Source organism: Lactuca sativa, chromosome 7 (genome assembly GCF_002870075.4).
Source record: "Lactuca sativa cultivar Salinas chromosome 7, Lsat_Salinas_v11, whole genome shotgun sequence".
In the NCBI taxonomy this organism is placed as follows: Eukaryota; Viridiplantae; Streptophyta; class Magnoliopsida; order Asterales; family Asteraceae; genus Lactuca; species Lactuca sativa.
The window spans coordinates 110074856-110146944 of record NC_056629.2 but is presented as its reverse complement, the minus strand read 5'-3'; the positions used below and the strand labels follow the sequence as shown (position 1 = coordinate 110146944).

General features: G+C 38.8%; 1 protein-coding gene across 5 annotated transcripts; it reads left to right on the top strand.

The window, feature by feature from the left end:
- Positions 1 to 43650: 43650 nt before the first annotated feature.
- On the top strand, positions 43651 to 46495 carry LOC111905810 (NAC domain-containing protein 35). 5 transcript variants are annotated; one of them, XM_042896507.2, is made up of 4 exons: positions 43792 to 43928; positions 44035 to 44349; positions 44771 to 45039; positions 45436 to 46495. In XM_042896507.2, the coding sequence occupies exons 2-4, from the start codon at positions 44322 to 44324 to the stop codon at positions 46159 to 46161; spliced, it is 1023 nt and encodes a 340-aa protein (XP_042752441.1). In that variant the 5' UTR covers positions 43792 to 43928; positions 44035 to 44321; the 3' UTR covers positions 46162 to 46495. The 5 variants fall into 5 exon arrangements, with proteins under 5 accessions (XP_042752439.1, XP_023757304.2, XP_042752441.1 ...); XM_042896508.2 differs by having other exon boundaries at positions 43802 to 43928; positions 44221 to 44349; XM_042896505.2 differs by lacking the exon at positions 44035 to 44349 and having other exon boundaries at positions 43651 to 43928; positions 44780 to 45039.
- The last annotated feature ends 25594 nt before the right edge of the window (positions 46496 to 72089 follow it).

Below are 72089 nucleotides of genomic sequence, written 5' to 3'. Positions count from 1 at the left end.
GAGAACTCAAAGAGTGGTAAATGGGTATCCCAAGCTTTACAAAAGTCTATCACGCAAGCTCTCAACATATCCGCCAATGTTTGAAAAGTTCTTTCACTTTGCCCGTCGGTCTGTGGGTGGTAGGCCATACTCATTTTGAGTTTAGTTCCCAGGGATTTTTGTAGTGACTTCCAGAACCATGATGTGAATCTACTATCCCTGTCGGAGATGATGGATATGAAGGGTTTTGATCATTCTAACACTCCTATGGTGTACATGCAACCCTAGAAACCTTGGATCTATGTTTTCTCTAAAATACATGCAAATAATAATTTTCCAAGATTTACTTCCTAACTAGCATGTTATGGGGTACTTGAATCATAAAACACTAATAGAATTAGATACCTTTTAGTAGTAGTAGATTTCTTAGAGTTTGAGAGTCTAGCACCAATAATGTGGATGCCTCAAATGGAAGTCACAAATCGCCAAAAACTTTGGAAACTTGAGAGAGTAGTACAATGCTCAAATGGAATTCAAAAATCACCTCAAATGGAAGCCACCCTTAGTTCTCACACACACTAGTGCCATTTCAAGTGCCAAGTACCTCTTTAGATAGTGTGGTGGATTCGGGTTACAGTCATGTAAACCCTAACACCCATGACCTTTCATTTCCATAAGATCCATGTGTTAAAGCTCCATGGACTTTCCATGCAAGCCTAGCCCATTCTAATTAAGCATTAGCCCACACTATATAATTACAATAGCCCATATTTAATTAGTCACCCTTTTGATCACCAAATTAGTTCTAAACTAGTTTTAGATCAATACTAATTAAATAATATGATTTCATATTGATATATTAGAACTTATAATATACTAATAAATCATAACTTATACTATTCTCAAAAGATTATATATATATATATATATATATATATATATATATATATATATATATATAAATTATTTGGGTGAAGTGCAACCCAAATGGACCATGTCGGGTCGGGTCAAATACATCTCAAATATAGTTATGGACTTAGACACCTTATTCAACAGTCTCCTACTTGGATAAGTCTAATAACTATAGTTGCACGCATGACTTCAGGAACCGACCGACAATCGTAGCTCTAAAAACTATGTCGAACTATGAAGCGCCATTTTAGATAAGGGATCATATAATCCTCTGTTCTAGATATCAGTCGGACAAATACATGGAACAATGTCGTACTTATTGTCCTGCGATTTGTTTCCCAATTTCCGATTTGTCTAACATAGAACGTAATCGAACACATAAATTTCGTTCTGACTGAGCCCGGTACATTGGTCAAAACAAAATCATCGAGGGGCCTAGATATTGCTTCTAATCCTAGAAGGAATAGATAAACTTCGACTCATATGCTTGTTCTACTATTTGTTGAGTTATACACAAAGGTACGTTTTATGACATCAAGTTACTGATGCGTTTTCGTACAATCAATGCATAACCAACTCATAGGAAACAAATCATATCTGTAGGTTTGAAGATTTATATGATATTACCGTCTCGCAATCACTCGAGATAAATTCCATGAAGTGATACAAGTGAACGTGGGTTTAATCCAATACTCAGAATGTATGAGCACTCACGAAAGTTGTAGCATCTCTTGTTATGTCCAACACCTTAGACATCTACAAGCCAACTTCATGATAGTCTTGATTCATACCTACTTCCAACATATGACCGACTGTGGAGAATTTGAATAAAGAAATTATTTTGGAAGTCAAAGCATGAAAAATTGAAACAATAGTAAATAATTCACATACGATAACAACACTTTACTTATAAATAAACTACAACTTTTACTCAATCATCAAATGTCAATTACATTTTACAAGTTTCAGGGCTATCTAATTTGTAAAACCAATATTGTCCTTCAGCCCGATACGCCTCGCATGCTGCAAATGCGTAACCCTAGTCAGTCCCTTCGTGAGGGGATCTGTTGGGTTCTCTTCTGATGATATCCTCTTTGCTACGAGGAGTCCTTCTTCTATCTTATGTCTTACGAAGTGATATTTTCTATCAATGTGTCTGGATCTGCCATGATGTCTTAGTTCCTTGGCTATGGCAACCACACTATTGCTGTCACATAAAATCTCCATAGGCTCCTTTATAGTTGGTACAACTCCAAGGTCTCCGATGAAGTTCCTCAGCCATATCGCCTCCTTTGCCGCTTCACTCGCTGCTATATACTCTGATTCACATGTCAAATCAACGACTGTCTCCTACTTGGAACTTTTCCAAGTAACGGCTCCTCCATTCATGGTAAAGACCCAGCTCGACTGAGAGCGGAAATTATCCATATCAGTCTGAAAGCTAGTGTCACTATACCCCACAAATCACAAGTCATCACTCCCACCATTGGTAAGGATCAAATCCTTAGCCCTTCGCAGGTACTTGGGAATGTTATTTAATGCAGTCCAGTAAGCCTTGCTAGGATTTGTAACAACCCGTCATTTCAGGTCCTTGAAATTCGAGTCTTGTAACCTCTTTGAAAAAGTAATTAGAATATCATCGAAAAATGAAGTATTCAAAGGCTCTGTTTGGAGTACGCTATGTAATAGATATCTTCTTAAGGTTTCCAAGCATATAAAGAACACTAAAATCCGAGTTATAACGAAGAAGTTATGACCATTCTAAGTTTTCCGACAAAAACCGGCAATACGAAGTTACGTAAAAACTCGAATCGGAGATCGAGCGACTTTTGGCCGGAATGACCTAAACGAGAATCGAAGGTCTCGACAATGGTATTTCAGCGGTAAAAAGTCTGGCAAAAACCGACGTCAGATAAAATAAATAATAAAAATAATTTCGGAATTTGCCAACGGAGTCTAAACGAAATTTGTAGAGCGTAGTCTCACCTATGCGTGGATATAAAGACCATCGAAAACGGAGTTCGTATGAAGAAGATATGAATTTTTGAAGTTTATTAAATAAATTATATATTTATTTAAATCAAAATTCGGACCTTATCCGAAGAGGAGTTAGCGTCCTCATCCGAGGTACGCGCTGCGTACCCCTGTACGCCCTGCGTACCCGAGAGACTTGGCCTCGGAACGTCCACGTCGCCCTATCTGAGGCTTCCGACTCGTCCGACCCGGCCGTCCGACCGACCCGTCCGACCCGCTGTCCCATCCGACCCGCCTCCCCACCGACCCGTCCCATCCGAAGCCGAGGCAGTCGAGGCTTAAATATATATAATTAATATATAAATAAAAACGTTGTCTTTTAACCGGCTGTTCTTCTTTGTCAACGCTACTAAGGACCTTTAGGTTCGCAATAATTTAAATTGGTTATTTTAAAAAGAAAAGGCGCTATTTAGCCCTACATTAGTAGAAGTAAGCGGCTGAGTTAGCCTAGCCTACCCTTCGCCCGCCCGCCACCAGTGGAAGCAAGCACCTTGAAGGGAATTTCCATCGCGAAGGATTCAATCCAGCCACAGGTTCCCCTACGGCTACCTTGTTACGACTTCACCCCAGTCGAAGACCCCACCGTGGTATGCGCCAATAAGACCACCAAAAGCCTTTGTGGCACTAGTGGTACACAGAAGTCATGGGTGATCATTGGTCCGATGCTTCGGGCGAAACCTATTCCCAGGGTGTGATGGGCGGTGTGTACATGGCCCGGGTACATATTCACCGCGGCATGTTGATCCGCGATTACTAGCGATTCCAACTTCGGTCATGCATGACGTATGCGTACGCGTTGCGTACGAGCGTACGCCCCGCGTACCGAGGCGGTTCAGCCTTCCTATAAATAGAATGCGAGGGCTTCCGAGAAAAATGCTCATTTCTCTCCTCTCTCTCACAATCTTGCCTCGTTTTCCGTGCCCGTTCAAACCCGAAGCTCTGGTCTTTTTGCTCAAGTCCCGAGGGTCGATTTTACTCCCGAGATTCCCGAGAATCCCGAGGAAAATCCGTTTCCCGAGACGAAACTCTGTCCGGTTTTCCATCTCGCTATCTTCAAACTATCAAGTGAGTTCATATCCCCTTCGAACACTCTTTAAATACATTTTAAATGCTTTTACACTCTTTTAGGGGAGGAATACAAGTAAACACACGACTAAAATCGTGTGAAACATTAATCTTTTGATATACTTTTCATACTGTTGTTTTAACTATCTTATGAAGTTATTATGATGCAAAACACCTCACAACACAGCTTTACCCTCTTGGGATACAATATGTTTATAAATAGAAATATGTTTTATTTATACGTTTACATACAAATACATCATATCAAGGGTAACATTCTTTACTAAATCATTTTATGCATTCAAAGAACTTATGATTTATGCTTTGTCAAACATTGTGAAAAAGGATAAACTTTGCATACAAACTACTACTTTAATACAGACTTAGTTGAGAATCCGTGAGACGTGTACATCTTCAAACACTGCCTTTTTTGAGAAAAGGTATCGCTACAAGTCCTGTCTATAACCAGAGTCTCCCGTTCGGAGAATGTGTCAAATGTGTATAGATCTATACGGGAAGTCATGATCCCGCGCCCTGACTGTTAGCTACAGTCCGTCTTTTGGGGTGACAGTTGTCATAACGCTACGATGCCTGAAGAACGTCGCTACAGGCATATTATGTTTAGTATGGTTATAAAACTCATCGGATATACAATTATTATGGTATTATGCTTTTATGAACGAGTAGCTATTAAAACTATTCTTCATCTAACAAGTGCGATCTTCGTATAGCTTTACTATGTAAAACTATGACACAACTTACAAGCACGTCGGTTGCTTGCGATTTTCGATCTTGGAGACTGCCAGTTATGTCATGAAAATAAGGGTTTTTCCTGTATACAAACCAAACAACTAACAGGAAAATAAGGGTTTTTCCTGTATACAAACCAAACAACTAATAGGAAAATAAGGGATTTTCTTGGTGCAACCATTTACAACTTATAACACGAACATTCATATGCATTTCATACTTTTATAAGAAAATAAGGGTTTTTCTTGGAAAATACAACAACTCATATCTCAACCATTAGGGAAAATATGGGATTTTTCTGGATCTAATACATTCATTTTCAAACACAACAAATCATAACTCTTTACATTTGAAACACTGCGTTTTTTTTGGAAAACATACACGAACTTTCGAATGGCGTACATTTTCTCAAAACACTACTCATGAACTCACCAACTTATATGTTGACACTTTTTCTTTGAAATAACTTGTATTCTCAGGGAACCACTAAGCAGATTTGGAAATCAACTTTTGGAGATTAACGTGCTGACGTTAATTACTTCTTTTGAAAGATGTTTATGTATTTAACTTTTGAACATGTAACGGATACAATTATGTAAACATTTTGGAAACTTTAATATATATGGTGGTGTGTACTTTCCTTTCTATGAACTATTATGATACTAAATATGACGTCCTCTACCCCCGAACGTTTCCGCCGTTCTGGTTTGGGGGTGTGACAGGATTCCCCTGATATCTGCTAACCATACTTAAAGCAAAGGCCATGTCAGGGCGATTACAAGTCATAGAATACATGATCGAGCCAACAAGGGAAGCATATGGAAATCGACTCATCTCAGCTATCTCTTCCTCCGTACACGGGCTCTGAGCCTTGCTCAGTTTGGCATTATGCTACATCGGCAAGTCACATTTCTTGGAATTCTGCATGTTGAACCTTTTCAACACTTTTTCCACATAGGTGCTTTGACTAAGTCCAATTAGTCTTTTACTCCTTTCTCTCAATATCCTTATCCCTAGGATATAGGCAACTTCTCCAAGGTCCATCATAGCGAAACACTTCCCAAGCCAGGACTTAACCTCTTGCAAGGTTGGGATGTCATTTCCCATGAGTAGTATGTCATCCATATATAGTACCAAAAAGCTAACTATACTCCCACAAGCTTTGACATACACACAGGACTCATCTTCGCTTCTTGAAAAGCCAAACTCTTTGACTTTCTCATCAAAACAAAGGTTCCAGCTGTGAGATGCTTGTTTCAACCCATAAATGGATTTCTTAAGCTTGCACACTCTATCAGGGTACTCTGCACTGACAAAACCCTCTGGCTGACTCATGTAAACATCCTCAGCCAACTTTCCATTAATGAAAGTGGTTTTGACATCCATTTTCCATATTTCATAATCATGAACTACAACAATGGACTTAATCTTTGCCATTGGTGAGAAGGTTTCATCATAATCAACTCCCTGAGTTTGAGTGAAGCCCTTCGCAACCAGTTGCACTTTTCCATCCATGTCGGTCTTCTTCTAGAAGATCCACTTGCACCCAACCGTCTTATGACCCGGTACATTGTCAACCAAGTTCCAGACTTGATTGTCATACATGGACTGAATCTCATGTCCATAGCCTCTTTCCATTTAGCAGACTTAGGGCCTGCCATGGCTTCCCTACAGCTGTTAGGTTAATCCAAATTTACCATTGTGCTATCACTGATAAATGTATCACCTTCCACAGTAATATGGAAACCATAGTAATGCTCAGGTGGATTCCTAACCCTAGTGGAACACCTTAAAGTACAAACTCCTCAGTTGGTTCAACAGCAGTTTCCTCCTCAGGTTGATTGCTTGGATTTGAGGTTCCTTCACCACTTGACTCTTGAATTTCTTCAAGGTCAATTTGCCTCCATTGTTTCCTTAGATTATGAATTCTCTCTCGCGAAAGACCCCTCTCCTTGCTACAAAGACCACATTATCATTGGGTCTATAGAAGAGGTAACCAAAGGATTTATGTGGGTAGCCGATGAAAATACACCGCTCACTTCAAGGTTCGAGCTTGTCGTGAGTCGTGCACCTTACGAAAGCCTCGCACACCCAAATCTTGATGTTGTCCAAAGTGGGAGCTTTCCTAGTCCACATCTCATGAGGTGTTTTGGCAACCTCCTTTGTAGGTACTAGATTAAGGATATGGGCGGTAGTCTCTAATGCATACCCCCAAAATGAGATTGGTAGCAAAGCTTGACTCATCATAAAATGAACCATGTCCAGCAAGGTTCGATTACGCCTCTCAGCCACACCATTAAGTTGTAGTGTTCTGGGAGGTGTCAATTGTGAGACAATCCCACATTCCTTTAGATAACCAAGGAACTTTGTACGTTAACTCCGTGAGTACCAAATGAATACGCCAGGGCTATATACAACGAAGATCTAATAAATAATGGGATGTGTGACTTCCGCCTCGTTTCCTATTACTTGTTTGGTTGTGGGCTTAAGGAAGATCCACACAACCGATTATTTGTTTACTCTGGGTTTCATTGGACTACTAGGTGTTCAACGAATACTATCTCACACAGAAATAGTAGAACCACCTCCCGAGGTAGTCCAGCACTTTAGAAAATCTCTAAGGATTGAGTTAGCCCTGAGCAGAACTTACTATTCGTGAAATAGCAAAACAAGTAAGAGCATGATTATTTCCCGTTAGGAATCATATGGTGAAAGCGTCGACTAGACGATGATGAAAAGTTTAAAAACTTTCTAAACAATCATCTTGTTGAAACCCTATCTCACCAACCCTGAGAGTTTCCATTAGAAACAACTCAAGAAACAGAAGTGCAGGTTCATTTTGCACAAGATTGAGATAGTCACCCTGCAGCAAACAGATACCCGTAGACATCCAATTCATCCGATGACCCAAAAAACCTCTAAAAGCCAATCGAAAGGAAACATGAATCTGAGGGTAACCTGAACCTTCCAACAACCAACCTGAAGGACTACACCCATAGGCCAGAGTTCACTTGGGAGTGCGAGGACCAACCGAATCGGAAGTGCCCTCATACCTCTACCTGATCTTTTATGCTACTTCCATGCCTAAACCCAAATTTCGGGACAAAATTCCCTCTAACGGGGGATGATATGACAACCCGAAATTTATTCCGTCATTTTAACCACATCTTTCGTTAAGAAAACCCGCTTTACTAAATTGTCCGTTAACCTTTTTGGGATTAGGTTAGTTGAATTGGGACTTTTTATTATGACTTCATAACGGTTGGAACACATTAGAAACACCCTCATTAATCCCTTGAAAATTTTTAGTTACAAACAAGTCGAAATATGACCATTTAATCGGGTGCGACCAAAAGCCTCGTTTAACGTCAATATCGGGTAGATTTCCACTGAGTCACAAGCTCAACTCCTATATAAGGCGGAGTGGACTCCATTCACACCCTTTTCACTCTCTCCCTACAACTTACCTTCGATCCAAAACCGCCCATTTCGAGCCCCAAACTAGTAACTAATCTACCCTAGCTTGTTGTTTAGCTCATTTAACATGCAAATTCATGTTTAAGACATCAAATAGGGGCCAATTTATGTGTTTACAGCCCAAGAACACTCTTGGACCGTGAACACCCATAAGTGGGGTTTTGAAGCCCCAAAACCCTTCAAAATCACTCCTAGGGCTTAGATATGACTTGTAGACTTGCATGTACGAGCTTAGAACACCAAAAGCTTATTATATGGAGAGTAAACACCTCTTCAAGGGCCGTGAACACCTTATAAGGTGTTAGAATTGCCCTCAAACACCTCCTATGACTTGGGAAAATGTCTAGAATCAACCACAAACGAAGTAGGGGCATTTAACTTCAATTAAACCAAGGACATAGGAATTTATGACCGTAAACCCCCTAGGATTGGTTCATGGGCCGTAAACTCCATAGAATGGCCAAATGATGCCCTAAACTCCCCTATATGGATTGGAAAAATGCATAAAACCTTATTCTCTATCATTTAAGACCTTTATACACAAAAGTAAAGGGCTAGTAGGAGTTTACTGCCATAAACTCGATGGTTACTGCCGTAAAATCCCAAGGATGGTCTATTTGAGGCCTTAAACCCTTCATAAGCCCTAGAATTGAGCCTAGCTTAATTCCATTAGTGAGATAAGACCGTTAAGCATCCTAGAACACCCCCACCAAGAGTTTACGGCCGTAAACTCATGGGGAGTTTGTCTTTTGGGCCGTAAACTCTATAAAGAGTTTACTCTTGAAGAGTAAACTCCCTAACTAGGCTATACACTCCCTTACATGTTACCCGGGACACTCCTAGCACTTGACCAAAGTGTTTTCCGCACATTAGGATGCGTATATTTGTTTAATTAGTATTATAATTACTAATTGTATGTAAACATATGTCATCATATGTTAATAGGTCACTAAGTGTGTTCAAGCCTTTACTTGACACAGAGCACCAAACCGGCAACTCCGCCCGATCCACTTACAGCAGGTGAGTTCATACCCCTGAATGAACCTTTTAATGATTTTAACTGCTTTTATAGGGGGGGGGGGGGCAATAAAAGTTGATCTATACAGTTATTATATAAATCACATGTGATTGATAACTATATAGCAAAATGGATTTTTGTATGTTATACTGTTTTATCCGGCTTAAGACTTTTCAATCTCACTTTCAACTCTTGTTAAAGGTTTTTCCAAAGGTTTTTCTTCACTTTATCTGTATTATACAAATCATTTTCAAAGTTGTTATGAAAGGTTTTTGTTCAAAGTATTCCAAAGATTTTCTAACTTGTTTTACAAACTGATATCAAGCCGTAAAATTTTTATGCGTTAAGGTTTTCCCAAAGTTTTCATCAGAGTTTCCCTCTATGCTTATATTTTGTTAGATGCATGCCCATACTTGTATAGTTATATAAATAATGTTTAAAGGAATTAGGAAAGCTAATTCGCCCTATTTCCTTTTCCTCGTTTGGATGTGGTCTGGTGGATATCGGATATCCGTCTGAAGGTTGTTTAATCATTAATTATATATCATGTATACATGTATAGACAAAAAGGTTTCCATCGGCCAGTTCATTTCCCTTAGGTAGCAAGGGCATCCGTCCATTCATCACTCATAGATTAGAGACACTAGTAACTATTATAGGAATAGTTAGGAGGTTTTATTCACTTTTTCTAGTACAAGAATTCCAATGGAGTCAGTTCATTCGCGAGTCTATATCACTTCTCCAACACCTATAATAGAACTCAGAATATGAGATGCATCCTCTGGACATGGATCTCCCCGTCGTCAAGTTGGTAACCAGAGTCTCCTGGAGGGAGAGCGGGCATTGTGTGTATAGATTTATACGGGACTGACACTCCCGCATCCTGACTGCTAGCTACAGTCCACGGCCTACCAAGCCAAGGGGTGACAAATGTCACATTTATTTCGACGTTTGCAGGGCGTCAAGTACTAGTGTCAATCAGTATGGTTACGAGTATCTCCATGTTTACCTTATAATTCCTAGCCTTAAGGTAATGAGAATTTAACACTGTATTCTTGAAACAACACTCGTAGGATTACCCTTTGTTTTAGACCTTGCTAGCTGTATCGTTCATTTGATACAGTCTGGGGTCTGTGTTTCTTTGTTTTAGACCTTGCTAGCTATATCGTTCATTTGATAATGTTCGGGGTCTGTGTTTCCCTGTTTTAGACCTTGCTAGCTGTATCGTTCATTTGATACTATCTGGGGTCTGTGTTTCTTTGTTTTAGACCTTGTTAGTCGTATTGTACATTTGATACCGTCTGGGGTCTGTGTTTCTTTTGTTAGACTGAGCCAGGCGTATCATTCATTTGATACTCTCCTGGAGTCTATGATTTATTTTGTCTTAGTCAGCAGTGTTTCTGCTGAGGCATATGTTATTTTCCGTTAGTATTTTACTAGTGATATTCTCCTACTCTCCTTAAGGTCAAATACCGTATTTTGGTAATGATAGTGTTTAAGGGAAAATTACTCTTTACAGCATAACTCTGTCGAGTCTTGGTAGAAGACTGCTTTTATTTAGAAAATATAGGATTTTCTTGAAAGGACGCTAATACACTGTGGATTCTAAACTACTACTTTTCATAAAGTTATTTTGAATAAAATGCTTACTTACATAAATGACACTAACTACTTATGAACTCACCAGCATTTCTAAAAATGCTGATAGTCTCTTTCAAAATAACTTGTATTCTCAGGTCTGCAATAGACAGGTACATCTCAGGAGCTTTTGGTGAAGACAGTTTAGTACCGAGCTGCATATATACTAGATTTTGTATTACCTTGATGTCTCTATAAAATGTAACTTATGTAAAACTATTACTATTAATGCAATGGTTGTTGTACTTTTATTACTATACTGCATATGATGTGATACTTGACATGACGTCATCCACCCCTGAACGTTTTTGTCGTTCCGGTTTTGGGGTGTGACAATTTTTACTTAACTTTCATCATATCAGAAGATATAGGATCTTCTTGAAGAACAGGAAAACTTTTCTAAAAGAACTTTCAACTTATTTTACATCACCAAAATACTTATGATCTCACCAGCTTAAATAATGATCTACTCTTTCAAAATAACTTGTATTCTCAGGAAACTAGCAGACGGGTACACGCACTGGGATTCGAAAGATGAAGTATAGTAGCTTCATGTCTTATTTTGTTATTTACTTTTGGATTCAATCTTTTGTGAATCACTACTTGTAAACACTTTAATATTAATACAATGGTTATTGTTACTATGATTGCTATGATACATGTGTTGTGATACTAAACATGACGTCCTCCACCCCCGAACGTTTCTGCCGTTCCAGTTTGGGGGTGTGACATAAATGATGAGGGTTTCGTTAGTTGGTAGGTTAAGGTGAACGACCTTTTCGTAACACTTGATATTGGCATGGCAAAGACTTAACCAATCCATACCAATAATAACATCAAAGCTTCTTATTATGATCGGCATTAGATCGATTTGGAAGGAGTGTTTGTTTAGAGTTAGAGTAAATCCTAAGTATATATCTTTAGCGCTTTCAGTTTTACTGTTTTCAATTTTTACTTTGAACATTTCGTTGTGTGATTGTGGTTTTTGATTAAGTATGTGTTTAAATTTGTGGCTTACGAAACTCCTCTCCAATCCACTATCGAAAAGTATGCATACATATGAGTTATTGAGGAGAAACGTACCGGTAACCACTGTGGGTTCTTCAACTGCTTCCTCATGTCTTATGGCCAAAACCCTTCCCACATTGCCAGTATTAGTGTTTCTTGCCTTTGGGCACTCACTTTTGAAATGCCCGGTCTCCTCATAGATGTATCAGGCTCGGCTTACCCCAACATTGGCGGCCTGGGTGATTTGTTGGTCTGGCGCCTTACAGAAATGAGTTGTATGCGCCTTTTTGTTTCAATTGTTGTAGTATATTTCCCGACAAGCGCATGTGTGGTGAAAGTTGCACTTCTTGCCTTTGGGTAGGTTCCCGGCATATTTTCTCAATGGCGTTGGAGCGGTAGGGGTAGCAGCAGCGTGAATAGCAACAATTCGTTGTTTCTTGGCAGGGTCCTATGTCGGTTGGTCCTTCTTTTTGTTCCAGAACTTTCTTTTATTGCCGTTCCCTTTCGTTTGCTTGGGGACAGGGTCCATGATGTCTTTGCGGACTCCATGATCGATGAGTCTCTGGGCCAAGCGTTTGGTACTGTCAAAAGTAATCGGGTTTGAAGCTAACACGTTTCCTTGAATCTGGGGGATAGTCTCCAAATGTATCTTTCCACCTTTTTACTTTCCGGGGTGACCATCCCGGGATACAATACTTCTAGATCACTATATCTGGTAGTATAAGTTGCGATGTCAGAGCATGTCATTTTGAGGTTCTACAACTCCTATTCCAACTTTTTCACTTCGCCCCTTGGGAAACATTCTTCCAGCGTTAAAATCTTCAAGTCTTCCAAGCTCATCAAATTAGCCAGTAGGAGGGTCAATGACTTGACATGGCCATTCCACCGGGTAAGGGCCCTGTCAAAGAAAGTGCAAGCTATGAATTTGACTTTGTTTGCTTCGTGGCACGCACAAATTTCAAAGACTGATTCAATTTTCTCGAACCATTTCATTGGAGTGATGACACCTCTGCTTCCATTAAAGGATTTGGGTTTGCCATTAGTGAAGTCTTTGTAGGAACATTCCTTTGAGCGTCCCTGACTGTCTCCCTGGTTAGAATTCTTAGTACCATTTCCTACCCCATTAGTACCATTGGTGCTGATTTGTGACATGGCGGCCGCCACAGTGGCTGTTACAGCAGCCTGAAAAACGATAAGGTCGAATTATGGAGGTGTTGGCGGTCGTGGTGATGTTGTTGTGGTGTTGTTGAAACGCCTGTTAGATTTGCGCGATGGCATTCTTCTACCATAAGGTTAAAGACGAAATGATGGTAAGTCTTCAGTAGTGATTATAAGTCGGATGCCATTGAACTAGATTTTATCAGTTCTATATGTATTGTGTCCTGACTTTAAAGTATTTGCAAGAATTTCATAATAGAATTCTATGTAAAATAAACTTATGAATTTTCATATTGACGCCTAAAATGAAAATATGTGACTTGATCCATACTTGGTCCTTCTAAAATCACTTGTGTATACAAGTTATATATAATTAAGATTGAATAGATCGTCCAATAAGTGCTTCTACCCTAATTCCACAACCAAACGAAGAACAGAACTTAAAGCAGACTCAGAAATCCTAAGTCTAATGGATCTTAGTTATATATGACTCTAACGTATACACTAAGCAATCATAGATTTACCATGAGTAAACAATTTGTCCAAACAAGGTTATGAATTTTTAGTGGTAACTCTCCCAATGAAATAAAATGCATGCCAATTTCATTGACATATTTTAGTACATAGTGTTTGTAAAATTTGACCTTGTTGCAGGCCTACAACACATCAATGTAAGGGACAATTTTGACAGCATCACGAACCCTCGAATAGTGTAGTCACTTAATCGCAGGGTCGAATCTATATGTAGAAAAGAATAGCACCAATGCCTACTCGTAAACCTAGTCTATATCAAAATGTGAGTAGTGTATGCACTACTCGCGGCGCTGTGAGCCATGAAATGAAGATATCAAAGTTTGCATCATCGTGGCCTCTTCTCTGGCTTCTGCCACTTGAGTCTCTGCTACTATCACATGTCCTTCTAACACAACTTGATGTTCCCAAAATCCCCTGATCTCTGCTCGGTTCGCAGTCACTTCCTCCTGAAGAGCCTCGGTGTGGTTCCTGGTCTTATCATGGTCTTCGTCCAGGCGACGAAGGCGAACTACACTAACCTCAGTGGTGGCACTAACTTCCATGATGTGGTTGACGAATGCCCTTGCTTGTTTACCAAGGCGAGCGATGTGGCGTACTATGACAGGTAGAGCTGATCCTGGCTCAATCTCTTCAAATCTACCGCCCATCAAGGTGTTGGGACCTAAAAGTTTCATCAGGGAGCGGGGACAGGAGGTGGATTGTAGACCTCTGGTTCCGAGTCAGTGTCTTCCTAATCCTCCTCCTCGTCCTTTTCCTCCTCTGAATCGTCTTCTGGGTCTTCTTCCATTATTTCCTTAGGATCCTCTTCGGGATCCTCTTTAATCCATCCACCATTTCCCTAGTTAGGGAATAGGGGTCTCAGGGTATATGAAATCCTTCCATTGCGTCTGTGCGAGAATAGGGATATGAGAAATATATGAAAAACTTAAGTGTATAATTTTGTAATATTTTTGAGGAAAAAATAAATTTTTAATAGAAATTTTTTTAATGAAGTTTTTTGTGATGTGACTCATACCGGGTCCTCCTATAATTATTTAGTGTATCCACGTTGTATATAATCAAGATCGAATAGACCGTCGGATAAGTAGCTCCACTCTAAGCCCACAACCAAACAAGGAACATGATTTAAAGTTGGTTGGTAAGTTTTAGACATGTTTCCCACCATGACTATTCCCAACCATATGCTAGTCACCTGTCAGAAAAATATAGTTCATCAGGCTATATTCATCCCAAACCTGATTACATATCCCAAGGCATACTTGTAGTGTTCGACTCATCCTTTTACTTTTGTATTGTCCTAGTCATGACAATATACCGGCATGTATGCATGTACTTATAGTTTTCATAAAATATCATTATATTTTTAAAGTATACTTGTACGAAAATGTTACGTCGGAGAGTTTTAGTCCCATTGTATTTATAGTTTGTATATCTTACATGGTTTGATATACTTAGTTCACTATAAACAATGCTCTGATACCAATCTGTCACACCCACAAACCAGAACGGCGGAAATGTTCGGAGGCAGATGACGTCATGTATAGTATCATAACAATTGAGTAATAGTAAAGAAAGAAAACACCACCGTCATATATATATTTTAAAGGGTTATATTGTTTCATGAGTTACATGTTTCCAAATAAATTACAATATGATGATAAAATGAGTTTTTAACTGACGCCTTAGCGTCCCTTCCCCAAAAGCTGGTGATTGCCTGTTTTAGTGATTTCCTGAAAATACAAGTAGTTTTGACAGAGTTTCAACAATTAAGTTGGTGATTTCATAAGAGTTTTGATTGATAAAATATGTCGTTTTTCCTTGTAAAATGATAGAGTGTATTTTTTCAGAAAATCCGATATTTTCCTTTAAAATGAATTGGAGTCTTAGAAACCTCAAGACAGATAGGTATAAGTTTTATATGCTTAAAATCTATAATACATAGTTTTAGTTTACATAAAACCATTTACGTATATGGTTCCTGAAAGGCCCGTTGTACTATGAAAATAGTGTAATGTAGTTTTATCTATATAAAACCAGTTAAATGTTTCTTAGCCTTGTAAACCAAATGTATTGTTAATACCCCATGTGAGTTATTATAACCATGCTAGCAACTAGTTGGCTTGTGACGATGTTCTTCAGGCGTCGGTATGTTATGCATTTGTCACCCCAGACCTGCCAGTCTAACTGTAGCTAACAACTTAGGTGCGAGATTGTCAGTCTCTTACAGATCTATACACAAGTATCTGGCTCTCCCTATAAGAAATTATGGTTTATAATACAGGACTTAAGTTATGTACTTAAAAGTACGGTGAAGCCAAATGTCTCAAAAAATTTGTATCAATAGGTTTACGTATGAAAATTCTATTTTTCTTGTAAATGTATGTATTACCCTTTCATAGTGTTTATATAACATAAAAATAATTATATTTTTATATAATTATTCCTTGTCCCAAAAGGGTAAAATAGGGTGAATATTCCACAAACTATACATATTATAGTTTGTAAATGCATGTTTCGTCGAAATGAAAACGTTTACGTTTTAACAAATTTGCATGTAAAAGTTTATAATTTTGGTAGCAATGTTATTTTACCTATTTTACATTTTCACGTAAAATGTATATAAAATATAAGAATACATAAGTATCAGTTTGTATTTTAACTTGATTTTTCTTGTATTTCACTTGTATCCCCCTAAAATATAGAAAAAGACGTGAAAAATGTAAGGGTATGAACTCACCTTATATGAATTTGCGGTTTGATAACGAGGTGACGGTGATGATCTTTAAGTTAGAACACTTGAAGGTAGTCTTATCCTAATCATTTCAAACACATAATGACATGTGTAAATTTGATGCAACTAGTAATTTAATTATTGTATAAACACTAAATAAATGAAGAACTTGCAAAAGTCCTACAAATTTATCTTGACATATGATTTTCTTGAAGGCTTGAATGTGTTTAACTTATGAATGTTGAAAGTGTTTCTTTGATAGATTTTGGGGTGAAAGATTGTTAACTGTGAATGAGTTTGGAAATGGTCCTTGTCACACCCCAAAACTGAGAACGGCGGAAACGTTCTGGGGCGGAGGACGTCATGTAATGTATGACAACAATGTAAAGTAGTAAACAAGCAACAACATCATCCACTGCATTAATAGTATAAATTTAATTACAAGTGTGTTCTTTCATAGTATAGAACAACATAATAACTAATCAAAATAAAAGAGGAGTCTTGATTTCTCCGTCTTCACAAAACCTGGTCGTTCTACCTGTCTATTTGTGACTTGAGAATACAAGTTATTTTGAAATCGAGTATCAACAATAAAGCTGGTGAATTCATAAGTATTAATGTGTCTTTGATTTGTAAATACTGTAAAGTAAAAACTTGTAAACATTTGGAGAAAAGTATGAAAATGTTTGTAAGTAATTGTAAACGTTTGAAAACCCTATGAAATCCTATATTTCCTACTAGTATAAAAGTAGTCTTCTACCAAGACTCGGTTGTTTTGAAAGTAGTCTTCTACCAAGACCCGACTGTTTTGTAAGTAATTGTAAACGTTTGAAAACCCTAGGAAATCCTATATTTCCTACTAGTATAAAAGTAGTCTTCTACCAAGACTCGGCTGTTTTGAAAGTAGTCTTTTACCAAGACCTGACTGTTTTGTAGGTAATTGTAAATGTTTGAAAACCATAGAAAATCCCATATTTCCTACTAGTATAAAAAGTAGTCTTCCACCAAGACTCGACTGTTTTGTAAGTAAGCATCACTGTAAATGTGACGATTTTTCCTTGTTTAACTATTATTATAAAATTATAGTCCACCTCGTCGTTTATGCGTATGAGTCACAATATAAAGGTAATGAGGAAAATAGTCTATCTATATCAAATATGTCCTACCTCGTCGTTCATGTGAATGTGTCACAAAATAAAGGCAGGAGAATAATATAATAACTAAAGATGTATCCTTTTGCATTAGGATATTCACGGCGTGGAAACCCGCCGAACAGTACAACCGTGGACACCCGTCGACCCTCCTTTTCCCTACTATAGCTAACAGCTTTGGGTGTGGAATGGTAAGTCCCGAAACATTTGTAACAAATCCTATGACATAGTATCTATTAAACGTATTAATGTAGACGTATTCATGTAAGCATATCTCTGTAAATGTATTCATGTAAGCGTATCTATGTACATGTAGTCATGTAAGCGTATCTATGTAAACGTATTCATGTAACATGTAATGTATTAGTATAGACTCATGAATGAACTGACTCTTGTGTGATTCCTTGTACTTGGAATTGTTAAGTAGTAATGTAGTATCTCCTAAGTATACCTATTATAGTTACTAGTAATGTACGAGTATAACCACAAGTATACCTTTGCTACCTAAAGGTACTGAACTGACTAATGGAACCTTTATACCTATATATGTATACATATATAAATAATATTTAGACGACATTCGAACGAGCAACCGATGCCCTAAGGCCACATCCCAACGAGGAAAAGGAAATAAAGCAAGCTAACCGTCCTAAGTCCTTTAAACATTACATATATAACTATACATATATGGGCATGCATTTGACAATATAAAAGTATAAAAGAAGTTTTGTAAAACCTTTGAAAAGTTTAATAGCGAGGAAATGATGACTTGATATCAGTTTATAAAATGATTTGAAAGTAGTTTGTTTGATAAGACATTTTAAGTATAAGGAAAACCTTTGTTTGAGAACACCTTTGTAACAGAGTTTTAAAGGAAACTTACAGTGTGTAAGACAGTTTGATAAAGTGTTTTAAACATGTAAAAACGTTTAAGAAGGTCATTTGAAGAAATCTGTTTGGTAAAACAGTTAACGTATAGTAAATCCATTTACATGCTAGTTATTAATCACATGCGATTGATATAATAACTAAGCCTGATTCAACTTGTATCCCCCCCCCCCATAAAGCATCTATAAACATTTAAAAGAATTTAAAAGGTTAATTAAGGGGTATGAACTCACTTGATTGATTGGGAGAAAGCGAGATGATAATTGAGCAGAACTTCGACTTGGAAAAGTTGATTTTCTCAGGAATCTCGGGAATCTCAGGAATCTCGAGAACCTCGGGAACACAAAACCTTCCTTCGGGACTTGAAGGTGAAAATCAGGGCTTTGAGAGGGCTTCGGGGGCTTAAACGCAGAGTTTCGGCACGAGAAAGAAGGTTACTGAGCAATGAAAACCGAAGCCCTTGAAATCTATTTATAGGGCCATATTTTGGGTGCCACGTCGTAATATAGTAGATCACATTGTCTTAAAATACCTCATGGTAGAATATATGTAATATAGTAGATCTTCACTTCATATATGTAATATAGTAGATCACATGGTCTTAAAATACCTCATGGTAGAATATACCTCATCATACTACCTTTGTGATGCGGTTTATACGAATGTTGAATGTTTTTAACACTTTATCATGGAAAAATGTTACCATTTAAATGATTGGTCTCGACCACCTACAAATGCTAAAGAGTTATATAACATGAGACACTCATCAACAAGGAATATAATAGAAAGATGTTTTGGATTAATTAAATGGGTTTAGGTCATTTTTGGTCACTTAACTTTTGGTTTTGTGTTCATTTGACCACTTAACTCTTTTTAAGTTTTTTTTGGTCATCAAACTTTTGATTTTGTGATCATTTAGTCACTTAACTTTTGGTTTGGTCACATTTAGTCACCTAACATTTAAAATTATGCTCATTTAGTCATTAAACTTTTAAATTTTTTCAAAAGTTTAGTGACTAAATGAGCACAATTTTAAAAGTTAGGTGACTAAATGAGCACAGATCTAAAAGTTAAGTGACTAAATGTGACCAAACCAAAAGTTAAGTGACTAAATGAGCACAAAGTCAAAAGTTTGATGACCCTTTAAAACTGAAAAAGAGTTAAGTGACCAAATGAGCACAAAAGCAAAAGTTAAGTGACCAAAATTGACCTAAACCCTAATTAAATCTAAATGGCCTATTTTATATGACAATCCAGACTATCCAATATAATCTATGCCACACATAATGATTGCATGATGTTTGATGCATAATTTATGTGTAGAACCACAAACGAACACCCTTTTGATCACGAAATCCCCATAAATCACACAGAATTCGGAGACCAAAATGAAAATTTTATATCTATCGTAGAAACCGCATAAAGATGGACTAACCATTAAGATCTTGCTAATACTATGTTTATTGATTTGCATGCAAGGCATGCCAACAATCAGTTTATTCCATGTTTTTAAGTAAACTCGTTACGTGGTGTTGATACTATGTTTAATGATTGAACAACTCCATCATTATTTTATTATTCTTGTTGATAATTTGCATTCATTATGTGATGATAATATTATGTTTAATTCATAATTGACTAATTCAAGCATATATTATATAACTTCATTTTGTAGAAATGATAGGGTTTTGGATGCAAACTTGATTGATGAAAAATTATTACAGTCACATGTATCAGGAAAAATATGTTGATGCTTACAACGAATTTAAAGTCAATTACTTAACGGCGGTGCAAAAATTACTCGATGTAAGTCTTCCTAAATCGGGTTTAAAAAGAAAAACCCCATACTAAATCAAGGATGAAGACATGGAAAAACCATTTCAACATCGTGGATGGCATGGTATATAGAATAAACACAAGTGGATTAGGTTGGAATACATCTAAATGTGGTGCTATTGTTGATGTTGAAAATTGAGATGAGTACATAAAGGTAAATGATTATGGTTTTAGTGTTTTTTTTATCATTAAAACATATTGTAAATGAATAGTAACCCATTAATTTTGTGCCTTTCTTTTAAAGATATAAAGGTGTTGCATGTTTTGTGCGATAAACCATTTCCCCAACTCGATAACCTGTGTAAAATCTTCAGTAACGTTAGAGCTACTAGTAATATGGATATTGATCTTGGAGAAGAAGATGTGGTTAGAGAGACACAAAGAAACTCATGTGTTGATGTGGAAAGGTTGGGAGATATCATGGAAGAGACAAAACAAACTGTAACACCCGAAATATTGAGGGGAAATTGTTGAGAATAAGATTTATATAAGTTGAATTCGGTGAGTTGGAGGGGAAAACTCAGCGAGTTTATGATGGAAGATTCGTGGGGTTAAGTGAGCCAACACGGCGAGTTGAGGTGCCTTAACTCGGCCAGTTGGTGGCTAGGAAGGAAACCCTAATTTTAGGGTGTTGAACTCTATTTAAAAGCCTTAAGATCCTTTGGTTGGCCTCCTTAGCAGCCTCCATTGTTGTCAAAACCCTAAATCGAGTTGTAGCCTCCATTATCAAACGTTGGAGCCTTGGATGAAGTTTGGGAGATATCGTGGAAGAGACAAAAAAAATTGTAACACCCGAAATCTTGAGGGGAAATTATTGAGAATAAGCTTTCTATAAGTTAAACTTGGCGAGCTGGAGGGGCCAACTCGGCGAGTTTATGATGGAAGATTTGCAGGATTAAATGAGCCAACATGACGAGTTGAGGTGCCTCAACTCGACCAGTTGGTGGCTGGGAAGAAACCCTAATTTTAGGGTGTTGCACCCTATTTAAAAGCCTTAAGGTCCTTTGGCTGGCCTCCTTAGTAGTCTCCATGGTTGTCAAAACTCTAAATCGAGTTATAGCCTCCATTGTCAAACATTGGATCCTTGGATGAAGTTTGGTGGTCATTTTGTGCAATATGAAGGAGTTAGAAGATCTTAAAGTTCTAAGCATAGAGAAGGAAGTCTTGGATCTAGAATATCTACTCAATGATTGAGGTATTACGTTCTCTTCTTGATGACTAGATGCTTAGATTTCTCTTTTGGGTTAATTTGTTATGCTTTAGCCATGGGTTGGACGAATGTTTGGATTAGGACATCCCAAAGCATTATTGTTTCAAATCTTGGGTTGTCATGGACGCTTTTTGCATAAAGGTGCCAACTTTATGGATTTAAGGACTTCTTGTGTGCATTAAGTCCCTTATTAAGGCTTTCTTGAGAGTTTCAGCTTCTCCTACGCATGCATGAATGTAAAGTTGGCAACTTTACATAGTTTTCCAACTCTAGGATGTTAGATCTGCAATTTGGGGCTTTGTCTTTAGAGATTAAATGCTTAATGGTTAAGACCTCACTCTTTTAAGTCTAAGGTTTGGGTTTGAACCCATTTTGCTAGTTCCTAGGGGTAAAGTTGGAAACTTTACCCTTCAAGATCTCATTTTGGTGGAGATCTGACCTTTGGAGCTCTTGGATTCGATGAAGGCAGCTTAATCTATTAAGTTGTTGGGTCTCGAGTGAACTCGGCGAGTTGTTTTGGTTTTCCCTGTTTCTGAGTTTATGTAGAACTCGGTGAGTTGGCTAGACAACTCAGCAAGTTGGGTCAATATGGATTATGGATATTGTCCTTTTGGCTTATGTCTTTGACCAAGTTTGTCCCAAGAGGTGCTTGAGGTAATCTGAATTGTATCTAAGGAATGAATGGGCTTAGGATAAGGCCCATATGAGATTAGGCCCAATTTGGAAAATTGGGCCATTAGTGGGCCTCTATGGATCCTTTGGTATTAGGCTTGAGAGATTGAGTTATTAATGGGCCATCAGAACACAAAGTGTTGGTCTAGAGAGAACCGTTAGGCCTTAAGGCAAGGCCATGTAAGGGGTTTGGGCCCAATTTGGAAAATTGGGCCAACGGTTGATTTGTGGGCCTTTGAGCCTTTCTAGAGTGCAGTTAGGTCATAAATTTGGACAAGGTTAGGTAGGGTAAAATGGTCCTTTTATCCCAGGCATTGAGTCATCGTTTGGTTTGGAACCCAATTGTTAAATAGGTGTCGTTTTGTTATTAATAGTTCAGGGATCAATCAACCTGCGGCCATGAGTTTTCTGTAAGATTCAGCAGTGCGAGGTGATTCTTCTTACTATATACATGGGTCGAAGGCACCAATGTCGGCCCATTCATTGTTATGTGGTATGTTAGTTGTCTCTGTAATACTTGCACGAAAGACCCTGTGAAGAGCCCGAGGCAATTGGATATCAGACCATGGGGCGAGCCCATGGCATTCCAGGTAAAGGCCATGGGGGAGCCCATGGCATACCAGATAAAGACCATGGAGAGATCCCATGGCAACTATATGTATGTGTGTGTGTGTGATACTTTGTGATTGTATGTAGTATGGTATTTTGGGGAACTCACTAAGCTTTGTGCTTACAGTTTTCAGTTTATGTTTCAGGTACTTCAACTTTCTTGTAACGACCAAAATTTCAAACAATTAAAACTTTTCAAAAACCACCCATTTTAATAACGTTGTTACAAAAAGGTTTTCAATACATTATTTAACAGAGTATTTTCCCAGGTTCATATCATAAAACATCAACGCGAGGAACGGTACGATCACGCCTTTGCCTTGCCACAGACTCCTGAGAACCTGAAAACATAAAACCACAACTGTAAGCCCGAAAGCTTAGTGAGATACCCCCAATGTACCAACCACATATACGCCCTTCCAGGCCACGACCTTCTGGTCTAAAACATATCGCCTTCCGGCCCATAACGCAATGCCTTTCGGCCCATATCATATTGCCTTCCGGCCCATAACATATTGCCTTCCGGCCCACAGCATAAAAAGCATACATATCATAACAGAACATAGAACGACCCTGCATACCGGGTCACACCCCAGGTCTAGCAATCATACACATAACACATAATCATATAACAGTTCACAGTCAGCAATTGATCAACAGACCACATAACATAGCATTACTCTATTCAAGATACCGGCCTAGCCGGTCACTAGCATAACATCACCCTACGAATCAGTCAACATACTAAATGCACACATACGCCTTTCCAGGCCATGACCTTCCGGTCCACATAGCAATGCCTTCCGGCCCACAACATGTAATGCCTTCCAGCCTGCAACATATAGCGCCTTCCGGCCCATATCATATCAAGTGACAACTACCCGGATTTCCATCCGATAAAAAGGTTGGCCTTGGTGCCATAAACCCTAGCGATATAGTGAGGATAACTCACCTCGAAACTGCCGACTGAACAGATAGCTCAAGCTGCTCCGATCACTGATACGATCTCCACCTCTGGACAGCCACCAATGCACTGAACTCAATAATAATCAACAATTACCAAAATACCCCTGGAACCACTGGTCAACCCTTGGTCAAAGACAAGGTCAAAGTCAACCCCTGACTGACCCTACTTGCCGAGTCAACCCGATGACTCGCCGAGTCCCCATACTCAGAACTTCACTCGATCCGCGATCTAACTCGCCGTGTCACCCCGAGACTCGCCGAGTTCAACAACTCTGAGTCCACTCGCCCTCAACTCACCGAGTCATCCCTTGACTCACCAATTCTCGACTCAACCAGAGAATATCGGGACTCTTCGACAAGACTCGCCGAGTCTAAGAACAGATTCGCCGAGTCTATGGCTATCTTCAACCTACTCGCCGAGTTGTTCATACAACTCGCCGAGTTCCAAGCCATCTTCATCCGACTCGCCGAGTTGTTCTTCCAACTCGTCGAGTCCCAGCTCATCTTCAAGCAACTCATCGAGTTCACCCATGTGACTCGCCGAGTACCACCGATCTGAATCCATACAGAAGCATTCCAGACCATGCAATTGATCCAAAACATAGATCTAGCCTCCTACAATTCATCCATCACGTAAAGTGGCAATCTTTACGTGAATCCATAGATACCTAGGCCATATTCACTCATAACTAGGGTTTGGGACTTGCAAGCTTCACTAAACACTCCAACACAGGGACTTTCATGCTCTCTGATTCTCCTCTTCTCCAGATCTAAGGTAGCAACCTCAGATCTACCCTCTAGACTTCCAATTACATCCATAGGCAAGATCCCACAAACCTCAAAATGAAGAAACAACATACAATCAGACCAAGAACGAGATATTACCTCCAATGGACGCCCCCAACTGCAATGAAGTTGATTCCAAGCAAAGCCCCTTGCCCCAAGCCTTCAATTCCCACAAAAGTCCTTCAATGATTACTTCTCCAAGCTTCAATCCACTCAACAATGGAGCTCCTCTGCGATTTAGGGTTTCTAGAACTCAAGAGGGAAGTAAAGAGGCTGGGGAAGGAACATAATGTTCCTTATATAGGGCTCAACCCCAAGAATTAGGGTTTTCTCCACCCAGCGCCTACTCGCCGAGTCCATCTCATCGACTCGCCGAGTCGGCTACTTAACACGCGGTCAAGCCGCGACTCTACTCGCCGAGTCCATCCATGGACTTGCCGAGTCACTCTTTCCCAATTAACACTTTTGGCCCTTCAACTCTACTCTCGCTATTTCGGGATGTTACAATTCTCCCCCACTTATATTAGGCTTCGCCCTCGAAGCCTATAGCAGCTCAACTCCAAGGATACTCCCACAATGCTCCACCTGGCCTCAACCAGACCAGGTCCCACAAGGCATACCCAAATGAACTCAAATACACTTTCCTTCCCTCACGGTGTCCTGACCACCGTCTCAAACAAGGAACCGGATTCACCCTCTAATATCTTCGCTTAACCCCTGAGAATTACCCATAATGCAACAGTGCTCCAAATCACAACCATCACTCGACTCATAAAGGCTAGAAAACCATGAACCATCGGATCCCCAATCCGAATCCCACTCTACCCATTCCGTGATGACGGAAAAACTCATTCTCTATATCTGTCACAACTGGAAATTTTGTGTCATGTAATCTATACACTCAAGCTAATGTGAATCAAAAGCTTAAGAACATGTGTAACACCTATGATTATGACTTCAATAACTTCAAGTAAATACATCATACAAGTACTACAAATAGTCATCAAACAATTTGAGACCCTAGAAGTTCATGTTTAAGTCCATTTTGGACTAGGACTTCCTTATTGGATCCAAAGGGACCAATAAGCTTCCAATTAGACTATCATGGGCTTAGAACCCTAATTGGGCTCTAATTGGACCCACACTAATTTATTTCAACATTTTGGACCATATTGGGCCTAGAATGAAATAAATTAATGACTATGAACCATAATTAACCTAATTTGACCCTAACAAGTCATAAAAAATTTCCTTTAAATTTATTTGGATCAAAAATCACTCAACTTAACCATGAAAATTGGGCTTAAGTATTTAACGCCCAAACATTCTCTTTTCCTCCAACATTTTCGGCCCAAATCAAGCCCAAGAGGAGAGTTGACTTTACCATTGCCACCTCATTTTTATCCATTGGACATCCATGCATTATTTCTCATTCTTCCATGCATATCACTTCAAAGATCACATCTCTTCTTCCTATCTCTCTCTCTCTTGGCCACAAGCACACACACACACCACAAAAATCTCTCAAACTCTCTCAAGAACACTCAAGAACACTCCACCCTCTCCACTCAAAAATCTCGAGTTTTAGGAAGCATTCAAGAGGAAATTTCCACAAAATTATTCATCTAAGGTAAGATTATGCTTGGATCTATGAATTAAATTCTTTGTTTAGTCAAAATCCTTTCCTAATCTATGCAAAAATCGTGATCTTGCATCCTAGAACCATCTCAAACTCGAGATCTTCATCAAAGGGTGCTAAGGCCAAAAATCACTTCATCTTTCTTCCATCTTTCCTCAAAAACCAAAAGCTTCAAACAAGGTGAGCTTCATACCCCCTATTTTCTGTTTTTATGAGTTTTGTGGGGGGGGGGGGGGGGGAATACAAGTGAAAGTGTAGATCTATATGTGTTTTGTATGCCTTGTATGATTTCCATACTTACATGTATGCTTTTGTGTGCTAAAATGTTGGATCTAGCCATAAAACCCCTCAAAACCGAGATATATCTTGTGTTAAATGATTTTTGCATCAAATATGTTTCTACATACAAAGGGTTTCAAGAAAAATGGCTAAGTAGTTTAGTAACAATTTTTCTTTGGGCTAAAAACACAAATTTTGGGCCTAAAATGTGAAAAATACAAAATTAAGGGTCCAAATTGACATTTCACGAATTCTGATGGATGAAGTGTGTCAAAACAGTTTCAATAAAACAATTTCTGGAAATATACTCATTTAGAGGATTAAAAATATAAATTTCAAGCTTAATGGGCTAAAAATGACAATTTCGGCCCAATGAGGCCCATTATGCGAATTTTTCTGTTTTGGAGGGCCAAAACTGTGATTTTCTGTAAAACAGTGGACCATAAGTGATCCAAGTCCTTTTCAAAGGTTTAAAATGCTTTTTAAATTAAAAAGGACCAAAGTTGCAAAAAAATTTCAATTTGGGCCAAAATTGTCAAACTTGCGAAAAAGAAGGGTTATAACCGAGAAAACTGAGGTTTCAGGGACTTAAGCTGTTTTCTATGAAAAATATGCTGAAAAATATTTATTTCAATAATTTTTGGTGTTAAAATGTCAATAAAATTGATTTAAGGACCAAACCGGAAAGTATTTAAATAAAGGGTTGAAAAAGTAAATTTTACAAACAAGGAGGGGCTGAAAACAGAAAATTTTCAAGACTAATTCAATGCATGCAATTTGACCAAATAATGGTACCACGACTATCGACAAAATACAATACATTACAACACCAAAAGTCGTTGTTAAACGAATTGGTTCGGTCTCGAACCAATAAAAATCCAAAACTACTAACACGACGATACTATGATACTTCAATGCTACGATTCATACAAATAACGATTGGGAATTCATTATACATGCGAATGTGCACAGACGTCTACGCACTATCTTTGGGCCCCACAAGTGTAAAATCTTGTTCGTTGAGCCTAGCTAGCCCGACGACCTGATCTTAAGGCCCAAAGACTTCAATCTTACGAAGTGTTGGGTTTTACCGATCCGACACGACGTAACCAGACTTTCAATGGCTTGTAGACTACTGGTCCCCAAGGGTCCTTTAGTGTCGCTAGTAAAGTCTGCCTTTTATGCGAGGCGGGTCTGGGACCCCTCGTACCTTTTTATCCCCAACCGACTAAGGGAGTCATCGAGGCCTTCGTGTCCTCTTTCTCTTCGGATGTGGGACTACACGTAGTCAGGACGGTTGGATAACGTGATTAGTACGGACGACGCCTACGGGATCGTTAGTATTGCTATAGACGAGTCGTTTGTGTAACGCGTGTTTGTAGCAGATAATCATGCTCAAAATAATCCAATGTCGTCTGGTAATGATAACTTCATGCGTTGCAATGGTTTCAAAATAAATTCATGGAATTCAAAGAATTAGGAAAACATCGGGTTTTCCTAGGGTTTTTCAATACATACAGATTCGAAATACATACAATTCCAATAAACAATTTTTACAAGTATAGAAAACAAACAAGCATACCTATGGATCTTCACACCTTTTTGACTATACTATTTTCAGAAAATATCGGATTTTCTGGTGATTTTCAAACAATACAAAACATTGGATTTCAAACACTACTTATGAACTCACCAACATTTCATATGTTGACGTTTTTTTCAAAATACTTGTATTCTCAGGGAACCAGTGAATCAAAGGAAATCATATTCAGTGATGGCTTGCAGTTTATTTATGTACGAATCGAACAATTTATTTTGGGAATGTAATGTTTAAACAATGTACTTCATGTAAACTCTACTGGTTGTACTATGTTAATGCATGGTGACGAATGTTGTTACGTTTCATATATATTCAATGTTATGGTATACAATTGAGTCACAACAGCCCCCGGACGTTTCCGCCGCCTGGTTCGGGGGTGTGACAGGTTGGTATCAGAGCTTTGTTTATAGTGAACTAGCATGTCGAGCCACACATTGATATGCAACTATAAACCAAAAGAAGGACTAACATAACTCTGAACAAAACAAGTAAATAAAACACACTTGCTTGCATTAGAAATAAAGACCTAACGCCGAACCAAACACAACAATGCTGGCATCCCAGGTAATTTGGGACTGTACTTAGTGATACCAAGGAGTGAATGTAGCCTGATCAACTACATTCCCTCCAAAGTAAAACTAACACACGTCTTGATGAGATCGGGATAGCTAGGGAACCTAAAACTATACCCCTTATCACCAAAAAGAGAACGTCTGTTTAGTCTGCAATAGTGGAAGAGGCATAGGATAATATTAGTGAACTTTTACGTGTTTTGCTATGTGTTGCGAATCTATGATTGTATGCTAAATGATAGAAGTACTTAAGTTCGTGCCATACACCTAGTCAGTAGGACCACAACCTCACGGAAACCACGTACACCCAACATCTTTCCGTTTCGTGACAAGAAGATGCCTCTCCGACCTACTCGCGGAAACCCAGGACCAACTCCACCCGAGGTTGACTCCACTGCTTTTCAGGCAGCTGTGTCTGCTGCGGTCACAGCAGCTATGGCACAACTTCACCGAGGGAACAACGGAGGAGGTAACGGGCAAGGATCCGGAAGTTCGAACAACGGGACGAACCAAGGACCCACTAAAACGTGCACCTACAAGGACTTTGCGAACGCTAAACCACGAGCTTTCAACGGCACTGGAGGAGTGATCACTCTGAAGCGATGGATCGAGAAGGTAGAGTCGGTATTCGAGATATGCGAGTGCCCCGAGCAGATGAAGGTGAAGTTCGCGGCCTGTACTTTTGTGGACCAAGCACTCACTTGGTGGAACGGACACGTGGAAGCTATGACGCTCCCTGTCGCCAACTCTATCCCCTGGAAAGAAATGAAAGAAATGTTAATGGCTGAGTACTGCCCCCGAGGCGAAATACAAAAGATGGAGCAGGAATTATGGAACCTCACTGTGCAAAATGCGAACATCGATGCCTACATATCGAGGTTTAGCGAACTATCTCTGTTGTGCCCGGGTATGATCACATCAGAAGGAAAGAAGATCGAACGATTCATCTGGGGACTGACACCTCCCATTCAGGGGAATGTGATAGCTGCAAACCCCGAAACGTTTGACAGTGCGAAGAGATTGGCAAAGAGGCTATATGATCATAACAACAAGAAGGGCGAGAAACCAGTGGAGACTGAGAAGAAGAAGGAGAGTGATGGTAAGAAAGGATGGAACAACAAGAGAAAGGGGCGTCAGGGCCCCGAGACCTCTAAAAAGCAGCAGACAGTGGCAGTTAACGTTGTCACCGCACCGGTTCCAGCCACACCACATGCTCCAGCCTCAGCTGCTTCAAATGCTTCAAGACCCTACTCCGGTAATCTTCCCAGTTGCAATAAGTGCGGCCTCCACCATCACGGCGAATGCAAGGAACTCCATTGCACCAGTTGCAACCGAAGGGGACACACTGCAAGGTTCTGCAGGACGTACCCTCCTAGGAACCAGAGTCAGGGAAACAACCAGAACAACAACAACAACAACAACTACCGCAATAACAACAACACCAATGTCGGCGGCAATAATGCAGGGCCTAGCCACACCTGCTTCGGGTGTGGAAGGACGGGACATTTCCGCCGAGATTGCCCTAACAACAACTCAGGAAACAGGGGAGCAGGAAGAATGCTGACTATGGGTCAAAGTGATGCAGTTCAGGACCCCGCAGTTGTGACCGGTACGTTTCCCCTAAACCACACTTATGCATGCATCTTATTTGATACCGGAGCGGAGCGAAGTTTCGTAAGCGAGAAGTTTAAACATTTATTAAAACAACAACCCCAGAAGCTAAATGAAACCTATACGGTGGAAATGGCCAATGGGAAAACCGAATCCACTAGGGAAATCTACATCGGATGTACCCTAACCCTCAACCAACACGTTTTTCGAATAAACCTAATGCCAGTATCAATTAGGAGTTTCGATGTGATTATCGGCATGGATTGGTTAAGCCCCCACCATGCTGAGATTATGTGCCACGAGAAGGCCGTTCGCCTTCGTCTCCCGAATCACGAAACCCTAGTAATTTACAAAGATAAACCTAGCACGAATCTTCGTCTTATCTCGTGCATCAAAGCACAAAAACATTTGCGAAAGAACAATTTGGCGTTCTTGGCTCACATAGTGGACAAGACCAAAGAAGAAACTAACATCCAAGATATTCCAGTAGCGTGTGAATTCCCGGACGTGTTTCCTGAAGATCTTCCAGGAGTACCCCCAGAGAGACAGGTTGAGTTCCGAATCGACCTTGTTCCAGGAGCGACTCCTCTCGCTAAATCACCATATCGATTGGCTCCTACTGAAATGCAGGAATTGTCCAGCCAACTCAGTGAGCTTCTGGATAAGGGATTTATACGACCTAGCTACTCGCCGTGGGGAGCTCCGGTGCTCTTTGTCAAAAAGAAGGACGGATCTTTCAGAATGTGCATCGACTACAGAGAGTTAAATAAGCTCACTGTTAAAAACCGCTACCCACTCCCGCGAATCGATGATCTATTCGACCAGCTCCAAGGAGCTAGTTATTTTTCTAAAATAGATTTACGGTCCGGATACCACCAACTCAAAGTCCGAGAGAGGATATTCCTAAAACCGCTTTCCGAACCCGCTACGGACATTATGAATTCGTCGTAATGCCCTTCGGTCTAACAAATGCACCTGCCGCATTCATGGACCTAATGAATCGAATCTGTCGACCGTTCCTTGACAACTTCGTCATTGTGTTTATCGATGACATTCTCGTCTATTCTCGAAGCAAAGAGGAGCATGGCCAACATCTCCGACAAGTCCTAGAGACGCTGCGATCGGAAAAGCTTTACGCCAAACTCTCTAAGTGTGAGTTCTGGCTACGGAGCGTGAATTTTCTAGGCCACGTAGTTAGCCAAGACGGAATTCATGTGGATCCCTCTAAGGTCAAAGCTGTGGAAGGATGGGCAACTCCGACTACGCCCACAGAAATTCGTCAGTTCTTAGGCCTAGCAGGCTACTATAGGAGATTCATCCAAAACTTCTCTAAGATCGCCAAGCCACTTACCTTGCTTACGCAAAAGGGCGTGCCATTCAAGTGGACAGACCGACAAGAGATTGCGTTTCGAACCTTGAAGCAAGCTCTTTGCAGCGCTCCTGTACTATCTCTACCTGAAGGAACGGAAGATTTTGTAGTCTACTGTGACGCGTCGAATCAGGGTTTAGGTTGCGTTCTCATGCAACGTGGAAGAGTGATAGCATATGCGTCCCGCCAACTAAAGACGCACGAAGTAAATTACACGACCCATGACCTAGAACTGGGAGCCGTGGTCTTCGCTCTGAAAATTTGGAGGCACTACCTGTACGGTACAAAGTGCACCATCTTCACGGACCACAAGAGCCTCCAGCACATCTTGAATCAGAAGGAGCTGAACATGAGACAACGAAGATGGGTGGAATTGCTAAACGACTACGAATGCGAGATCAAGTACCATCGAGGCAAGGCCAACGTGGTAGCTGATGCATTAAGTCGGAAGGAGTACTCTAGTCGCCGTACGAAAACACACTCGATAACCATTCAGTCTCATCTGGCCACTCAAATTGCATCAGTCCAGTCAGAAGCTATGAAAGCGGAAAATAGAACTAGCGAGGCATTGCGCGGGATGGAGAAGAACCTAGAAGCAAAAGAGAATGGGGTATACTACTTCATGAACCGTATTTGGGTCCCAAAAATCGGAGGATTTAGGGAGACCGTTATGAAGGAAGCCCACAAGACACGATACTCCATTCATCCCGGTTCGGACAAGATGTATTTGGACATTAAACAACACTATTGGTGGCCTAACATGAAGGCGGAAATCGCAACCTATGTTAGTAAGTGCCTTACGTGCGCCAAAGTAAAGGTGGAATACCAGAAACCTTCCGGATTGTTACAGCAACCGGCAATCCCTGAGTGGAAATGGGAGGGGATTTCTATGGATTTCGTGACCAAGCTGCCCAAGACGTCGGACGGACTGGACACCATATGGGTAATAATCGACCGACTGACGAAATCTGCCAATCAAAGAATCCTACAAGATGGAGAGACTGACGCGGTTGTACCTACAAGAAATCGTAAGACTCCATGGAGTGCCAAAATCTATCATCTCGGATAGGGACAGTAGGTTCACATCGCGCTTTTGGCAATCACTCCACAAGGCAATGGGAACTCATCTCGATATGAGCACCGCATACCACCCACAAACGGACGGTCAAAGTGAACGAACCATTCAAACGCTTGAAGACATGCTTCGTGCTTGTGTGATAGACTTTGGAAAGTCTTGGGACACCCACCTACCGTTGATCGAGTTCTCATATAAAAATAGTTACCATTCGAGCATCAAGGTGGCTCCTTTCAAAGCACTGTACGGGCGTAAATGTAGATCGCCGTTATGTTGGGCGGAAGTAGGTGACACCCAGCTAGCAAAAACGCATACGTCGGACAGGGCACTAACAGGACCGGAGATTATTCGTGAAACCACAGAAAAGATCGTTCAGATCAGAGCCCGATTACAAGCATCGCGTGACCGACAAAAGAGCTACGCCGATAAACGGCGAAAGCCCTTAGAATTCCAGGTCGGTGATCGAGTACTGTTGAAAGTCTCACCCTGGAAAGGGGTTATACGTTTCGGAAAACGGGGAAAGCTGAACCCGCGATACATTGGACCTTTCGAAATTGTCGCCCGAATAGGTCCGGTAGCCTACAGACTACAACTACCCGCGGAGCTAAACGGTGTACACCCCGTGTTTCATGTCTCTAATCTAAAAAAGTGCCTATCAGATGAAACCCTTGTCATTCCTCTTGACGAAATCGAAATCAATGAGAATCTCCTGTTCGTCGAAGAACCAATCGAGATCATGGACAGGGAGGTGAAGCGTACTAAGCAAAGTCGCATCCCGATCGTGAAGGTGCGGTGGAACGCAAAGCGTGGGCCAGAATTCACGTGGGAACGCGAAGATCAAATGAAGCAAAAGTACCCTCACCTATTCTAGCATTCTCAAATCTAGCTTTCAAACAGAATTTCGGGATGAAATTCCCTCTAACGGGGGGATGATGTCACAACTGGAAATTTTGTGTCATGTAATCTATACACTCAAGCTAATGTGAATCAAAAGCTTAAGAACATGTGTAACACCTATGATTATGACTTCAAAAACTTCAAGTAAATACATCATACAAGTACTACAAATAGTCATCAAACAATTTGAGACCCTAGAAGTTCATGTTTAAGTCCATTTGGACTAGGACTTCCTTATTGGATCCAAAGGGACCAATAAGCTTCCAATTAGACTATCATGGGCTTAGAACCCTAATTGGGCTCTAATTGGACCCACACTAATTTATTTCAACATTTTGGACCACATTGGGCCTAGAATGAAATAAATTAATGACTATGAACCATAATTAACCTAATTTGACCCTAACAAGTCATAAAAAATTTCCTTTAAATTTATTTGGATCAAAAATCACTCAACTTAACCATGAAAATTGGGCTTAAGTATTTAAGGCCCAAACATTCTCTTTTCCTCCAACATTTTCGGCCCAAATCAAGCCCAAGAGGAGAGTTGACTTTACCATTGCCACCTCATTTTTATCCATTGGACATCCATGCATTATTTCTCATTCTTCCATGCATATCACTTCAAAGATCACATCTCTTCTTCCTATCTCTCTCTCTCTCTCTCGGCCACAAGCACACACACACACCACAAAAATCTCTCAAACTCTCTCAAGAACACTCAAGAACACTCCTCCCTCTCCACTCAAAAATCTCGAGTTTTAGGAAGCATTCAAGAGGAAATTTCCACAAAATTCTTCATCTAAGGTAAGATTATGCTTGGATCTATGAATTAAATTCTTTGTTTTATCAAAATCCTTTCCTAATCTATGCAAAAATCGTGATCTTGCATCCTAGAACCATCTCAAACTCGAGATCTTCATCAAAGGGTGCTAAGGCCAAAAATCACTTCATCTTTCTTCCATCTTTCCTCAAAAACCAAAAGCTTCAAACAAGGTGAGCTTCATACCCCCTATTTTCTGTTTTTATGAGTTTTGTGGGGGGGGGGGGGGGAATACAAGTGAAAGTGTAGATCTATATGTGTTTTGTATGCCTTGTATGATTTCCATGCTTACATGTATGCTTTTGTGTGCTAAAATGTTGGATCTAGCCATAAAACCCCTCAAAACCGAGATATATCTTGTGTTAAATGATTTTTGCATCAAATATGTTTCTACATACAAAGGGTTTCAAGAAAAATGGCTAAGTAGTTTAGTAACAATTTTTCTTTGGGCTAAAAACACAAATTTTGGGCCTAAAATGTGAAAAATACAAAATTAAGGGTCCAAATTGACATTTCACGAATTCTGATGGATGAAGTGTGTCAAAACAGTTTCAATAAAACAATTTCTGGAAATATACTCATTTAGAGGATTAAAAATATAAATTTCAAGCTTAATGGGCTAAAAATGACAATTTCGGCCCAATGAGGCCCATTATGCGAATTTTTCTGTTTTGGAGGGCCAAAACTGTGATTTTCTGTAAAACAGTGGACCATAAGTGATCCAAGTCCTTTTCAAAGGTTTAAAATGCTTTTTAAATTAAAAAGGACCAAAGTTGCAAAAAAATTTCAATTTGGGCCAAAATTGTCAAACTTGCGAAAAAGAAGGGTTATAACCGAGAAAACTGAGGTTTCAGGGACTTAAGCTGTTTTCTATGAAAAATATGCTGAAAAATATTTATTTCAATAATTTTTGGTGTTAAAATGTCAATAAAATTGATTTAAGGACCAAACCGGAAAGTATTTAAATAAAGGGTTGAAAAAGTAAATTTTACAAACAAGGAGGGGCTGAAAACAGAAAATTTTCAAGACTAATTCAATGCATGCAATTTGACCAAATAATGGTACCACGACTATCGACAAAATACAATACATTACAACACCAAAAGTCGTTGTTAAACGAATTGGTTCGGTCTCGAACCAATAAAAATCCAAAACTACTAACACGACGATACTATGATACTTCAATGCTACGATTCATACAAATAACGATTGGGAATTCATTATACATGCGAATGTGCACAGACGTCTACGCACTATCTTTGGGCCCCACAAGTGTAAAATCTTGTTCGTTGAGCCTAGCTAGCCCGACGACCTGATCTTAAGGCCCAAAGACTTCAATCTTACGAAGTGTTGGGTTTTACCGATCCGACACGACGTAACCAGACTTTCAATGGCTTGTAGACTACTGGTCCCCAAGGGTCCTTTAGTGTCGCTAGTAAAGTCTGCCTTTTATGCGAGGCGGGTCTGGGACCCCTCGTACCTTTTTATCCCCAACCGACTAAGGGAGTCATCGAGGCCTTCGTGTCCTCTTTCTCTTCGGATGTGGGACTACACGTAGTCAGGACGGTTGGATAACGTGATTAGTACGGACGACGCCTACGGGATCGTTAGTATTGCTATAGACGAGTCGTTTGTGTAACGCGTGTTTGTAGCAGATAATCATGCTCAAAATAATCCAATGTCGTCTGGTAATGATAACTTCATGCGTTGCAATGGTTTCAAAATAAATTCATGGAATTCAAAGAATTAGGAAAACATCGGGTTTTCCTAGGGTTTTTCAATACATACAGATTCGAAATACATACAATTCCAATAAACAATTTTTACAAGTATAGAAAACAAACAAGCATACCTATGGATCTTCACACCTTTTTGACTATACTATTTTCAGAAAATATCGGATTTTCTGGTGATTTTCAAACAATACAAAACATTGGATTTCAAACACTACTTATGAACTCACCAACATTTCATATGTTGACGTTTTTTTCAAAATACTTGTATTCTCAGGGAACCAGTGAATCAAAGGAAATCATATTCAGTGATGGCTTGCAGTTTATTTATGTACGAATCGAACAATTTATTTTGGGAATGTAATGTTTAAACAATGTACTTCATGTAAACTCTACTGGTTGTACTATGTTAATGCATGGTGACGAATGTTGTTACGTTTCATATATATTCAATGTTATGGTATACAATTGAGTCACAACAGCCCCCGGACGTTTCCGCCGCCTGGTTCGGGGGTGTGACAATATCAGAGCAACTCTCACGAGTTCTCCTCTCGCAACCGCCCACACAAGCTGAACCAGCTCTAACACCTTCAGGTTGGGAAACCTGATACACTGATACTATCCTCAAACATCTCCCAGGATGAACCACTAATATCCACCCCATACCCTGATCAAAATCACACTGAGAATTCAAGATTCTCTCTCTCCCTGCATCCCTTCTGAGCCTCAACAGACATCCCACACCGGATGAGCTCCTACTTCACTGCCGCGAACACGATGCTCAAAACCATACTCGAAATACTCCAACCATAACTCTGCTCTGCAGCTTTCACTTTCGTGAACTTGCACTCCTCTTCGGAGTTACACACCTTTCTCTTTTCCGTTTCCAAGGAACCCTCTTGGCCATAATGCCACCCCAACCTGTGCCACGGTGCTCGCCCAAGCGACACCACCCTTTTTGCGTAACCGCTATTCACATACTCTGGCTCTCATTGCAGGGGCTCTCAAGCCCATGCACTCTCTCCACTCATCAAAATCACTACCTCAGCTAAACAAGATCACTAACCCGGGGCCAGACCTTCCAATGCAATCACACTGCAACATACACAATCCGCAATCTCAAACTGATCCAACAATACCAACAGAGTCTCCAGCATGACTGGACCGACTCTCATAACACACACTAGCCACTTGAGGCTATATCTCTGTGGGTCCGTACACCCAAACTCTGCGAACCCTCAGGTTCTAACTCTGGGAACCTTCTGGTTCCAACTCTAGAAACATGCACAACATAAATCCCGTGGGATTAATGCAGTACAACCCATCACGTACATCAAGCATACAAATACTCTGATCGCATAACCCCGGTTACCTACTCAAACTTGATCCCGGCCTGCTCCCAGGCCTCCACAATCAAATGCCCTAGGTCTGTATCCCGCCCCGCATACCCGACACTCGCTCTTGTCAGCCTATACTCTGAGCTGACAGAACACTGCTGAATCCCAACAACTAAGCACCCTCACATACTCATCGATCTCCCGGAGAATTCTCCAATTCTCCCCCACTTAAAGCACTGACTAACAGCCACCGATTGCCATTAACGACCTTCCAGAACAACCCCGCACAAAGAGAACACTTACACACTGACTGCTTCCCACAAGCATAAGCAACCCTCAGCAAAACACATCTCCTCCCTGATCAATCCGCTCAAAAGAATCCGGTCTTTCAATTATCCACTCCAAGACTGCAGATGCTACCCGACATTCAACCTAGTGCCGCATCTCCACTATCAACCTTCATGAATGATAACCAACGGAATTCCCAAACAATAACCCATAACCAAACCCACAACCTGCAAAAGGATGAATACCGCATCGAAAACCGCACAAGGATACCGGCACCAAAACACCAAACTATAACCATACCAAACCTTCAGGGAACAACGAATGCCAAAGCAAAAACCTGAAACACCAATCCATAACCATGCCAAACCCGCGAAACAACGAATACCGCATCGAAACCCATACAAAGATACCAGCACAACGATACTCACAATATTCGCAAGATAACAAGACATCAAGAAAGTAACATACCCGCAGCTGCCTCCGGCATTGCTCCGACCTCCTCTGCCGCAAGCTGATAAGCACGACCCTGAGCCCTTGGGGCTCCATTCCCTCCTGACCTCTACCTGAAATCCTCAGAGTGGCCAATGCTGGAGCCTGCACCGGCCCTGCAGAAAACTGTGGACAGTTGACCCTCAAATGTCCAATCTGACGACAATGACAACAAATCCTCAAATCCCGAATCGACACTGACTGCCGACAATCCCGCGCATAGTACCCCTCCTTTCCGCACTTGCGACATGCACCACCGGACCAACAAACTCCAGCGTGACCCCTTCCACACTTCCCACAAGTGTGGCCGCTCCGATCCCCCACTCTAACATCAACGGTCCTGGACCATTTCGGCGCCGGCTGCGACTGCATCGGAGCCTGCCTCAACTCACGCGACTGTAACTCAACCTCTAACTCACGCCGCCTGGCGGCCTCCTACAACTCTAAAAAGGTCTCGCACCTCTGCGCAGACACGGACTGTCTGATATTCCCCTTGAGCATACTCAGATATCGGGACATCTGAGCCTGCTCCGAAACGAACTCAGGACAAAACACCGCCCTCTCAGTGAACATCCTGGTGATCTCAGTCACCAACTCCGAATCCTGCTTCAGCTCAAGGAACTCCCGAGCCAATCTCTCCCTCTCATCCCGCGGAACATAGCGAGTGCTGAACATCTCTCTGAACTGATCCCATGAAACCACAGCCCTCTGCGCATCGGAAAATGACCCCGTGGTCAATCTCCACCAGCCCTCCGCCCCGAGCCTCAACAGGTTCAGAGCACACCTCACCCTCTGATCAGTAGGGCATAAACGCGTGGAGAAATACCCCTCCACGTCTGATAACCATCTCATAGCAGCAATCGGGTCCTGAACTCCATCGAATGTGGGAGGCTTCATATAATAGAAATCCCGATACTGAAAACCCCGACTAACTCCTCCCCTTACAACCGCTGCTACAGCCGCTGTAGCCGCCGCGGCAGTCGTCTCTGCGAGAGCCGCATATCGCGCATCAAAATACTCACTCATGGCGGTCTTGATCGACCCAAACAATTCCGGAAACTCAGCCCGGAACAATGCAGCAACCTCATCACGCAGGATCTCGCGAATCCTCGCATCCAACTCGCTCGTGCCCGTCTGATCGATAACCTCAGACGGCACCGATCCACCCGGAACTCGCTCTCCAGCTCCCGATCCTGATCCGGATCCACTATCATCATGCCTCGAAATCTCCATACCGAAGACACCATACCAATCTCAGACACTTCCCACAATCCTGGGATCCAACTCTCGCAACCCAACCCTAGAGATCATGGTTTCCCTGATACGCGTATGGGTCCTGTGCTTTCAGTAGTACGGGACCATACTACCTTCCACACCTACCCATATTTGTATGAAGTACTACCACCATACCCTAGAGAACATGCATAACAACTATCAACCCTCACCACTAGAGGAACACTGAGAATCTCCCATAAGGGACCCTAGGCTACAGGCATCACAAATCAGGCAACATTATCATGAATTCCTGAAGATCCCTAGCCTAGCTCTAGCATGCTGTTCTATCAAGCTCAATAAGACAAATATCATGTATGGTATCTTGGGGTTACTTACTGGCTCCGGCTGATCGTACCTCCGCGTCCTCCTTTTACTTAATTTGAAAACCATTTTAATTTCTCTTTTTAAAATCCTCCTCGATTTGAGACTGGAGTCACACGAATGTTTCCCCCAATTCACTCAAACCAAGGCTCTGATACCAACTTGTAACGACCAAAATTTCAAACAATTAAAACTTTTCAAAAACCACCCATTTTAATAACGTTGTTACAAAAAGGTTTTCAATACATTATTTAACAGAGTATTTTCCCAGGTTCATATCATAAAACATCAACGCGAGGAACGGTACGATCACGCCTTTGCCTTGCCACAGACTCCTGAGAACCTGAAAACATAAAACCACAACTGTAAGCCCGAAAGCTTAGTGAGATACCCCCAATATACCAACCACATATACGCCCTTCCAGGGCACGACCTTCTGGTCTAAAACATATCGCCTTCCGGCCCATAACGCAATGCCTTCCGGCCCATATCATATTGCCTTCCCGCCCATAACATATTGCCTTCCGGCCCACAGCATAAAAAGCATACATATCCTAACAGAACATAGAACGACCCTGCATACCGGGTCACACCCCAGGTCTAGCAATCATACGCATAACACATAATCATATAACAGTTCACATTCAGCAATCGATCAACAGACCACATAACATAGCATTACTCTATTCAAGATACCGGCCTAGCCGGTCACTAGCATAACATCACCCTACGAATCAGTCAACATACTAAATGCACACATACGCCTTTCCAGGCCATGACCTTCCGGTCCACATAGCAATGCCTTCCGGCCCATATCATAACAACTGACAACTACCCGGATTTCCATCCGATAAAAAGGTTGGCCTTGGTGCCATAAACCCTAGCGATATAGTGAGGATAACTCACCTCGAAACTGCCGACTGAACAGATAGCTCAAGCTGCTCCGATCACTGATACGATCTCCACCTCTGGACAGCCACCAATGCACTGAACTCAACAATAATCAACAATTACCAAAATACCCCTGGAACCACTAGTCAACCCTTGGTCAAAGACAAGGTCAAAGTCAACCCCTGACTGACCCTACTTGCCGAGTCAACCCGATGACTCGCCGAGTCCCCATACTCAGAACTTCACTCGATCCGTGATCTAACTCGCCGAGTCACCCCGAGACTCGCCGAGTTCAACAACTCTGAGTCCACTCGCCCTCAACTCACCGAGTCATCCCTTGACTCACCGATTCTCGACTCAACCAGAGAATATCGGGACTCTTCGACAAGACTCGTCGAGTCTATGGCTATCTTCAACCTACTCGCCGAGTTGTTCATACAACTCGCCGAGTTCCAAGCCATCTTCATCCGACTCGCCGAGTTGTTCTTCCAACTCGTCGAGTCCCAGCTCATCTTCAAGCAACTCATCGAGTTCACCCATGTGACTCGCCGAGTACCACCGATCTGAATCCATACAGAAGCATTCCAGACCATGCAATTGATCCAAAACATAGATCTAGCCTCCTACAATTCATCCATCACGTAAAGTGGCAATCTTTACGTGAATCCATAGAGATCTAGGCCATATTCACTCATAACTAGGGTTTGGGACTTGCAAGCTTCACTAAACACTCCAACACAGGGACTTTCATGCTCTCTGATTCTCCTCTTCTCCAGATCTGAGGTAGCAACCTCAGATCTACCCTCTAGACTTCCAATTACATCCATAGGCAAGATCCCACAAACCCCAAAATGAAGAAACAACATACAATCAGACCAAGAACGAGATATTACCTCCAATGGACGCCCCCAACTGCAATGAAGATGATTCCAAGCGAAGCCCCTTGCCCCAAGCCTTCAATTCCCACAAAATTCCTTCAATGATTACTTCTCTAAGCTTCAATCCACTCAACAATGGAGCTCCTCTGCGATTTAGGGTTTCTAGAACTCAAGAGGGAAGTAAAGAGGCTGGGGAAGGAACATAATGTTCCTTATATAGGGCTCAACCCCGAGAATTAGGGTTTTCTCCACCCAGCGCCTACTTGCCGAGTCCATCTCATCGACTCGCCGAGTCGGCTACTTAACACGCGGTCAAGCCGCGACTCTACTCGCCGAGTCCATCCATGGACTCGCCGAGTCACTCTTTCCCAATTAACACTTTTGGCCCTTCAACTCTACTCTCGCTATTTCGGGATGTTACATTTCTAAGGACAGAGATCGGGATGATTGTAGAGCACACACCACAGGTTTCCGCATTCTATGAATTACTCTTATTTGTTGATGTTTTTGCTAACTCTTGGTTACCTTGTTTTCATGGGAAAGAAATGTATTAAAGATTTATTAATCTAAAAACGAAAATTTTTATGTCATGATTTTCGGGACGTTTCATGAACTACTAGTGTCATTCATAAACATAAAAGGCCTAAAATTGATGATGCCGAAAGATATTATAAAGAAGCAACAGAAGAAATGAATAAGATTTTCATGGTTGTTAATGAGAAAATTACGAAAACGGTATACAATATAGGAAGACAACAAAACAAGGAATCGGGTTATAGATAAAATTATAGAAGATATACAATGCATACCAAATATTAATGTCAAAACAACAAATTAAGGCGACGGACAAATTTAGTAAAGATCCATCCCGCCAACGATCCTTATGGAAGATGAAAATATTTGTTACATGGAAATGATAGCAGATTGTCAATACCATTAATAAGTTATCTTAAATTATGTGTTTTCTATTTGTTACGAATATTAAATTTGACTTTCTACACATCATATATCAGATATAGTTTTGTTTTTTAGTTTTTAGGTATATTGAATTTGACTTTTTGAACATCCTATATTGGATATAGTTTTTAAATAGTTGGATTTTCATATTTCTTTATGTTTGTAGCTATTTGTAACTTATTCCTTTATATTAGAAATATGTTTTCCAATACAAGATGTATATATAAAATAATATTAATTGAAAATAAAATAAAATATTTGGAAACAAGTAAACTTAAAATGAGAAATTATAAACAAAAATGACACATATTTTGACAAATTAAATATATATATATATATATATATATATATATATATATATATATATATATATATATATATATATATATATATATATATATATATATATATATATATATATTGCAAATGATTTGAAAAAATAAAAAACTCATTTTCATTTTCATTTTATTAAGAGTAAATTATTGAGATCGTCCCTATGGTTTGGTAAAAATTGCACGATTGGTCCCTAATATTATTTTTGCACTCGGATCGTCCTTATGGTTTGATTTTTTTTTTGCGTTTTTCATCCCTTACATACATAAAGTTAGAGACCAAACGTGCAATTTTGAGCAAACCATAGGGACGAAAAATGCAAAATAATCGAACCACAGAGACGATCCGAATGCAAAAAAAGATTAACGACCAAACTTGTAATTTCAGTAATTTACTCTTTTATTAATTAATACCTACAAAACAAGAGAAATGATTTTAAGAAATATTTATCTACTTAATTCTTAGTTCTATAAAACAATGAAATCAATTCTTTTGGACATTTAAATTCCCCGCTATTTCATTTCTCCTCATCAAACATAAGGGCCTAAGACTATATGCATAATATAATCTATTTCTAGCTTCTCTTTCTACAAATTTGAAATTTTATAAATAAAAATCAACAAAAATAAAAGCCACGAAATTTTAGAATGAACACTTGTACATTAATGTCGAATTATGTCGGTATTATCCTATTCATTTATGGTGGTAATTAGGCAAAATGTTTAATCTGTAAGTCAAACCAGTTGTGACTACTGCAACCGTGATATTTCAGCTGTAACTGGTCTATTCATTTTTTTGTACATATGTGGACTATTTTTTAATTTATAAATTAAATCAACGAGAAGGATATATGAGCATTATTATTGGCATTTATAAAAGAAAGAGAAATCAGTAGTTTCTGCAGAAGAAGAAAGAAATGATGAGCCAGGAAGAAGAGATGGGTAACAGGAAAAATAAGCAAGAAAATGATGATGATGATGATCATGAAAACGACATGGTGATGCCAGGGTTTAGATTTCATCCAACGGAGGACGAGCTTGTAGAGTTCTACCTTCGCCGTAAGGTAGAGGGCAAGAGATTCAATGTTGAACTCATCACTTTTCTTGATCTTTATCGTTATGATCCTTGGGAACTTCCTGGTATACTTTCGATTCTCCCTTTCTTTACTTAAACCTAGCTATTTAGCTATCTACCTACCTTCAGTTTACTTCGTCTATTTATTCATTCTGCTATGATTCTTATCAGATCACTCATTTTTTCACTACAATTTTCTCGTCACCGTAAACTAAACTGCCATCCTCATCATCATATCATATCGTGGTCCTCTACTTTTTTATCCGGTGAATGAGGATGTGGGTGTCTTTCTTTCTTGACCATTTTTTGTGGGTATTTAGTAGAATTTAGTGTGTTGTTCTAATTTTAAATCTGTAGTAGTTGAATTTGGCCAAATTACACGTATTCGTCATCGGCATAATCACGTTTCATCATGAGTCATCACTCTCATCTCCTTCTGGTCGAGCTAATGATGATGCATGCGCAATTTTCAAGGGTATTTTCTAGGTGCGCGCGGTTATTTTTCATTATTTAATAACTGAATTGCGTAAAATTATGTGCTTTTGTGTGTACTGAGATTTCTCCTTCGTTCGTTGTGTACCTTTTGTTTCATCGCTCCAATTACATCATGGCCTTAACCGAGGTGCAACATTCATCATATATAATCTCTCATCTTTTCTGTTAGCGCAACTGTATTTTTTGTTTGTGTTCTCCATGATTTTGCAATTTTCTTATAATTTGATGGATTACGATTATCTGGGTTAACAAATTGTTCATTTTTCTTGGTCCTGGAGCTCACGCTATTTTTATTAAATTTGTTTAAATCTTAATTAGATTAGGGCCCTAATGTTTATCGATCCATTTATTTATCCATACCGGTGTATATTGTATAATTCATTTTTTTTTCTTGTTTTACATGTTGTTTTAGCATTGGCAGCAATTGGAGAAAAGGAATGGTTTTTCTATGTTCCAAGAGATAGGAAGTACCGCAATGGGGATCGCCCAAACCGTGTGACAACTTCGGGTTATTGGAAGGCCACTGGAGCTGATAGAATGATCCGAACTGATAATTTCAGGTCCATTGGGTTAAAGAAAACACTCGTTTTTTATTCTGGAAAGGCTCCCAAAGGCATTCGAACAAGTTGGATCATGAATGAGTATCGGTTGCCTCAACATGAAACGGAAAGGTTACAGAAGGTACCAATGAGTTCTCTTCGACTAACTCTTAATTAATAGTTTTTTCTTTTTTATTTCTACGAACGGCTACGATTTAACATCTGTCTGGGCTCCTTGTTAGAAAAATTAAAAACTTTGTGCTCCAAGGTTTCGAACCCTTGAATCAAAAGAGTAAAATGGTTTTCAACAGAAAAATGTGAACTTATTTTGAAGTGAAAGGAAATCTGACTCAAGATGCCTTTAAATTAATGAATGTTGGTTCTCAATTTGTTCCTCGCAACATTTAAAGTGATAAAACAAACGTATATAAACTGCTGAACCATGTCACCGCTAACTTTAAATGCAAGTCTCTTTCTGTTCATCATTATCACCGCTAGCTTTAAATGCATGGATTAATTTATTTTTTGATTTTTGTAGGCCGAGATTTCACTCTGTAGGGTCTACAAACGAGCTGGAGTAGAAGACCACCCATGTCTCCCTCGCACCCTCCCAACGACTAGGGCTTCAATATTTTCTGCAAGAGCTTCTAATGCGGACAAGAAGCAACATTCAAAGAACTTGTTAAGTTTCCAGTCCTCCTTGGAACAACAACAAGGCCAAAGTTCAAACCAGCAAAATGACGAAAAATTAAGCGAAACGAGTGGTAGTAGCACCACGGACATTGTTGGAACCGCTCTTGGCCTCTCCAGTCCTATCAACCCCTCTACCTACAACAACTTTATTACTTCATTTCCGGCCATCACCACCACACTTCCACCACATGTACATCTACATACGGCCTCTTTGGTCTCCCCAACCGCCTCCACGTCCTCCTCGGTATTCCCAACCACTGTTGATGATCTTCACAGAATTCTAAGCTATCAACAAGCTTCTGTCAATAATCCATCATCTCAGGCTTTTCATCATATCCAAAATTATCAACATAAAATTTCTACTACTTTTCTACCACAACCACAACCACATCAACTGCCACCACAACCACAATCACAGCATCAACTGCAAATGCAACCGCTTTCACAAGGACTTCTTGCCCTTAATAACATGGCAGGAGAGGTTCACGTCACTTTTCCTGATAGGTTTTGGGATTGGAATCCCATGCCCAGCTGCGAGGGAAGCAAGGATTATACCAACTCTTTCAAGTAATTATATAAATATATATATATATATATATATATATATATATATATATATATATATATATATATATATATATATATATATATATATATATATATATATATATATAATGAGGAACTTAAATTAAATAGTAAGATTCATGAGAGACTATCATTTTTAATATTGGCTTTCATATGGCCATGCTTAGTTGGAGACAATATATATGTGTAAGCTAATTGCATAACTTGTAGCATGTCGTAGCTGACATGCTTTATGCTAATTCGTAATATTTTAAAGACATATGTATTGCATAATAGGGTTTGGAAATTATGTTTCTTATGGCTTGTGTCTTTGTGATCCATTTGTAATTTTGCTGGAGCTAAGCTTCCATCAGCTAGAGACCTTATATATGTATGTATAGGGTAGATGTTAAACTATAATATCTACTTCACACTTTTTCCCAAGGCATATATAGTATTTCCTTAAGACTTCCAAATTAGTTACTGATTGCTCGTTTACTCCACTTCATTCTTTGTTTCTCATGTGTTGATAAATGAGGACATAAAACAAACAAGTGAATCAGATGTAACACTGCATATTTAATAGTTTTATGTCTTTCTGAACAACATACACAAGAACAAATTACCTAGTGATTGGTTGAGGTTCCTACTTGCCTCAGAGGACAATCTATCAGCTCTTAAAGCGACACACATGACTAAGATGCAAGATAAACAAACACGACTTACTGAAGTACCTGATTCACAGAATTAGGGTAATTTTAATACGTTGAATGCGCAAAAACTAGAGAGATCTTTCACTTACAAGAAAATGATAATTGTTGAGCCCTTGAATTCCGGCTGTCTTCACGGCACTCAAGTCCCTCAGAAAACAATTAATCTCCACAACAACACCTCAAACCCTAAATGATCGATGCCTATTGCCTTAGAGCCTTGAAGAAGCTAATATGTCCGATAACTTATTTGTTTTTCTAGCGGAAATATATATAATTTGTTTTTCAAGAGTCACTTCATCGGTGATAATATTTTAGGAATTAATCTAATTAAACATTTGAAGTTAATATGTTGAGCCTGCCCAATTACAGCCTTGATGATGTTATTGGGAAAACCTTAGGACAACGCACCGTCTATATATGCACTGGTCTGATATAAAGAAGACACGTACCTGCAATTTGCTTGAACATTAATGCATTGATCAACACAACTCTACATTCTCTTTCGGAAAAAAGTGCAAAAGCAAACACTTTGTTGTTTTAGCTAAATTTTCACATCTGGTATGGGAGAAAGCTAAATCTACCACCTTGACCCAATTCGCTTATTAAACTACTAGCGTAGTATATAAGGTATTTAAGCAGCATATTCTCAGAGTTATTTTGGATTACAAAATGAATCATGTGCATGATTCAGCTTTTTGATTTCAAAAGCCCCAACCATTTTTGCATCAAAAGGACGTTGTCTAACCAACTGATCTTGGACTTGAAAGAGTTGCCTGAATTGGTTTTATTTCTATATGTACATACATCAACAACAATTTCCTGGTAACCGAAACTTCGTGGGGCTGAACTTTAACACACAAAAACGACTGGGGTAGCTAGCTGCCTTACTTCTGTATCATATTTTAATTCCATTCACATTAACAAATTTTATTTAAAACTTACGTCACCACAAAAAGATATTAGAAGGGTAATGCTACACTAGACTTGAACAGTTGAACTCATTTCCATCTCATAAATCATAACGACCGTCAAAACTATTTTAGTTTTCCTAATCCAGTTATTCTCATCATAAAACCACCTTGGAAAACGTGTAAAAGCTGGGGTTATTCTGGAGAAGGTGAAAAGTATGTTGAACTGAAGGCGCAAAACAACAATGGAGGATAACGATGGATTGTACGACTTTGAAGTTCGGAGACTGTAGGGACATAGCTAATTGATGAAAACATATGGAAGATGGAAGTTATTAATTTTTCAAGTCTTTTTTGACAACTCCCACTACATTCCATCTAGGGTTCTGGTCCAGTCGAATGAGAGGAGATAGTAGCTGAAAAGTCTTCCTTGACTTAGGGTAGGGTTGGGCTAAAGCCTAAATTATCATTATTGCTTGTTCTCTGGCCCCGGATGGCCGCATGGTTCGGGTGTGCCTAATCCCATGACTGTCCCATGTTTAACAATTGCAGCTCTAGTTTCAATTTTTTTAATCATATTTATATATAGAAAAAATAATAATTTACCAAACATAGTTTATTACTATCATCTAGTGGGTACCATAACCTTAGATGCAGCATGACGTCAAAACGGTGTACAAGCATACAAAAACCATACTAAAGTTTGACATTAAATAGTGTAAGGTTATACTAATTAAATAATAGTTAATTTGTGTAACATCATTGAGTACACCACATTTCAGTTTAACATTTGTCTCTAAACCGAGTTCACTAAAAAAAGTATAGGTATTAACAGCGAAGCCCCAAAAGTCGCCCCTAAATGTATTATACACTACTAGAAACTTGGGTTTGAGCTACGGATTTAAAGAAGGATTTATTCTGTTGCAAATTTTAGGCTTATAGAAAGGGAATTACTAGAGATCCATGATGGTTTAGACAATTGTTTTATTTATTTAACATATAACATATTAGAGAGGGTTTATCGACATACCCAGTAATCGATGGAAAACTAAGGGATTTGGCGAGGGTTCAACGAGGGGAAAAATTGTCGACTTTTTGCCATATGGAATGTGTTTAGCGAGAGAATGTCGACGGAGCGTACGCACGTTATGTTTTTTCAATTGACGATCTCTCGCTGAAATTGGCGCAATCCAATTCCAATTTCACGATGTTTGTTTAAGTTTCCTTCCATCCCAAATCTGCTTTATCACTCCAATTGAACACGCATGACTCGCGAATTGCAACTTAATCTAATCTCACCCTCTACGTTCAAACAGATGAAGACACCATGGACCATTGCAGCTTCCGATTCCGACAACCTATATATTCTTAAAATCTAAAATTATTCTTGGTTAACTTCCGATTCAGGTGAATCTCTTGATTTTATTTGCTTTAGTCATATATTAGGTTAGGTTTGGTTCAGTTGCACAATATATTATGTTAGGGTTTAATTTCTTCATTTTTTCCGCTTTTTCAATTTTCGTTCCTCTTATATCGATTGCATCTATATTAGAATAGATACTTAGAATTAGAACTTAAACTGGGGCTTGATTGATTGCTTTAGTCATATATAAGCCTAACAACATAAGTTTTGAGCATCAAAGCTTCACCCTGAAGCTCTCCTGTCATCTCTGTACATGCATCCACAAGCTCTACAACAAGCCTAACATCACCAGTTTCATAGGAAATGATTGTTTGAACGGAGAAGAGTCACTACCCATCTCATAGTTGTAAGATGAACTGCTTCATCAAAAAGGTAAGTTATCAACTTCGAGGAGACAATCTTATGCCATTGTTCAAGAAGCTCTTATGATGTAATGGTCACAACTAGTTCAGCTAGCATCTCAAGCAACATGGAGCGACACATTCTGATATGCAAGGGTTGTTTATCGACTAATGTTCTATTTTTGTTTTCTTATTCACGTTTACATACTTCACCCCATGATTTAGAATTACACCTTTTTCAGATTCTACACCTTCATCCAAACCATATGACGGTTTCACAATATGCATCTTGCTAGTAACTCGATAGATGCCCCTAAAAATACACATAATATAGCAAACAAAACTCCAAGAACATAAAAAAATATAAAATACTGTAACATTCCATTTGAAATTCAGTAACAAAATAATAAACCCCGAACCCCAAGATGTAAATTTATATTTTATATCATTTTAAAGTAGCCCTAAAGTCCATAATATTAGCGAGGTGTTTGTTTCAGGGAGCCGAATTATATAATTTGGATTTTCGAGGCTTAAAGTCTAATTCCGAGATTTATTTTGTAAAGATTTTCAAAAGTCAGGGGGTGCTTGGTAAGTATTAGACCTAAATTGAAAGGATTTTGGAATGTTGAGGGCTGAATTGGTAAATGTTGGATTTACGTAGAAAGGAATTGAGATGGAGGGGCTAGAAGTGTAAATATATATAGGGGAAGTTGCATATCACCGGGCATATAAACCCATCACCCATGTGTCCCGTAACCCTAACCCTAATCGTGTATGCATCAACCGCCACCCTCACTTCTCTCATTTCGAGCCGCCGTCGCTAATTGCGTCGCTACCATGGGCCACCAGACGTCGCAATGCTGCCTCTGCTGCTAGCAAAGATGAAATACCTTGAGCCTAACGTCATGATCATCAGGAATGGTCGGGAAACGAAGTTGTGGGTGTAGCTACTGCTGTTCTCCAGTTAGACTACTCTTCCCGTCGCTACACTGCCGCCTCCGTGAAGACAATGCCATCGCTAGTCGCACCTCCTCTCCGCCACCTTTCTTCCACAGTCGCTTCTCCGCCAACCACTAGCGTTGTTGTTGTTCGCTGTGGTTTCTGCTCGTTCCCTTCCACCATTATCATGTTGATATGTCTCAGTCACGACCGTCGTCGCCGCTCCAGCGTCTATTCCACCCGCTGTCGTCGCCGCACGACACCAGGTGGGTGGTTATGATTATCTTTCAGTCATGGTGTGTGTGCTGGCATGTTGCGTGATCGTTACTCAAAAGAGAATCCACCACCACCACCGTGAGGTGGTGGCTATCATCTCCGGCCACCGCATGTCGCTGCAACGGCGGCTGTATGTAACACTAGCCGAATAGGTCAATAACAATCACATGTGATTATGCTAATCATGTAATGTGATAAATGTACTATTTATTTCATGATAAATTCTAATACAAATATGAACTTTCTTTATGAAACAACTCAAAGTATACGTCCATACGATTCCAAAAATATAGAGAACGTCTGAATCTGACTTCGCATGAAGAAGTTATGATAAACCGAACACTATAAATCTCTATAATAAGAGGAATTTAAAATAGAATTAGAATTAGCTATTTAAGTCTAAAAGAGAGTTGTATTACTCTTAAATACCTACGCGTGCATATAAAGAACGTCAAAAACGGAGTTCGTATGTGAAAGTTACGACCTTCCGAAGATTCAGCTGTCAAAAACCCTAATCTGACTGAGCTCACGACGTGAGCACAGGACTCACGACGTGAGAATTCATCTATCCATATATTGGAATCTAGAAGGTGTGTGACAAGGCTACGAGGTGATCAGATCCAAACGCACGACGTGAGCAAAGATATCTCACAACGTGAGGAGTAACATGGCCACCTTCCAAAGCTAGGGACACAAATGGCAAGACTACGAGCTGATCATGCAAGACTCACAACGTGAGCCTTATGAAACTCACGATGTGAGTTTTTAAAATCCTTACTATAAATAGCAGGTCCGACTTCAGCCATTCTTACACCTAAACTTCTTCTCTTTCTCTCCTTTGCTGAGGCCATTTTGCATCCCGAGCCCCGACGATCTCGCCCGCTGACCGTTTTGCTTAGATAACATAAAATCACGCTACTAGGGTGAGTTTCACGGCCCCACTTTCTAATATTTCGGGGGAAAACGCATGTATATATGTTATTATTATGTCTATATGGTAGTATATACTTATGATAATCGGGATATGATTGTTCTAAATATAACATTTTGAATACATACAACTGTTATTAACTTATCAGTATGTTAATTTACTAATGTAGATCTTGAATTATACTTAGGATTCTATATATATGTTGTGTGCGATATAATACCGAAGTTATATTCCAAAGTTCTAAATGTTAAGTTATATAGTATGTTGTTATTAATAGTTTTATGTCAAGATAAAAACTGGATATGTTATACGTTGTTATTATTAGTTTTATGTCAAGATAAAACTGGATATGTTATATGTTGTTATTGTTAGTTTTATGTCAAGATAAAACTTGGTATTGTTATTGATAGTTTTATGTCAAGATAAAACTAGAAACGTTATATGTTGTTATTATTGGTTTTAGGTCAAGATAAAACCTGGTTTTACTTCAAGATATAGCTGTTATACTGCTTACGTATTATGAAGTTAGAAGTAATGTTTAAAAGCATAGTCTAGTAACTTAGGGTTTTAGACATGAAGATGCTTTTGTTGTTAGAGTTATAGGAAGTCGTCAAACTCTACATGAGTAATTGTATTCATCAACTAAGATTGGGGATTTTAGCGGAAATCCTCTGAACTGTAACCGTTAATCCCGTGTGAGCGGGGAAGTCGTGTATAATTAGTATACGGGTTGACCACCCCACTTGTGACTGTTAGCTACAGTCAACCAAAAGCAAGTGATGAACTATCCTTTTATTTGTTATTGTTTCGGCGTCGATGAAGCGTACGGTGTTGTTTCTCATGGTAAATCATAAGTGTGTTTGTTTCTCATGGAAAATCATGAGTGTGTTCTATCAAAGGTATTATGTCATAGCAGCGGTTACAGGCTCATGTTAGCAAATTGTTAGAAACATTATACCTTGTCGTATACAAGTATTAATGTTAAGTATAAGTTTTCCCCTACTTATACCTTAGGATTAATAAATGTTTAGGTATAACACTTAATTGATAAGTATACTATTATACCTAATATGCATACTAAATGTTGGAGAGCCAAAATGATACTTTCAAAACTATACTTTTGAATGTGTGAAAATGTATTATTTTATGGAGTCAAAACCTGTGGACTCACAAACTTTATGTTGACGTATTTTTAAAATGCATGTGTTTTCAGGAACTTGAAAAGCTGGTATGTATTCAAACAGGAGAAGTTTTACTATTATCTTTCTGTTTATTAAGAAGTTTGCCATAGTCGGATATTATGTAATAAATACTAGGAAAACAATAATGTAACTTTCAATCATTAATAAAGGTATGTATTTTCTTTAGTATTGTTCAATGTATGTTATATAACTGTGATACGAAAAATGACGTTACAGTATCCGGTGTTTCCGCCGACGGCCGGGGTGTGACAGATTGGTATCAGAGCTATTAACTATAGTGAACTGGTACTTTCTTAGGAAAGCACGTCTATAGTATTAGGACGTACTCTATTAGGTTTAGGTATATCCCTTAGCCTATAAATAAAAAGTATTATTATTATTCTACTGAAGGACTACTTACGGGAGCGGTGACAAGGATAGACATGTCGATTTGGGTTGCTGCTAAAATGATCCTGCCCTTTCGACAGTCCTGACTGGCCGGAGCCTTATCAGATAGACCTAAGGTAACAAACAATAGTAAAAGCGTGAATACAATAAATAAGAATATAGAGTCATATATAAAGACTCAGACACGCGATGAGAGTACACCTTAATACCCGGAATGTTTTTGATCTCAAGGATTTTGATCAAATATTCCAACTAAAGTTTATATGTGCATAGATCCTATCACAACTAGGTGTAGGTGCGCAATTACATTTTATTATGATTAGACCATATGAACTATTTAATTTGGGAGAAATATTTGATAGACTAAACTCTTGGAGATCTAAAATGTATAGGAATCCGACATGGCACATTCACGAGAATGGATAATCATCGAGGATACGGATGAAGAAGAGGAAGTTTCATTCCCTATGATGGTAGGCGATCCTTACTACCCTGTAACTCCAACCACCTTTCATCCAATACCTTCTGACGATGGAGCACCTTTACCCTCCAACGAATGGGAAGAGAGTGAACCAATGGAAGAAAGCGAATCCATGGAGGAGACAGAGTCGGTGGCATCATCTCTACCACCACTGAACACTCTTTACCGTAAAGTTCCAGGAGTAAAAACGAAACGCACTGCACGTAAATCTATACCGATATGGAAAAAGCTTAAGAAGATTCAGAAGGCAACATCTTCAGGAAGTCATAGAGTTCAAGATGAACCTGCACGAATCGCACAAACAGTTGATAGATGGGTGGCGGAAGAAAAAGCTGCCAAGATGTATGAGACTGGTCAGTCATCTCGACCACATCTCCCACATTCTTATGAAGATAACACTTTATCTCAACTGTATGAGAAAAGTGTGAAAATTGAAGATAAGATGGAAATTGTCGAAGGGTGGGCTACTCATCTCTCTGGAAGAGTGCGAAGGCTAGATGGACAAAGGACACGAGATCAGGAATCGGTGATGGATGTCCATCATCGTATAAATTTTTCTTATAATGACATGATTACTCACGATGCCAGTATTGCAGAGTTAGAGCTCTACAATCAAACCTCAAGAAATGAAGAACGCACAGGAAGTCTTGAGCAGAGAACTCAAGCACTTGAAGAGCAAGTGGTTAATGTCACTGACGTGCTGGGTCATCACTTAGGTTTCTGGTAGATAAGCTACAACTAGTGGTTATGTAAATAGAGAAAATCAGACTAGTTAAGGCGAAAAGAGGAAAGTTTATAGCAAGGATGTAGAAAACCTTGCAAATTTTGCAATGTTTATAGAACTTTTCTCTTATAAACCTAAATAAACTGATGTAACCACTGGTAATAATATGAAGCATACGTTACAGTAATCATTATGTTGTCTATTATGTTTTACGCTGTGAATAATAACTAGAGTATTTATTACTCGTGTATTAAATGATTAACAAAAATCATAAAAATTCTTATTATTTATAATAGGAACTAAAACAAAATACCAAGAAGGAGTAATCAGCTAAACCCTAACCGACCATCAGCACCACAACAACAACAACCACAACCACCACCAGAAATAAACCCCTCAATAAGTACAGTACAACTTGAAGAAATCATAGCTCAAAGAATTATTGCGGCTCTATCTAATGTCACAAGAGATGGAGTTAGAAATTAAGGCCATGTAGGGACCTCTAGAACATGTACCTGCAAAGATTTTATGAATTGCAGGCCAAAAATCTTTCATGGAAATGAAGGGGTAGTGAATTTCACAAGGTGGATAGAAAAGACAGAATCCGTCTTTAAAATAAGCTTTTGTACAGATGATTGTAAAGTACGATTTGCAGCATGTACTTTCGCTGATGCAACACTTACATGGTGGAATAGCCATGTGAATACAATGGAAATTGATACTGCAAATTCCATGAAATAGGAGGAGCTAAAAAAGATGCTAGTCGAGGATTATTTTCCTAGGGAGGAGATACATAAACTGGAACAAGAACTGTGGACCCTAACCATGAAGGGTTCAGCGATAAAAGCTTATACCGCTAGATTTAATGATCTTGATGTAATGTGTCCAGCACTTGTAACCCCTGAATATAAAGAGATTGAGCGATATATCTGTGGTTTAGCATCGCAAATCAAAGGCATGGTGATCGCATCAAGGCCTACGACTTATGACAGCACCAAGAGGATAGCTCATCAGCTAACCTTCACAGAGATCCAAGGAAAAGAAGTGGTCTCAAAGGCTGAGTCTCCCAAATCTAGAACAGACAAGCGCAAGTTTAATAGGAAGAATCCCAAACAGTCATCTGAGAAAAGACAAGAAGTGGCAACCAACTACACAGCCCCAACAGCAGTACCTACTCAACCAAAATCTTCATGGTGCAATCAGTGCAACCGTCAACATCCAGGTGACTGTTTGTCTGCATGAAGTGCAACAAAAAGGGGCATACTGCTAGTTACTGCAGGAGCACAACACCTGCAACAGTCGATCAACAAACCAATAATGGGACAAGCCGTGGTGAAGGAAGAAAATGCTACGAGTGTGGGGAGGTTGGACATATCAAGAAAGAATGTCCAAAGTTAAGGAGTCAAGGAGGCATAGGACGTGGCAGGGCGTTTGTGATTAGAAGCAGAGAGGCTATACAGGACCCTTCGGTCGTATCTGGTACGTTTCTTATAGATAATTTATATGCTTCTATACTCTTTGAATCTGGAGCAGATCGAAGTTTTATAACTCCGACATTTAGAAAATTTTTAAGTCATAAGTCTAGCATATTAAAATAAATCTATGAAGTAGAAATCGCTAACGGTCAAACTGAGAAAACACATGAAATCCTAGAAAACTATCTGTTAACTCTTAATAACTACCTTTTTCTTGTCAACCTCATGCCAATGCCTATCGGTAGTTTTGATGTTATAATTGGCATGGATTGGTTATTCTCACACCGCGCCAAATTCTATGTCATGAGAAAGCCATACGACTACCCTTACCAAATGGCGAAGCTCTGATTATCTATGGCGATAAATCTGGGAAGAACCTCAAAGTCATCTCTTGTACTAAGACCCAGAAATATCTACATAAGAAATGTAGCGCATTCTTAGCTCACATTGTAGATAGGAAGAGAAATACAAAAGAAATCAAGGACATACCTCAAGTATGTGATTTCCCTGACGTGTTTCCTGAAGATCTACCTGGAATACCTCCCGTCCGACAAGTTGAGTTTCAAATCGACTTAATTCCAGGAGCAACACCAGTAGCAAAATCTCCTTATCGGTTGGCTCCATCGGAAATGCAAGAATTGTCTAGCCAACTACAAGAACTTCTTAACAAAGGCTTTATCCGACCAAGTTTTTCACCTTGGGGAGCACCAATCTTGTTTGTCAAGAACAAGGACGGATCCTTTCGAATTTGTATTGATTATCGGGAGCTGAACAAGCTAACGATCAAGAATCGTTATCCGCTTCCAAGAATTGATGATTTATTCGATCAACTACAAGGATCTAGCTACTACTCAAAGATAGATCTTAGATCAGGATACCATCAACTCAGAGTACAAGAAGACGACATTCCAAAAACAGCATTTAGAACTCGTTATGGTCACTATGAGTTCTTAGTTATGTCTTTTGGATTAACCAATGCCCCAAGAGTGTTTATGGATCTCATGAGTCATGTATGCAAACCATACTTGGATAAATTTGTGATCGTATTTATCGATGATATATTGATATATTCACGAATCAAGGAAGAACATGGTCAACACCTGCAAATAATCTTGGAACAACTAAGAAAAGAAAAGTTGTACGCTAAATTCTCCAAGTGCGAGTTTTGGATTAGAGAAGTACAAATTTTTAAGCCATGTAGTTAGCAACAAAAGGATTCATGTCCAACCCTCCAAGATTGAAGCAATTAAGAATTGGGAAGCACCAAAGACGCCAACAGAAGTGCGTCAATTCTTAGGACTTGTTGGCTATTACCATAGATTCATAGATAATTTCTCCAAAATAGCCAAGCCACTTACAACACTAACCCATAAGGATATGAAGTTCAACTAGGAAGATAACCAAGAAGTATCTTTTCTAAAACTGAAGCAAATGTTGTGTAGTGCACCAATCCTATCCCTTCCAGATGGAACAGAAGATTTCGTCGTGTAATGCGACGCATCAAATCAAGGATTGGGATGTGTGTTGATGCAAAGAGGAAAAGTTATCGCATATGCATCATGACAACTTAAGGTGCATGAGAATAATTACACTACCCATGATCTTGAATTGGGAGCTGTAGTTTTTGCACCAAAAATTTGGAGACATTACTTATACGGTACTAAGTGTACTATTTTTACCGACCACAAGAGTCTCCAACACATCTTCGACCAAAAAGATCTTAATATGAGACAAAGAAGATGGTTTGAATTGTTGAATGATTACGAATGTGAGATTCGTTATCATCCCGGAAAGGAAAACGTAGTAGCAGATGCCTTGAGCCAGAAAGAATATATTAAACCTCGATGGGTACGAGCATTAACTATAACTATCCATTCTAACTTTACCGCACAAATTAGAAAAGCTCAGCTTGAGGCTCTAAAAGAAGAAAACATCAAGAACGAAGCTTTGCGAGGAATGGAAAAGCAACTTATACGAAAAGATGACGGAATACAATACTTTATGAACCGAGTTTGGATGCCTAGGTTTGGTAAAATCAGGGACTTGGTCTTAGGAGAAACCCACAAGTCCAGATATTCTGTGCATCCAGGTTCTGACAAAATGTACTTAGATTTAAAAGTACATTATTGGTGGCCAAACATGAAGGCAGAAATTGCTACTTATGTGAGTAGATGTTTGACTTGTTCTAGAGTGAAGGTAGAACATCAAAAGCCTTCAGGTTTACTTCAACAACCGGAAATACCTGAATGGAAATGAGAGCGGATATTAATGGACTTCATCACTAAGTTACCTAAAATTCCTAGTGGGTCCGATACTATTTGGGTGATAGTTGATAGATTGACTAAGTCCGCCCAATTCTTACCAATTAATGAGAACGACAAGATGGAAAAACTTACTAGAGTTTATCTTAAGGAAATTGTCGGATTGCATGGAGTTCTAAATTCTATTATTTCTGACCGTGATAGTAGATTCACTTCACGATTTTGGCAATCTCTACAAAAATCCTTAGGAACACGTCTAGACATGAGTACAGCTTACCATCCACAGACTGATGGTCAGAGTGAGAGAACCATTTAGACTTTAGAAGATATGCTCTGAGCCTGTGTAATAGACTTTGGAAATGCGTGGGATACTCATTTACCGCTAATTAAGTTTTCCTACAACAATAGTCATCACACTAGCATCAAGGCTGAACCGTTTGAGGCTCTTTATGGACGAAAATGTCGTTCCCCAGTATGTTGGGCAGAAGTTGGAGATACGCAGATGGCCAGAGAACGTACAGGCGATACCTTACGTACTGGACCAGAAATAATCCATGAGACAACTGAAAAGATCGTGCAAATTAAGGATCGACTAAAGGCTGCACGTGATCGTCAAAAGAGCTATGCTGACGTAAGACGTAAGCCTTTAGAATTCTAAGTTGGAGATAAAGTAATGTTGAAAGTCTCTCCTTGGAAAGGTCTAATTCGATTCGGGAAGCGAGGCAAACTAAACCCACGATATATTGGACCTTTTGAAATTCTGGCAAGAATTGGTTCTGTCGTATACCAACTCAAGTTGTCTCAAGAGCTAAGTAATGTACATGATGTTTTTCACGTATCAAATCTCAAAATATGTCTATCTGATGACACTCTTGTTGTACCTCTCGACGAGATACAAATCAATACCAAACTCAACTTCGTAGAAGAACCTGTTGAGATCATGGATCGAGAAGTCAAACGATTAAAGCAAAGTCGTATTCCTATAGTGAAAGTTCGATGGAACTCTTTACGAGGACCTGAATTTACTTAGGAAGGTGAAGATCAGATGAAAGCAAAATACCCCCAACTATTTGAGAAAACCTTATCCACAAGATAAATTTTGGGACGAAATTGTTCTAACGGAGGGAGAATGTAACACTAGCCAAATAGGTCAATAACAATCACGTGTGATTATGCTGATCATGTAATGTGATAAATGTAATATGTATTTCATGATAAATTCTAATACAAATATCACTACTAGAAAAAGACCTTTAATGACGCGCAAACAATGACACACACTGATAAACGACACGCATTCGCACGTGCCCTAAAAGTTAATGTTAGTTTTCCAAAATTTTAAGGATAGAGGACACACATTTATGCGTGCCCTAAAAATAGTGTCAGAAAAGAAAAAAAAGAAATGTGGAGGGTGCCTTTCATAAAATGTGCGTCGAGTAACAGTGTCGCTTTATAATTATTTAATGAAACACGCCTTTTAGGCGGGACTTATCAAACACGGAGGAAAAAAATCCTCAAAATTTTGGAAGACCCGCTCATTCTTTCCTCTCCACTGCCGATGACCTTCATTTTCTCCCCTCCTTCTCTCTGTAAAACCTAGCAGCCGCCACCATCAGAAACATTGGCTTCGTTCTGTGTTGTAAGAACGCGAGTCTGATCCTTCATTAATAGCTAAAGGGGGAAAATCCCTAAAATTTTGAAGAACCCTGCTCACTCTCTCCTTAGATCTCCACCTGACGGATCGACCTTCATTCTTCCCCCTCTCTGTAACACCCTCGCTTCCTTCTAGAAATCGAGGACCATTCTCTCTCGATCGTATCTTTATGGCGACGATTAGACACAATAATCTCAACATAAAATTGGTAACTGAACCCCTCTTCACCTCTACCCTACTCCATCTACAACGAATCCTTACATTTACAAACCCTAGTCCAGTTGTGCTTCTAGCCTTGGTTTTATTTCTTCATCTGTTCAACAAATAAGGGAAACACAAATTCTCATTAATCCCTCAACTTCATCTTCTCAATCAAGCAAAAAGGATTCTGATTTTTTCGTGCATCTACATCATCTTTGCTGCAATTTCACATGGTATTATCGATTTCTCCTTTATGCCTCCCATTTTTCCTGCATCTACTTCTCAAACTTTTGATATTTTCCTGCATTCGCAAGTCAAACTTCTTATTTTTTGCTTGCATCTTCTTCTCAATTAAGCACAAAAGTATCACATTGTTTTGCAATTGATGTGAGTTTATAGTTGCTTCATTTTTTCTTTTTGTGCAGCGAGCTTTACTTGCTGAGCCAGCTGCTCGATTAGAAATGACACCAGTGGTCTGCTCATAACTTATATCTATCTCAACTCTCAACTCTCAAGCGTCTTTGATTTATTTTGCGATAATATTTACCATTTTGTCCTTGGCTCAGGCTGCTAATGCTGCTTGGAACATGGGGGAGTGGGATCAGATGTCTGAGTATGTATCTAAACTGGATGATGGTGATGAAAGTAAACTCAGGTTGTTTGGGAACAGTTCTGAATGCAATAAAAATTGCATCCAGATCATCTGCAACCCCAAAAAAGGCCTGAAGACAGTTCTCAACATCAACAATTAGCTCTAATACTTGAAAACCCTGATTCAAGATAACAACAAAATCAACATAATTTGAAGAATACTTTTTTTTTCAGTTTTCATATGTTATAATTATAAACTGTGCCAAGTATCGTGGTAAGGCTATCAGATCTTGAACAAGTCCAAGTAAAAAGTTTTGTTAAATCTAACATGTAAACCTGCATTTTGGTTTATTATTAATTCTTCTACTTAACTTAATTACTCCATAATGTCTCACAGTGTCATGTTCATCTTACTGCAGAAGCATATTCCACCAGAATTGTGGCGAGTGTGTGATTGTAAAGTGGTGAGGGAACCTTATTCTTGATTTCAATTCCTGTGTCCATAAAACAATTAACCATAACAAATAAGTAAATGTGTGGTACTTTCTCAACAAAAAGAAACCCCAACATAGATATGTAGACATCTACAGAAAAAAAAAAGATTCTAAATACATAATCAATGGCGGTTGCTCTTATGTTATCGGCTCTCAGTCCCCAATATCCAATTGAATAAAGTTTTAACCCTACTGTACTAAAAAAGGATAGAAGCATGGAAAATAATAATCAATGGTGGTTACAGAAAGTCTTCGTACTGTCACCTACATGCGGAATACTGCTGCCACAGGTGATGGTGGCAGCAATGGGACATTCTTCAGGGTTGTTCTCTTAGTTCGTAGAGAAAATGTATTATTTGGAATTTGGATTTGGATATCTTCACTTGTAATTGTTTGCTTAGAACTTTAAATATCTTTCAACTTTTTTTGATTTTATAGTATGATGAAGCACTTGAATATGTCTAAAGAGCAAGGAAGTGTTTGGCAACTGAGCTTGCTGCTCTGGTTAGTTTCCAAATTCCAACATCAAACCATAAACCCTACACCAATGTGTGTGCTGACTATGTTAAAATGTCTCTGAATTAGAAGAGGTATTCATATTTCCTTTAATCATTTTGCTACTAATTTAATGAAATTTATGTTCTAAAGGATCATCATAATTCATATTCATGTTATTCTTGTTTGTGACAGGTCATCGATTACTATACTCTTCTAGTTGGAAACTCTATTTCCTTAAACGCCAGGTCATCATTAACTATTCTTGGTTGCTATTCCAGCACATTCGCAAGTATCTACGCGAGCTACTTTCTTTAATATCAGAATTATGGTCATCATTCAGTCTCCCAGCAGCTAATCGTCCTGTTCATGGACCCCCGGTAAAGTGTGCTTCTACTATCTGTCTTTTGTACAATACACAGGTGTCAAAGGGAAATAATGTAATTTGTCTTTCTGATCAGATCCTGCACCTAGTTGAACAACTTTGTCTGGCCCTGAATGATGAGTTCAGGAGATATCTTCCTATAATTCTTCTATCTGGAGATGGAAAGACTCCACATTATATGAAAGTTGATCGGGACAAATGGGCTGATGAAGATGATGATGCAGGTATGGTGATTGTTACTAATTTTGTCACCCACCATTTCTATATTTAATCATGTTATATGTATATTGTGTTCAGAAGTTTAGTTAAATATGTTTTTAGGTCCTGCTGCTGACCTTGACATGGGAGGAATGGATTTCTCAGTAAGAAAATAGTTTCTTAAAATATTATTACTAAAGTTTCTTTCTTTTTATATCACTAATGACTTATCCTCATACATAAATTCGGTGACGTGGGAGGCATGGGCATGCCTGACATGGGTGATTTCTCTATGGGTGATGACCTTGAAGACATATCTCATGTTTATTGTGTAGAGTGGCACTGACATTGACATGACAACAGAGGATACATGGGGCGTCAACTACCGAGCCCTACAAGATCTGTTTGAATTAACAGAGGCAAGGATGGATGTAATAAAGTATGAGGTTGGAGTTCAAATGCTTGAAATACACAATGAACAAGTCAAAGATTTGTTGGTAATTGATGGCTCCAATAGAAGATATCCTTTCAATTCTCTACCCTTCCTTTACATGCTTATTATTTTTTTTAATTTTTTTAAATCTTGACAACCTACACGTTGGATATATGAAACAAGACCCAACTTAATGATCTTAATGTTCCGGATGCGTCTTTGGTTTCTGTTAAATGTACACAAGATGTTCTTCATCTCATGAGAATTGGTCTTAATGTTCTGGATGCGTCTTTGGTTTCTGTTTATTGATTCTAATTTAAACAATTTTGTACTTCAATTTTGCTCCAACAACATCAGCCATTTCATTTCTCTTTTCTCCCATTCCCATACCACCTCTAAAAAAATTATGTGCTTCATTTTTTTGGTAATCAGGTGAAGTAGAACCTGGGATTGTTGAAATTCTCTGTGATGAAAAGTTAATTTGTTTCTAAACTCCTGAATTGAATCATAATTTTGCCCCTCTTCCTTTATCATGTCGTATATCCTGCTCTTTGCATTCTTAGATAGTTACACATATCTGTTATAAGGGCACATAATTCTAATTTTCTATCCATAGGAAGGTTATTACATTTACATGTCATCTGTTAAAACGTGTTTGAGTGAGTGGTCCTGCGTTGTTCTATTTCTATCTGTACATTTCTTATCTTGTATAACAGGCTCTTGAATTATTATTTACAGCTTGTCTCTAAGACTAAGATATTGTTCATCCTTTAGTGTTTTTTTCATTTATTAATAAATTTCTCAGTTTATTCATTCCAGATAAAAGTCAGATTCGATTTCCAATTTGGTGTATCTCCCAAGATTTTTGACCCTGTATACCCAGTACACGAGTTTCCTCTTCCTCTACATTTAGCAGAATCAGGTCTCGGATAAGATGGCATTCATTAGGGAGCACTTCCCTATGGATTTAAGCTTATAGCATTTCCATTATTCTTTCTAATTAAAGCAAGACTGGACATTTAAGGTCATTTGTCTGCTACCCTTCTCTTCTAAGTAGTCATCCTTTTCGTTGTTGTGTGTTTGTGCATGATGTGTGCTGGCCTTCTACTGGGGCTGGGAGGGTAAACAAGGGATCAAATTTATATATTCATGATGCTAATATTGCTGACAAGATAGAGAACCAGGATCAGTCAAATAAGAGGTGTATTCACCTGATTACATTAAGTAATCCTTTAATAGTGAAAAACTATTTACCAGTTGAAGTATCTGTCATGATTGAGAGTGGTGGAGTTTCACGTAGCATGTATTGTATACGATTGTGATGTTTTTATTTATTTATTTATTTATTTTTAACTTTTTTCAGGCTTAACTAAGTGTTACACCTAGAAAAGAAGGTCGATTAAGTGTTACACCTAATTAGCAACTGCACATGAAGAAGCTGGGAATTCTAGAGTGGGAATTGGGACAAGTACTGATTTATCCCCTTCTACAAATGAGTTTAGTTTCTTACCCTTTTACCCTTTTACCAATGAATTTACATTATTATTCTTTTTTTACAACTGATTTTACCTTCTTACCCTTTACGGTTATCCAGGAGCTGGATGCATTTTAGATCCCATCATCTTAATCTTAACTTGGTTGACTTTGTTTATCAGTTTGTAACTTGTGGTTTGATTTGGTTTCATAATATTTATAGTTAGTTAGACTTTGTTATGGAGCTACTTTCCTAACTAGAAAGTAAACAGGTGAGTTACTTGTGTTTGTAATTGTATGATATATATATATATATATATATATATATATATATATATATATATATACACACACACACACACACACACACATTTATAGGAAATAAGATGGAATAAGTGGTTGTGGTTGTGTACAAATACTGGGCATATAAAATTTTATAAAATTGTAAATGTGGTGCAAGGGTAGTTCTAAATATTTGCATCTCGTTTCAGGGGTTACTCAAGGAAAATGCAAATGCTAGCAAATACTGGGCATATGGAGGTGACTTTGGAGATACACCAAATGACTTAAATTTCTACTTAAATGGTCTCATATGGCCTGATTGGACTCCTCATCCTGCTGTAAATGGTGATTACTATAATTTTTTTTGCTTATTATTTAGGTTTTTGTTTAGTTATTTCCAACAAAAATGTTTCCATGATGAATCTTTTGGTAGAGACAATGTATAAGAATTACTTCATTGAGCTAATTATGATGCGATCCTTTGTTTATTTGTTTTCAGAGGTCAAGTATTGCTATCAACCAATTAAAATTTCATTCACCAATGGCGTAATTAAGGTATCAATATCATCACTCTTACTGTCTATATCATTTTCATGAAAATGTTTATGTTGCATATTATATATTCATATGTGCAGTTGTGCTTTCTGTATAGCAAATGTTAACCTTGGTCTTTGCGTTTTTTGTTCATAGATTACAAACACCAATTTCTTTCAAACAACAGAAGATCTAGAGTTTAATTGGGTGATTGAAGGTGATAGATGTAAACTTGATTCTGGAACTCTCAGTCTACCAACATTAAAGTTTAATTGGGTGATTGAAGGTGATGTTGGTTCTTGAAACGAGACTCAAGATATCATATTTTGGCATGGCTAGAAGCTTTGGAGGAAACGAGACTGAAGCAAAAATAAACACACAGAGAGTTGTTGGCACATAGTAAGCTAGATGATGCAATTGTATATAAATGAGTTCATTTTTTTATAACATTTACTCACTATTGGAATAATTATTTTTATTTGACATATTAGTGAAATGAATTATCTTTGTGATTTATGGTATTTTATTTTGTATTATGAGATATTTAATGTATTATTTAATTTGAAAACTAGTAAATCTATAAATAATATTTTTTTTAAACATTTAAAATTATGATACGCAAAAATGTGTGTCATCTTTATTTATGACATGGCCTTTCTTGACAGGGGCTTTCTTGATACGCATTGCGTGTCATTAACACGCGCGTCGTAGCGTTACGACATGCGAATGCGTGTCGTCTTCCATTATGACAGGGCCTTCCTTGATACGCATTGTATGTCGTAAACGCGCGTCATAATTGTGCGTCGTAAATGAGCGTCGTAAATGCACGTCGTCTATAGACGACGCGCAAAAGCGCGTCATCTCTCTTTATGACAGGGCCTTCCTTGACGCGCATTTGCGCGTCGTCTGAGCCTTTTACGACGTGCAATGAGCGTCGTAAAAGGCTATTTTTCTAGTAGTGTATGAACTTTCTTTATGATACAACTCAAAGAATACGTCCATACGATTTCAAAAATATAGAGAACGTCTGAATCTGACTTCGCATGAAGAAGTTATGATACACCGAACACTTCAAATCTCTATAATAAGAGGAATTTAAAATAGACTCAGAATTAGCTATTTAAGTCTAAAAGAGAGTTGTAGTACTCTTAAATACCTACATGTGCATATAAAGAACGTCAAAAACGGAGTTCGTATGTGAAAGTTACGACCTTCCGAAGATTCAGCTGTCAAAAACCCTAATCTGACTGAGTTCACAACGTGAGCACAGGACTCGCGACGTGAGAAGTCATGTATCCATATCTCGGAATCTAGAATGTGTGTGACGAGGCTGCGAGGGGATCAAATCCAAACTCACGACGTCAGCAAAGATATCTCACGATGTGAGGAGTCACATGGCCACGTTCCGAAGCTAGGGACGCAAATGGCAAGACTACGAGATGATCATGCAAGACTCACGACGTGAGCCTTATAAAACTCACGATGTGATTTTCTAAAATCCTCACTATAAATAGAAGGTCCGACTTCAGCGATTCTTACACCTAAACTTCTTCTGTTTCTCTCCTTTGCTGAGGCCATTTTGCATCCCGAGCCCCAACGATCTCACACGCTGACCGTTTTGCTTAGATAACATAAAATCACGCTACTAGGGTGAGTTTCACGGCCCCACTTTCTAATATTTCGGGGAAAAACGCATGCTAGATATTATATATATATATGTTATTATTATGTCTATATGATAGTATATAGTTATGATAACCGAGATATGATTGTTCTAAATATATCATTTTGAATACATACAACTATTATTAACTTATCAATATGTTAATTTACTAATGTAGTTATACTTAGGATTCTATATATATGTTTTGTGCGATATAATACCGAAGTTATATTCAAAAGTTCTAAATGTTAAGTTATATAGTATGTTGCTATTAATAGTATTATGTCAAGATAAAACTGGATGTGTTATATGCTGTTATTATTAGTTTTATGTCAAGATAAAACTGGATATGTTATATGCTGTTATTGTTACTTTTATGTCAAGATAAAACTGGATATGTTATATGTTGATATTGTTAGTTTTATGTCAATATAAAAATTGGTATTGTTATTGATTGTTTTATGTCAAGATAAAACTAGAAACGTTATACGTTGTTATTATTGGTTTTAGGTCAAGATAAAACCTGGTTTTACTTCAAGATATAGTTGTTATACTGCTTAAATATTATGAAGTTAGAAGTAATGTTTAAAAGCATAGTCTAGTAACTTAGGGTTTTAGACATGAAGATGCTTTTGTTGTTAGAGCTATAGGAAGCCGTCAAACTCTACATGAGTAATTGTATTCATCAACTAAGATTGGGGATCTTAACAGAAATCCTATGAACTGTAACCGTTAATCCCGTGTGAGCGAGGAAGTCGTGTATAATTAGTATATGGGTTGACCACCCCACTTGTGACTGTTAGCTACAGTCAACCCAAAGCAAGAGATGAACTATCCTTTTATTTGTTATTGTTCCGACATCGATGAAGCGTACGGTGTTGTTTCTCATGGTAAATCATGAGTGTGTTCTATCAGAGGTATTATGTCATAGCAGCGGTTATAGGCTCATGGTAGCAAATTGTTAGAAACATTATACCTTGTCGTATACAAGTATTAATGTTAAGTATAAGTTTTCCCCTACTTATACCTTAGGATTAAGAAATGTTTAGGTATAACACTTAATTGATAAGTATACTATTATACCTAATATGCATACTAAATGTTGGAGAGCCAAAATGATACTTTCAAAACTATACTTTTGAATGTGTGAAAATGTATTATTTTATGGAGTCAAAACCTGTGGACTCACCAACTTTATGTTGACGTATTTTTAAAATGCATGTGTTTTCAGGAACTTGAAAAGCTGGTATGTATTCAAACAGGAGAAGTTTTACTATTATCTTTCTGTTTATTAAGAAGTTTGCCATAGTCGAATATTATGTAATAAATACTAGGAAAACAATAATGTAACTTTCAATCATCAATAAAGGTATGTATTTTCTTTAGTATTGTTCAATGTATGTTATATAACTATGATACGAAAATGACGTTACACTACCCAGTGTTTCCACCGACGGCCGGGGTGTGACACTGTATCATGTGTATTATTGAATATAAATGTGTGTGTGTGATTCATTGTGTATTAGGCGTGTGTTTGATGGTGTAATGTTGTATGTTCATTGTATAGCCGGAAAATCCGAAGAAACCCCCCATCACCACCAAAGTGGGGTGGTGGCTGTCGCCACCAACCGCCATGTTTGGTGGCGGTGTGCATTGTGCGTGATTCAATTCCTATTAGAGATGCTTGGACATATTTTAGTCTAGAATCATAACCACCATCATGAGGTGGTGGCTACCTCCATTGACCACCACCGCCCGAGCTAGCAATGGGTGGTGTCCGGCCTAATAAAACCCTAATTGATCTAAAAGCCTAACCATTTGCCTAATTGGCATGCGATTAGGTTGGAAACCCTAATTAGGGTTTAGAAAACCCTAATTTTTTAGATGTTAGTTTTGGGCTTTGTCGGGACCCGCATTTTGGACCATTAGATTGGAGTTATGAATTAAGCCCGACCATACTGTATGATTGCTCTAGTAGATTGGTGGACTTAATGGATTAAGTCCTTAATGGGTTAAGTGTTTCAAATTAACCGTAATCATCATTTCATGTGAAAACCCTAACTGTGTTGGGTTTTGAGTTGGGCCTTACTATTGGGCCTAGATGTAACACCCGTCAAAATTAGGTCAATAACAATCACATGTGATTATGCCAATCATGTAATGTGATTTTGTTAAACTAGTAATGTGATAAACTTACTATGTAATTAATGTTAAAGTATGAACTTTCATACATAATTTATGATACAACTCAAAGTATACGTCTATATGATTCCAAAGTTATAGAGAACGTCTAAATCTAGCTTCGCGTGAAGAAGTTATGATAAACTGAACACTATAAATATCTATAATAAGTGGAATTTAAAATAGACTTAGAATTAGCTATTGGAGTCTAAAAGAGAGTTGTAGTACTCGTAAATGCCTACACGTGGATATAAAGAACGTCAAAAACGGAGTTCGTATGCAAAAGTTATGGCCTTCCGAAGATGTCGCTGTCAGAAAACCCTAATTGGACTGAACTCACGAGGTGAGCATAAAAACTCATGACGTGAGTAGTCAAACCGCCATATTTCGGATCTCGAAGGTGTGAAGAGGCTACGGGGGGATAAGATCCAAACTCACGACGTGAACAAGGCATTTTTCACGTCGTGAGGGCTCATTTTTCCACCTTCAGAAGCTAGAAAACGGATGGCAAGTCTACGAAGAGATAAGATCCAAACTCACGACGTGAACAATGAGTTTTTCACGTCATGAGGGCGAAAAATCTTACTATAAATAGCAAGATCGACCCCAGCCATTCTTACACATGATCTCCTTTCTCCTCTCTTATTTGCTGAAGCCCTCTTGCATCCCGAGCCCCGACGACCTCGTAAGTTGACCGTTTCTGCTTAGATTACATAAAATCATGCTGCTAAGGTGAATTTCACGACCCCACTTTCTAATATTTCGGGGGAAAACACATGCTAGATATTATATATATGTTATTATTATGTTTATATGATAGCATATAGTTATAATAGTTGGGGTATAGTTGTTCTAAATATAATATTTTGAATGTATACAACTATTATCAACTTATCGGTATGTTAATTTACTAATGTAGATCTTGAGTTATACTTAGGATTCTTTATATATTTTGTGTGTGATATAGTCCCGAAGTTATATTCGGAAGTTCTATATGTTAAGTTATAAAGTATGTTGCTATTATTGGTTTTATGTCAAGATAAAACTGGATATGTTATTTGCTGTTATTGTTAGTTTTATGTTAAGATAAAACTTAGTATTGTTATTGATAGTTTTATGTCAAGATAAAACTAGGAACATTATGTTTTGTTATTATTGGTTTTAGGTCAAGATAAAACCTGGTTATACTTCAATATATAGCTGTTATGCTGCCTCAATGTTATGAAGTTAGGAGTAATGTTTAAAAGCATAGTCTAATGACTTGGGGTTTAGACCTGAAAATGCTTTTGTTGTTAGAGCTGTAGGAAGCCATCAATGTCTACATGAGCTACCTCATTCATCAACTAAGATTGGGATCTTAGTAGAAGTCCTCTGACCTGTAACTGTTAATCCCGTGTGAGCGAGTAAGTCGTGTATGAATAAGATACGGGTTGACGACCCCACTCGTGGTTGTTAATTACAACCCAAGACAAGCGAGTGACGATTCATTCCTTTTATTTTTATTCCGGCGTCGATGAAGCGCGTGGTGTTTGTTTCTCATGGTAAATCATGAGTGTATTGTTTCTCATGGTAAATCATGAGTGTATTGTTTTGTCAGAGGTTTTGTTGTCAAGCAGCGGTTACGGACTCATGGTAGCAAATTGTTATAAGCATTATACTTTGTCGTTATACGAGTATTAATGTTAAGTATAAGTTTCCCCTACGTATACCCTAGGTACTACTTGTATATTAAGTAGATAATTATACCTAGCACACTTACTCATATAGAATTGAAATAGATTTATACATAGTGGTTTTACTCGTATGGATCTGAAATAAGATTTATACGTAGCAACTTTCGTTTGTATGGAAGTACAAACATTTATATTTATCGTATATGAGACTTATAGGTATATACTTATTTGGTAAGTAAACTTTTATACCCAGGATATATATAGTAAACGTTGGAGAGTCAAAATTATACTTTCAAAACTATACTTTTGGAACTCGGAATATGTATTATTTTTAGATGGTGTCAAAACCTGTGGGCTCACCAACTTTATGTTGATGTATTTTAAATGCATGTGTTTTCAGAAAGTTTATAACTATGATACGAGAAATGACGTTACACTGCCCAGTCTTTCCGCCGACGGCTGGGGTGTTACACTAGATGTTTGGATCCTTGATGGGCCATTTAATTACAAGAATATGGACTAGGGAATTTTGATGGGCTTTTGGGTAAGGCCCATGTGAAGGGTTTGGGCGTAATTTGGAAAATTGGGCCATATGTTGGGCTTTGGTTCATTGTTTGACTTTTGGGCCTTGGGAGTGTGAGTTTGGGCCTTGGGCATGAATCAAGCTAGGTTGGGGGTAAAGTAGTCTTTTTACACCAAGCATGGACTTATGGTTATGCATTGGAACCCAATTATTAATTAGGTCTTGTTTTGATGTTGATAGTTCGGGAATTTGTCATCCAAAAGCTAGAGTTTTGTCTGCAGGACTTCAGCAGTGTGAGGTGATTTACCTTCCCGGTAGCAGTGGGTTTAAGACACCAAGGTCAGTGCACTAGTACGAGTTTGTAGTTAGATGATTGTCTGTGTGATAATTGTTTAGTATGCCACTATCGGTTATGTTTTATGTTCTAGTATGCTATGATTTTGTGTGGTAGTGGTAGGGGTGAAATAGATCATGTATCCGTTCGGTAAGACCGAAGGGGAGGCCAACACCTATATATGCTAAGCAGTATCCAAATCGGTAAGACCAAAGGGGAGGCCTGCACCCAGATATGCTCGGAAGTATCTGTAACGTCATGATTTTTACTCAAATTTTTTCATTTATTTTTAAAATCTTTTAACGGAAAATGCAATGGAAGACTGTAAAAATTGTTTATTTCAAAAACCTTTCAAACCACAATGTTACGTTCAATTCAAAACCAAAATATCAAACGTATTTAATTGTAACGGAAGCATAAGTTTCAAAATTAAATAACGTTTCCAAGTGGCATCTTTATTCTAAGGATAAACTACCCAAAAGTGACCCCATCTCACCAAGCCAAGCTCTTAAGCTACCTGTACCAATCGTAAAGGCACAAAGCAAAGAAACAAGTGTCAGCAAATGCTTCGTGAGCCAATAGGAGTTTGTACACAACCAAAGGGAAAACATATCATCCCCTAACGAGTCAATCATTCAAATTATGATCATATAAACAAATTGACATATCAATCAATAATCAATCATCTTTCGCATAAAATTCAATCATTCAATTTTCGTATTATCCATTTACATATCATTCATTAGTGCAACATCAATCG

Coding starts and splice junctions, on each gene's coding strand:
- LOC111905810 (XM_023901536.3), top strand. CDS start 43,706: ATGATGAGCCAGGAAGAAGAGATGGGTAACAGGAAAAATAAGCAAGAA. Junction 43,929..44,770: donor TGATCCTTGGGAACTTCCTG/GTATACTTTCGA, acceptor ATGTTGTTTTAG/CATTGGCAGCAATTGGAGAA. Junction 45,040..45,435: donor AAACGGAAAGGTTACAGAAG/GTACCAATGAGT, acceptor TGATTTTTGTAG/GCCGAGATTTCACTCTGTAG.